The 72,089-nt window shown below is 41.9% G+C and overlaps 2 protein-coding genes across 3 annotated transcripts; one reads left to right on the top strand and one right to left on the bottom strand.

The window, feature by feature from the left end:
* The first annotated feature begins 34,046 nt into the window (after positions 1–34,046).
* Positions 34,047–38,633, top strand: LOC147339523 (uncharacterized). 2 transcript variants are annotated; one of them, XM_086295241.1, is made up of 15 exons: positions 34,047–34,192; positions 34,359–34,498; positions 34,706–34,931; positions 35,044–35,119; positions 35,242–35,522; positions 35,602–35,640; positions 35,747–35,820; positions 35,924–36,001; positions 36,270–36,475; positions 36,557–36,656; positions 36,754–36,916; positions 37,019–37,125; positions 37,239–37,383; positions 37,521–37,647; positions 37,797–38,633. In XM_086295241.1, the coding sequence occupies exons 1-15, from the start codon at positions 34,145–34,147 to the stop codon at positions 38,123–38,125; spliced, it is 2,139 nt and encodes a 712-aa protein (XP_086151367.1). In that variant the 5' UTR covers positions 34,047–34,144; the 3' UTR covers positions 38,126–38,633. The 2 variants fall into 2 exon arrangements, with proteins under 2 accessions (XP_086151367.1, XP_086151359.1); XM_086295233.1 differs by lacking the exon at positions 37,797–38,633 and having other exon boundaries at positions 37,521–37,658.
* On the bottom strand, positions 37,864–41,460 carry LOC147339522 (uncharacterized). Its single transcript, XM_086295254.1, has 7 exons — positions 41,338–41,460; positions 40,479–41,155; positions 39,943–39,988; positions 39,493–39,584; positions 39,293–39,403; positions 38,902–39,175; positions 37,864–38,575 (listed from the first exon to the last, which is right to left on the bottom strand). The coding sequence occupies exons 1-7, from the start codon at positions 41,350–41,352 to the stop codon at positions 38,369–38,371; spliced, it is 1,422 nt and encodes a 473-aa protein (XP_086151380.1). The 5' UTR covers positions 41,353–41,460; the 3' UTR covers positions 37,864–38,368.
* Between the last annotated feature and the right edge of the window lie 30,629 nt (positions 41,461–72,089).

Raw genomic sequence — 72,089 nt, 5'->3', positions numbered from 1 at the left:
GCTGAGGCTGCTCTGTTTGACAAACTATTTAGAGATCACTGTATATAGAACGAAGAAAGCATGAGATTGGGTGTTGCATTTGTGGGAAAACATTTTTTAAAGATAGATTGCGCTAATACTTTGACCCTTTTTTCCCCTCGTTCACTAGACCGCGCAAAGGGCACGTGCATCCCTGCGCTTAGCTAGTGTGGGATTAAACAAGTGGCGCCTGTGTCCGGCAGCCTCGCCTCTGTCAGTGCGCCCCAGGGCAGCTGTGGCTACAATGTAGCTTGCTATCGCCAGTGTGTGAATGTGTGTGTGAATGGGTGGATGACTGAATGTAGTGTAAAGCGCTTTGGGGTCCTATGGACTAGAAAAGCGCTATACAAATGCAGGCCATTTACCATATAATATAATGAATTATATGTGAGGGCTCTGTGTGTGGGCAGGCGGAGAGGATCCAAGCGCAGGACTCGAACACAGAATTGTAAATCAAAACCTCAGCTTTATTGCTGACATGAGAACCAAACGTGAAGTGACGTGAATACAGAAACCAAAAAACACACAGGCATAATCTGAGGGTACGACGCGACACCGAGCATGGGAAAACACAGGGCTTAAATACACAGGGTAGTAATGAGGGAATGGGCCACAGAAGGGAGACACAGCTGGCGGAGATCAGGGCTAACGAGATGGGGGAGCTAAGCTGCACACACTAACATAAGACAAAGACTTTCACAATAAGACAGGAAACAAGACTTACTAAACCAGATGCAGACATGACACTGAGAGACAGACTAGACACTGAACAGAAACTGCAATACACATGAGAACCCAAAACCTAAGAACTGATCCCTCACCAAGAATAACAGAAACAGATCCATAATGATAATAATAAACAAAGCACCAGAACATCAGAAAACAATCCATAATGCAAAAATAAACCAAAACATAATAAACTCAAAATACTGGGTCCAACGGACCCAGAACCGTGACATTATATACGTTTTTGTTACTTGCATTTTACTTTCATTGCTGTCTATGTATCATATGGCAATAAAAATATTGTTTGAGAAAATCTGCTTTGAATCTAGTTTTTATGAGCTGAATTTTATACCAAGTAGAAATTTTAACCCAAACATTAATGGTAATATAACCCTTGTGATGGGTTCTAAGTTTCGACCCAATTTTTGGATACTATCCTAACCCAGTGTGCTGGGTCAAACCAGTAACCCAACTCTGTTAAGCTGAAACAACTCAGCACTGGCTCGAACCATATTTGACCCAGTGTTGGGTTACAAATTGGGTCATTTTTAATCCAGCATTTTTTAGGGTGCAGAGTGTCACCAGAGTGCAGCAACTTTGTTTGGTGTTTAGTAATAACAGGCTGAACACTTAAAGTCCTGGAAAAAGGTGTGTATTTGCTTTGTGAAGGCTCCTCAAGCCATCACTTAATGCTTTGTTCTCTCATTATATTACAGAGTTTCTGTGAGTGGCGTGAGCAGAGGAGTGAGAAGACAACTTTGATGTTCAATGAAGCGCTCCACTTCAAAGTTGTGTGCTGCAGGATTAGCCGAGGAAAAGATTACTGTAATTGGGGACTGTAGAGGTGGAACAAAAGGTACTTCTCTCTGTCAGTGAGGTGGATGTTGTACAGTGGAGAGACACACACATGCATGCAGAATTGAAGTAGAGGATGTTAAAGTGAAAATTCCCTTGAAATGTCTCAAGCCAGCATTTCCACAAAAAGCATGGACAGGTGTCCTTAAGGGGTCTCGGCCAGGTTATGATGACATTTTGTATAAACTTGCAGAGATTACTTTGTAGAAACGGTTTATCCAAGATAAATTGATACCTTCATTCTGTTACTATGTATCTACTCAAATCACTTTGTCCCTGCTGTTTTTCTATCCATCCAGGATTCCTATAATCACATTACTTTTTACTACAGCACTGTAATAAAAATACTGCTGTAAAGCTGTTAGCTCATACCTGTTCTTTATGATGCACTTTCCAGGATGAAGGAACAGGTCTAAAGCCCTAGCTGCAAAATATGGGGATAATAATATTTAAAGGAATCATACAAAAATTATTTATTCACAATTTATGGAATTTACTGCAAATTGCACTGAAATAGCGTATTGTCAGGAATAATGGTGAGGAGAGGAGCCCAATGCAGGACACACAAAGTAACTAAATGTGAGCATTTAGGCTTATGTTTAGACTGATGGCAGATGTTCCCTAGGATGAACACAGTGAAAAGGAAACCAAATGAATGCAAAGAATCTGACGGTAAATGATGCTTCATGCTCTTCTTCTCCACATTTAAATGTCACCTGTTACACATAGATTTGATTAGATGTGGTTATCACAATTAGGCTTCCATCAAATCAACAGAGATGCACAGAAAAGTAGGTCAGACATTAACTTGGGACAAACGGGACAACATTGTCATCCTTTTTGTAGCAGTTTCATCAGAGAAACTCAGGAGAGTCTTTTCCAAGCACGACATCCAGGTGTGCTTCAGACTCAGCCACACACTCAGAGGACGAAACTCCCAAACACAAACTTAACAACGTGGTGTATGATGTGCAGTGTAGCGAGGAATGCTCAGACCTCACTAGGAGAGGCCAAACAGCCACTTCATAAACACATGGCACAACATAGAAGAGCCACCTTGTAACAGTCACAATGGTGTGGTGTCTCTTTAAGACAGCCCAAGTCGAGGGTTAATGTTGTCATCGGTATGTGCCACTGCCCTCTCGGTGCTTGTGTGGACATGTGCTTGCACGCTAGTGCATGACAACGGACGGATTTTATGTTTTACCCCTCCAGACACCTTTTTTTGCAACATTATGGGTTGTACGAACACTGTGCACTATGTTTGTTAAGCTGCAGCCGTTCAACCGGGCTTATATGGTTGATGAAGAAAAGGTGTATTAAAGAACACGCTGTGGAATTCCCAAAGAATGTGTATTCTTTTGACTATCCTGCTAAGTGTTTTTACCGCCTCCTCTCAACCACTAAACACAACCCGACGTTACAACTTCCACAGGACAAGACTGTCCATCTGCATCTAAAGGTCAAAGCTCACTCTTTGAGGATAACAATGTTCACATTTTGGATGGAGAAGACAGATGGTTTGAAAGAGGAGTGAAAGAAGCATCTATGTCCACTGTGAACGACCATGTTTGAACAGAGGCGGTGGCAGTGGCAGCGCTTCTGTTATTACCATGGTACATTGACAAAAACATATACTTTTATTCACAGGATAAAACTGTTGTTTTGTATCACTAATTGCCCAGTACGATTACAGCATACAATATTATTGTCACTGCTATATTTCTGTAATGCGAACCAGAAATTATTTCCACTACTAATTAATTACCGTTGAGCTCAAAGGTCCTATTAATAAACGGTTAACGAATGTGTATTTATGAAGACGATTTGTGAGACTGGTAAACTTATGATACGTACGATGGTCTTTCGTTCTACACGGTGCATTTCAAGGTCCTGCACCCATCCGTCGGTACCTGGGCTTGTTGCAGTGACCTGAAGTTACTAAACTTCATGAGTGTATGCACTCACTCCAAGAACCGTATAATTATAAATATGAGCGCGGTGAAAGTTTGGCAGCACGCTAACGTCTTTTGTCCACTCTGTGTGCTCGTAAGGGTCTAACCCTTTCACTCCTTTGATTTTTTTCCTCGTGTCTTTTCTTTGCCTTTTCGTCGAGTCTGTCTTTGTACAGACCGGCATTGTTCTCCTTCGTTTTGTACATACCTTTTTTGGGGGGCAAAGAAAAAGCAAGAAGGTTTTGGAACCGGAGAATGAACGTTTTGCGATGCTGCAAATGCTTGCATTTGATGCGGTACTTGGATTGTTTTGCCACGAGTTCCCGGCATGCAATGTGCAAAAGTCACGTGGTCTGTCAATCTCTATTAAGGATTTTAGGTTAACATATTTTATTGTAAAAACTTTTGTTGGAACCATGCTGAATTTAACCAATATTTATCTCACACATTAACAAACATAACAACTTACATATATTGGGAAAAAAGCACTTTAAATATAAAAAAGAAGTCAAAATAAGACATGCATATCACAGTTATTATATTAAGTGTAAAAGGCAGATACAAATAAGGCATTCCTAATTGCACATTTATCATGTTTGCACTTCACACAACACACACTGATATGAGATAATTGTCATCTAAATCCTAATCTTTCTTGCCTTCCTTGATGCAAAGTCCTCAATAATATCATCATATGAAATCTGGTCAGTAATTGCATGATTGATGCTGATGATGGCAAGGCCAGTGAGGTGTTCCTGAGCCATAGTGGACCTGAGATATGTTTTTATAAGTTTCAGCTTTGAAAAGCTCCTCTCTGCTGAAGCCACAGTTACAGGTAGAGTAACTGCAACTAGTAAGTAACTCTCAGAGCAGTCCACAAATTTAGGTAAATTTCTGAGAGATCATTGCCATGCACAAAGTTCAGGAGCTCAAAAGAGGTCATAGATTTTGACGGTAAGTCAGGAAAATTCTTAATCTTCTGTGCAAGCTCTCTGGCATTCACGTCTGCTTGGTCCTGAAAAAGCAAAGTAGCGCTGAGGGCTTTACACTGTTCACTGCTCATCATTTGAGAAATTTGGAAAATGTGTCAGTACTCCAAATTTCTCTCCCACATTTTCCAAAGTGGTGAATGTCTCTTGGATGGAAGACACTGCAGCATCAGCAACAACATTAAAAAAGGTCACCTCCAGCTTCTTTAGGGCATCACTCAATGGCTCAGCAAATGACTCATAAGAAATGTGCCGCTTTGTAGATCTCAGTCTTTTCTGTTGCAGAACAGCCTCTATGTTCATGTCCTCACACATATCCTTGGCTGACATTTGTGCACCTGAAAAGCCTGTTGCTCTGTAGTTGTGGAGAACTCTTTCTGTGTTTTTGAAGAGATTGACTGCTACATCCACATGCATGTTGGGAGACTGCATGAGCTTGCTCACATGGTGGATTTGGTTCAGGATGTCATACCACACCACTGTACAAATGCTGAATATGTATGATCCCACCTCCTCAGACAAAGACTGGGCCTCAATCGTTATGACTGAGTCTTTGGTGTGGTCTCTCACCTCAATCAAAGCCTCCCTCACTGCAGATGCTTGGTACCTTAGGGGCTCAACGTCGTTGATCTTACTTTCCCACCTTGTTTCAGACCACATCTTCAGTGTAATGTTAGCATGTTTTTTCAGGATGGCCCACCTCTGAGTGGAGGCTGAAAACAAATTGTAAAGTTTTTGCAAAATCCCAAAGTAACTTGTGGCACGAATAGATCCCTTTGCAGCATCAGCCAGAACAAATTCAGTGTATGAGCTCCACGGGGAACAAAAAGAGCTCTAGGATTCAGTTCCAGGAGCCTGGCTTGAATGCCCTTGTTTTTTCCCCTCATGTTGGCCCCATTGTCATATGACTGACCTCTGCAGTCCTCAAAGGGAATTTTCAGCTCTTCTAGCCTGTTTAAAATCATGGATGTGAAATGCTTCCCTGTGGATTCATCAGCTTCCAAAAGACCCATGAAATACTCCTCAACATGGGGCTTCTCTTGTAATGACACAATCCAATTCAAACCTGACAGCTGTTCAGTGTGGCTAATATCTGGAGTGCAATCTAGAATTATGGCTATGTGGCTGAAGAGGTGGATGGCTGCTCATCTTGGGCAGTGGCAGTTGCAAAGGGCGCTCCAAAATATTTCAGAAGTGCCCCTGAAGAGAAAACCAATATAAAACTCTGATACATGCCTGCATCATTTTCATAATTAAAACAAGAATATAATTTGGCTAATTTATCAAATATTCAGAATTATATGTATAACAAGCATTTTATTGAATATGCTACCACACTATCAGTGTTTGAAAGTCATTCATTACTCTGTAATTACAGTAAGATACATTACAGTAAGTAACTTTCCTAAAAAATGTAGCCTAATAGTGTAAGGATTTTTCTGTTTTCCTACGTCAGCTAGTTCTTGTCCATAGCCATGTTTATTTTGCCCTCCAGTATCAAGACCCATCCCCCAACCTGAGAATCACAACATAAACTAACAGCCCTACACATTAGTGCGCAGACTCAGTTTGTATGTTTTTTTTTCTGCGATTTCGCACAACCCAGGAAAATGAATTGTGACATAATGGGTTTGGACTTCAGCACAGCAGCGGCAGGCGCACCGAGGGCCTTCAGCTCACTGCCCGCATATATGGGTGTGTGTGTGACAGAATACACATCGATGCAAATTTCAAAGTTTATATCATGATGTCTCTTGCTTTTACGTTTGTTTCTTTGATTTCGCAAGCTGGTTATTAGAAGGCACTCCAGTCAGCCAGAGAGTCCCCGGCCGCCCCACCCCTCTCCTCCCTGTGTGGCAAGCGGCAGGCGCACCTTGCAAATGGAGCTCATCCCCACAAATCGGCGATAGAAAACAGATAGGTGCCTATGCAAATGCAATGCAACATGGGTGCGAGCAAAAAAAAATGCCCATGATGCCGCCCCCTCCACGATGCCGCCCCGGGCAACTGCCCGTCTCGCCCGTATCAAAAACCGCTACTGGGCGGTGGCTTACGACACCAACTGTCTGCCATCTATAATCCAGTTCTGAGATCCTTCCCAGATGCCTTACCTCCCACTCACATTCTGGGTCTTTTGATCTCAGTAAGTCACATGCTTGGTTGGGGCTAGGTCTCACAATGAGCTCACCCGAAACCTTGGCTGATTGTTACCTGCAGCCCTTTTCACACCTTGGCTCATGTGAATAGGCAGTTGATCAATAGTGGGTCCACGACCCTCTTAGGGACACTCCCATGTTGGTTAAAATCTGTGACTCTTCACCACTTGCTCCTAGGACTAAAAAAGCTTCTCTGCTGAGAGGTGAAACATCTTTAAGGAAACTTAAAGAAGTTCAGACGCTTTTCTTTCCAACCTCCTTAGACTACGATGACCTGGATGACTGAGAACCTTCACAGACTCAAAAAAAGTAATGTATTACACATTATTTTTCTTAAAAGTAATGCAATACTTTACTTAATTACTCAAGGGAGAAAGTACTTTTTTTTTTTACCACCCTTGCTACCAGTGTTGGGACTAACGCATTATTAAGTAACGCGTTACAGTAACTATGTTATTATTGTGGTAACGAGCACGGTAACTAGTTATTATGCCAAAATCAGGAACACGTTACTCGTTACTGGGATTTAAATAGGCTCGTTATTCGTTACTTCGTGTGGTGGCTATCGCGGAGCTTCCACAGATTCAGTAACATTAGCAAGTGGTGGAAGCCAGCAGGTGGATGAAGGAAAAGGGAGGCAAGAGGAGAGACCCGAAGCGGCCACCCGTCCGAGTGTCAGGTGAACTGAACTTCAGGTAAGACGTTATGACCTGCAGTCTATCTGGGTCAGATATAAACCAAGTTTAGTTGGAGTTTATTTTTGTTGTGTTGCCTTTTTCGTACTGCGTGCTAGCTAGCATGACGGAGTTTCTATACAGCTGGGTGGGTGCTATGTTACTAATGTTGAACTTTATTTTGTTCATAAGGTTAATTATTAGAGTTGCCAACCGTCCGGAAAAAAACGGAATCGCCTCGTATTCAGAGAAATTATTACGCGTTTCGTATTGAGGTGAAAAGGAACAGTTTGTCCCGGACTTTAGCTACAATGAAAAAGACACAAAGCTGCAGTTATTCTGTGTCTTTGCTGCACAGCTGCCTCTTCTTCTCTCATCCTCTCACCCTCCCTCTCCTGTTGCTAGTTTAATCATGAAACTGATCAATGATCAGCTGATCGGCTTTTCTCTCTTGTTTATTTATCGTCTACTTTGCGCCAGAAAGAGGAAACCAGCGGATAATAATAATAATAATAATAATAATAATAATAATAATAATAATAATAATACATTTTATTTAAATAGCGCCTTTCAAAGCACCCAAGGACACTGTACAACAGATAAAAACTGGAAATATACACAATGGTAAAAATAGAAGATAAAAGTTAAAACATACAGAAATTTAAGAATAGGCAATTTTAAACAGATGAGTTTTGAGGGTGGACTTAAAAAGAGAGAATGAACTAATATTTCTGAGGTCCGGGGGTAGGGAATTCCAAAGTCGAGGGGCAGAGCAGCTAAAGGCCCTCCCTCCCATTGTGATCAGACGAGCAGAGGGAACAGAGAGAGAAAGAGAAGATGAAGATCTGAGGCAGCGGGATGGGAGCTTCATCTGTAATAAGTCAGAGAGGTACGGTGGAGAGAGAGAATGAATAGCCTTGAATGTATACAGAATTATTTTAAAATGGATGCGAAATTTGACCGGGAGCCAGTGAAGTTGCTTCAGGATTGGGGAGATGTGGTGGGTAGAAGAAGTAATAATACGGGCAGCAGAGTTCTGGACACGTTGGAGCTTGTTGATAGATTTTTGTGTGAGGCCAAATAATAATGAGTTGCAGTAGTCAATTCTAGAGATAACAAGATTATGGATGAGAATGGCAGTGGCGTGAGGTGTGAGGAAGGGGCGGAGGCGATTAATGTTACGGAGTTGGAAATATGCTGCACGTGTAATATTATTGATACGTGAGTTAAAGGATAATGTGCTATCGAGAATGACACCCAAGCTTTTCACAGAGGGAGAGATAGGGACCAGCGAGTTATTGATGGTGAGAGAGAAATTGTTAATTCTGGATAGCAGTCGTTTAGTGCCAACCAGAAGAAGTTCCGATTTATTGCTGTTGAGTTTAAGAAAGTTGGAGGAGAACCAAGAATTAAGTTCAGCTAGACAGAGGATGAGGGAGGGTGGAGGAAGAGTAGAGTCAGGTTTGGTAGAGAGATAGAGCTGGGTGTCATCGGCGTAGCAGTGGAACTGAATATTATATTTACGAAAAATATGTCCGAGTGGAAGAAGGTAGATGATGAAAAGAAGGGGCCCGAGGACAGATCCCTGGGGCACCCCAGTGGATAAAGGAGAAACCTGAGAAGTGAAGGATTTTAATTGAATGAACTGAGTGCGGTCAGATAGGTATGATTTAAACCAGGCTAGTGGAGTGTGAGAGAGACCAATAGAAGCTAATCTGCTAAGGAGAATGGGATGAGAGATGGTGTCAAAAGCTGCACTCAGATCAAGAAGGATAAGGATGGAGAGGAGACCAGAATCAGCTGCTATAAGAAGGTCGTTTGTTATTTTTATAAGAGCAGTTTCAGTGCTATGTAGAGGACGAAAGCCAGACTGGAACTGTTCATAAAGGTTATTATCAGTTAGGTGAAGATGGACTTGTGAAGCAACTATTTTTTCAAGGATTTTTGAGAGAAATGGTAGATTGGAGATAGGACGAAAATTATTAAAGTTGTTGGGATCTAGACCAGTTTTTTTCAGAATTGGGGTAATAGCAGCAACTTTGAAGGAAGCAGGAACAGTTCCAGTGGTGAGTGAAGAGTGAATAATAGCAGATATGAGGGGAAGGAGAGGGAGTAAGCAGGCTTTGACGAGGACAGTGGGGATAGGATCGAGCTGGCAGGTAGAAGGTAGATGTCGCGTTAAACAACAGCAGCACGTTTAAGCTTGATCAGCTGTTGTTAGAATTTATTTAATATTACTTTCTAGTATCAGCTGATGTTTGCTGGAGCCACAGCTGTAAAAGCTGCTGGTCATGATATCGGTTTGTATATCTGGTGAGTGGGAAATATGAAGATGAAACCAGGCGATGTCCTTACTGAATCATCAGAGCTGAACAGGTGATGGAGAAACAGGTTTACCTTTTAGGTGACATGAATGAGTTGAAGGGAAGTTATCAACTGTTTCTGAGAGACAAATAACACCAGGATCCTTTTCTAAGTAGCTGACAGCTGGTAACTGTGCAGGGGCGGATCTAGCAAAGTGTTGCCAGGGGGGCATGTAGGGCATTAACAGGGAGAGGGGGGCACAAAGAAATACTTTCTTATTCTCATTTAAAATGTCTAGCTTTTAATAAATAATTATCTGAGTCTTACAACAAACGATTGATAGATTGATGCATATATACCATCAGAACAGTGTACAACACTGTCACAACAGTGTTTATTTTCATTCAAAGGCTTTATGATTTTTGCTATAATGGTGGGCCGGTCTCTAGTCAAAATGCCCGGGACAATTTTTTTGTCCCAGTCCAGCCCTGTATGCAGCTCATCTGCAGTCTGGTGTTACCTACATCTTCCTATTCAGAAGGCAGAATTTCAGAGTTCTGAGTACAATCGAAAGCACCACGACTGCAGTTTTTGTGTTGGATGTAAAAAGCGCACATGACGCTGTAACGTAGGCTAGAATCGTGGCGGCGGTCAACGACGGTCCACGTGTGGGATTTCTCTCGTGGAAATATGCACATTATTTTTTCCTTTGGTAGGCGGGGCACAGTGCACTTGTGGCAAGTAAGCAAGCTAAAAGACTGGCAGTCTTGCTGGGTATCCAGTTAGCAACACATTAACAAGAGAAGTCTAAGTAAAACCAAAGTTACTTTCCCTAGTAACTAGTTACTTTGAAAGTAACGAGTAACTTGAAGTAACTGTAATTAAGTTACTAATTTAAAGTAACTTACCCAACACTGCTTGCTACATTACTGCATTACATCTCGTTACAAAAGCAAAATGACCTGAAACACACCTTCACAAAATTCCCTGTTAACAATATCAACCTTATAAATCCTTATTATGATGAAGACACACAGGATCTTATTTTATGTTTAAGTATGACCACAAAGCAAAGATAAAAGCCAGCCAAGAGAGACTTCAAAGCCGTCACCTGACTGCTCATCACTGCCTTTGTTACCTGCTGAAGTTCAGGCTCTGCTGGGCTCAACATTCACTCAGCTTTAACGTCACTGAAGGTGTTTGGCTAGCTTTGCATTAGCATGCTGTCTGTGCGAACGTTTGCAAAGAGCCAAAGTTGTGTTAGCAGCATGATGTGGTTGTTTATTAGTGATGGGATTTCCGACTCTTTTTAGAGAACCGGCTCTTTCAATTACACAATTGAAAACATATGTGTATTGGTTGTGTATTTATACACAAGCACTCATATATAGTCAAATGATTTTTTTTTAAAAATGTTCATTTACCTGTTACTACCACACACCAAATCCGGTCGTTGGTACTTGCTGGTAGTGGTGGGCGGATCGATCCAAATATCGATAGTATCGAGCCCAAGTCGGGATCGATATCGGATCGATACTAGCCTGGTTAGATCGATTCTTTACTTTGAGTTCTGCTTGTTTGCTATGCTGTGCTTTCGACAAAAATAAAACAGCCAGGTCGCTGGACTCGCCGCTCCTGTGTCAGCGGAGAGCAGGCACACTCCCCCCCCCCCCTTATGTTTTGGTGTTGCGCTGACACATTGTTTTTATTGTTGAGAATTTTAATTGTAATTTTTGTATTATAGTTTATCAACAGTATTTGTTTTTATTTGTTTACTGGTTTGTGTGCACTTAAGATTTAAAAAAAAAATTCTTACAATAATCACACGGTTGCTGCTGTAACAGTACATTCAACGGCTGCAGCTCTCCCGCTGGCAGCGGCATCGCAGAACACGCCCTGCCACATACCCCCATCGCCCGCTTCACCCCACCCCGCGAGCAGGGGCGGGAATCGGCCCGGACCAGCGATGGGGAAGTGTCCACTCTGGCGGTCGCCCATGCCTCCAGCGGAAGCCCGGGAGCTGGCCTGATGGCCACCCATATGGCAAGCAGAGGCGGCGGAGCCGGAGTGGAAGTGAGCCGGGGCTCAGAGGCAGCTGGGCAGACGGCCGGTGTTGTGCAAGAAAGTGATTGCCTGCCAAAAACTGATTTCCAATGTTTCCATGTATTTTTTATGTGTAATATCTTTACGTATGTTGGTAAATACACTTCGGTGAAAAGGGTTTACAAAGGGGTTATATATAGAATTAAAAAAAATATCTGTTTTTCAAGTATCTTTACAACTCTGTGTTATTGCACTTACAATATAACCAACCAGTCCTTTATCGCCACTTAAAATATTTTTGCAGAACTGTCGTAATATTTGCTGCCATTTCTGCTGTCCTCTTGGCCAACTTACTCTTACAAAAGAGATTTTTAATGTTAATGAGATTTGTTTTTTTAACTGCATAAATAAAGGTTATATAAAAGTCACTGCCAAAAACTGATTACGGCTTCTACCTTGTTACACAAATGTTGTTTGTGGCTCAAGATGACTTTATGACATCCATGAGGGATGCATTTGACATATGTTTCACATATTATAGCCCAACAAGTTACTAGCAGTTTAAATACAAGCAATCAGTTTTTGGCAGACAATGACTTTTTGGCATAACACCAGCGCCTGCGTGCCGAAGCGGACAGCATGCCGCCGTCTGGCAGGATCCACGCGCACCTCGACCTCCATCTCCAGCTTGGCAGGTCCCGCTGGCGCGCCAGCCTCCAGCTCACCCCGAGCGACCGCCACAATAATAAAGCATTTTTTATTTAATTATAAATAAATTATTTCTCCTAATTATGTCCTGGGTTTTAAGTAATTAATAATACAAAAGGAAAAATCACAAAAAACACTTAAGGTCATGAAAATTAATTGCGATTTAGCAATTCAATGAGGCATCCATCTTATTTATTGAAAAGTATCGGTATCGGTATCGGTATTGGTATCGGCGATACTGGCCCGTATTTACTTGGTATCGAATCGATACCAAAATATGCAGTATCGCACACCACTACTTGCTGGCTTGTGTAGCCTCTAGATAACAAAAGCTCAACACTGCGCCCTAGCATCCTGGAGCACTTCTGTTGTGTTTTGTACGTGTTTTGGAGTTTGTATGTGCTTTGTCTGTAGGGGCCACCGTAAATATACTTTTATTCATTCACTCCACAGAAAATGTAATAAATAAATCATATAATACAAAAAACAACTATTCACATTTCAACTTTTAACTATTTAAATTTTCAGCTTTTTCCTTTTAAACAAATTTAAAATGAAACAACACAAAACACTGCAAACCACAACACAATTAAATATAAATTAAAATATGAAAACAAAAAGAAGATGCACATTCTCTGTCATATGGGCCTGCATGAATAAACTTTCTGAATCCTTTATCATCCACAACTGAAAATAGTTGTGGATGATTACTATACCTTTCTAATGTGACGTTGTTGTCCCTGGCTCTCTTTCTCTCTCTCTCCCTCCCGCTCTGTTCCTGTGCTACTGCCAGTGTAACTATCGCCCCTCGCCCCTCTGCTCAGAGCAAAGCACGAGGCTCACGTGCGGAGTGAAGCGGGAAAAGTGCAAGAGAGAAAAAAAAAAAAACGGCTCTTGATAAGGAGCCGGCTCACGTCAAACATCCGGCTCTAAGAGCCGTTTCGTTCGCGACCGACACATCACTATTGTTTATGTCCTGGAGGTATTTTCCCCTCTATCATTGTGCTCTTGCCACTTTGTGTGATAAAACTAAAGGTAATGTCCACTGTAGGCCACTCCACCATCGACCTCCTCCCACACGCAAACTGAAATCAGCTTATTGTAGCTCATGTGTGTTTGATTTTTTTTTCTTTCTATCCATCCAGCATCTCAGTCACTGAAGAACTTTTGTAACGTGACAACAAAATTGTAAATATAATGTAATTACTGAAAAATGTCATGTGCTTTGAGTGAAACATTACTTTGTAATGCATCACACTCTGCAACACTGGTTATAACACAGCTTTCCTGTGTGTGAGATTTGTCCCAAGAAGAGGCGCAGTCTTCAACAATTTCTAACAGAAGAGTTGGAAATTATACATTCAACATATTGATTTCCACCATGATTTCCAAGCAGTTCAAATCAATCAGGACCACTGAGAGGTCCTGATTGATTTGAACTGCTTCACTGTTTCCAGAAACAAACAGAAAAAACTCTTCTAACCTTCTATTATTCGGGTTTATAGATTAATCACTCTCTGATCCCGTCTGCTCGGTTGTAACCGACAACTCTTGGTAGAATACTTATTCTGACTTCAGGTAAACACATCGTTGTGTTGACATTGTAATACAACTGTAGTACAACTTATCCATTTAAGTAGGAACATGTTTGCAAATGCAGCATGTTTAATTACTAAATCTGCCCTCAGATTACTCCAAGGGCCTGCAATGACATGCCAACACAAAGCTTGGAGTGGAAGCACCAAACCCAAAGTGATGCTCAAGCTGAGTGTATGTTGACCTGATCCAAGCACAGCTGTTTCACAGTTTCCACAGATACTGCTCCACAGTACAGATTGGGTCACAGGGCAGGAGTCTACCCCAGCTGTCATTGGGCGAGAGGCAGGGTGGTACAGGTTGCCAATCTGTCACATGGAGACCAACCAGCATTCACACTTACATTCCCACTGACGGGCAATTTAGTATCACCAGTTAACCCAGTGGTTCCCAAACTTTTTTTGCTAGGCCCCCCTTTGTTTTACAAGAAAAATGTTCACGCACACGCACAAACACATCCTCCAACCACACACGCCCATATTTTGCTCCATTGCGGTTTATTTCACACCTCAAACATTTAGTAAACAATTAAGCAAATACAAGTAATCTGCAATAAATTACAGGTAGTAATAAAATAAACTACTGACTCTTTTACGCTGCGTCCACACCTACACGGGTATATTTGAAAACGCAGCTGTTTCGTCCACACGTAAACGGCGTTTCGAATCACCGAAAACGGCGATTTTTTAGAAACTTATTTTTTGCGTTTACGTGTGGACGAGGAATACAGAGTTCGTCACGCAACATCAAAGGTATGTGCCTTTATTCACGTCACGCTGTGCGCCACATTATTGTTTACACGAGATGAATTGCAGAATGGCAGATAGAGACGAAATACTGTTAATCTGACTATCTGCAGGTTTTACACATTTACATACACACACACAGTTACTGTCCCTCCATTTACAAAGGCAGAGGCGTCACGGTGTGATTATTTTACGTGTAGCTGTTTTTTTTCCTGTGTAATAATATTCAACATTGCAATCAAATCCCAAAATGCCTCTCTGTGCAAAATGGGTTTAAAAACATAAACAGCTGTGGGATGCTGTTTGTCCATGATTTGAACCACGGGACAAATCGTGGCAGGATCAGCCTGATATTATTTGTATCCCGCTGTAACTTTACTGTATAAAGAGCTAATATCTCCAACATGTCAGGAGTAGTTAGTCATTACAACAAGTGTTTGTGAACTAAGAATCAAGAATGTGGGATACTGTTTGTCCGTGATTTAAACAGCCCAGCGCTGCTCCCCATGAAGGGAAAACCAATCCTGCAGGGAGACCTACCTCGGCACTTGTGCAGGTGAAGCCAAAGGGAAGATATGCTTCACCATATTTTCTAGTCTTTGGCTTAGAATAAAGTTGGTTTGGAAACATATTCAGCGATGCTTCATCTCCTGCTTTGCGTTTCTGTAAGGCGCCTGTGCTAGCAGTGTCCAAGCGTGTTGTTTTTTTTTCCTCCCTTTTCATACCGCGCCCCCCCGCCATGGCTCTGCGCCCCCCCTAGGGGGCGGGCCCCACACTTTGGGAAGGTCTGAGTTAACCCAACATGCATGTCTTTAGACGGTCTATCCGAAGAGAACTAACACAGATAGGAGGAGAACATGCAAAATCCACATAGAGAGACTGCCTTACAAACTAGGACCCTCTGGATGTGAAGTGGCTAAGCCTGTGCCAGCCCTAGCTTTTCAAGTAAACTTTATTTTTCCTGTGATAAAATGAGGTTAACACTCACTGTGGTATTTATTAACCTTATTTAATCTCCGCTGCTAGGAAATACAAGGAGGAATTTGGAGCGGGGTGTGAATTCTCACAGTTACATCATGACTCAATACACCGGAGAATAGTTAGGAATAATAAAATTACCTTCTCATTACCACTTTAGTTTTTGTGGTGACTCTTGCTTGTGTTGTCGTGAAGCTAACTGTTGAGGTGGCAAATGGGTAATGATTTCTAATTGTTCGACTCACTGTGCCGATACAGACCGACGTCCTAGATGACTTCCTAAGGGGTTTTGTGCTGCTTGGCTTCCACTCAATGATCTGTTCATCTGTAAATTTTCGCATGATGACACAGAGCGCCAGGTACACTGAAGAGGTTTGGATTAATCCCTTATTGGCCTCATCTATAACAGGTCACTGATGCAAAGAGGAAAAGCTGATTCGATAAACTCAGCGCTTGAGATGACACACATTACCGGAACACTCCAGAGTATTGATCCTGTGCTGAATTTAAAGGGCAGGAAGCTGTCTGGGAAAATAATGTGGATGAAGTTCTTCGGGCCTGAGGGCAGAATCCTCTTAGCTGTTTTTGTCAAAGTACTTCCTGTACAGAGTATATTGTCATAAAGTACAGTTCACTCGGGTTCAGCTTACAGCAAATGTGAAAACTGTAAGACAATCTGTGTTTAGGAAATGTTAAATTAGTTGGCAAAAGAGCTGAAATATGAACTGTACAAACTTTGTTTAGTGCTCAGATTTTCTTCAAGGTATCCAGAAAATTCTGTCACGATCATCTATCAGTGTCCCTTCCTGCTCAGTGTTCTAAATAAATGACATAATCAGCCAAAGTTGACAGTGTGTAACTGGCTGTCTGCTTCCTAAGATGCTTCACTTACTATTAATGAATATTTTTCTTCCTTTGGCCCTTTTTATGCATTAACTGAAACTCTCTCACATTTCCCTAGTGTATATGTTTACTTGTCTTTTAAAGTTTCACACACATGAGTGATTAGTGTTTTAAATGCTCTGCATACGGGTGAAGGACACTGTTGCTCTCAGCTCTCATTCCTTGGCAGCATCTTACTGACAGAAGTAGCAGTGAGCAGAAACATGCAGTTTGACACCAAATGGTGAGATAAAACTGGGGTTCTTAAACTCATCCTTCTGCATCACAGCATCTGCTTTTAGGCTGAACTTGATGAAGTGGCTAGGCTTGAACAAACTGGGAGTAAATATGTACACCAGTTGTGGATTTTCCCAACACTGATTCATTTCAAAACACTTGGATACTTTAGGTAATTTTTCCAAAATGTCTTATCATTATCATTAGGGGTGGGTTATTAAAATCGATTCTAGCTAATTCTAGATATCGATTCATTAAAATCCTGAATCGATTTTTAAATATAAATTTATTTACAAAACGTCAGCATCTCAGGTTAAACCTCACAAATTTTCGACAACCACCAAACAGCTAACACAGTAAATGAGAGCAGGTACACGGATTCTGCACAAAGATCTAAACACGAAGCGCCAACCCACCAACGCATCAAAATCAGTGAGATGTGGCTTTCTCACCCGACGACACGGACAAAGCCGACAGCTCGCAGATTCTGATGCGTCGGCGGGTCCGCGCTTTGTGTTTACGTCTTTCTTTGTGCTACATTCTGAAGCTGCAGGTTTTTATCTCTCTCCAACCAAACCTGACTGAACCAGCAGCAAAAGAAGATCTAAACTACACTTCACATAAACATCGTCACGAATTCACTCTGACTTTTGCTGTTTTGTCTTGACCACGATAAAAATCACACTTCATGCACAGCTCTCTCTCTCAGGAACAGTTTCCCATCTAAAAATCTGTTTTCTGCATTATTCGCTTGTACAGTGTACAGCGCTGTCGGCTGCTTGTGTGGGATTTTTAATTTAACTGACTTCCGACATGAAAGCCTCATCTCTGCTGTTTAATACTGAAGTAATTTAAACTTTTTAAAATTATGCGGAATTGCAAAACTCTTAGTTGTGTCTGTAATCAAACCTCTGTAACTTTGCTCTGCTTCACTTCAGCAGCTTCAGGTAATGTTCAGATGTTGATTCATGGTTTTCTTCCGTTTTTGTTCTACTGCGGAATATTTTTAAGGTTATCTGTTATAAAAAGCCAGAACAGGAAAATCTCCTTCATGGTTTTCTGTTTTATCCTGAGTTACTTTGATACAAAGGCCTCTGCTGTGATGCTCACACCTCACGTGTGTCAGCTTTCTTTTTATAGATATAAAAATATGGACATGCACTGATAAGTGATCAAAATAATATTAGTGATAATGATAATAATAGTAGTGATAATATTTCTAACTGTATGAGGGAAGATTTCCCCAATTCAAATCGAATTGAATCGAAATCGTGAATCGGGTTCGAATCGATTCTAGAAATCAGTGACGATACCCAGTCCTAATTAACACACACCACACCAGACAGCAGCACACCTGATCAGCCAGATTCCAAGACATGGATCAGATTTAGTCCTAGACTGGAAGAAAGAACAAGTCATTGATCCAAGGTTACGCTTAATCTATATTAATCCAGTCTAATCACTGGCATCCAACCTCTGAATGTGAAGGTGTGATAAATACTGATCTTTCTTTTTTCTGTCTGATGTAAGATTTCAGATTTCTTAATAGCCACTTATGTATTAAACAAAACATATTCATATTACTATATCCTATTTCTAATGACAATTAGAAGCAAGTCATAGAACAGAAACCCCACTAAAAATAAAAACAATACAACACCTAATATACTGGTTTTATACTGGGTGTATTGGACATTAGATTTTTTTTGTCAGTCTCACAACAACAAGGAGAATTACTTCTGGACCATTAAGCTTTGAAATTCATCCTCCCCTCTGTCACAAATGAACGGTGCAAACGTATTCCAGTGTAATGACAGCGTTAGGAGAGATGCATCCTGCAGGCTGGCTGGTTATTGAGGTGTGAGAATAACACAGTCTGAACACCCCACAGGCTTCAGTGGAATCACTTAGCAAAGGTGTTTTCACCCTGGCCTGTGATCTTGACACATGTGTATATGTGCGTGTGAGTGTCTGCTTAATGCATCTGAGTAGTGCAGAGTGAGATTTTCCTCCAAGGCTGTTTGAGATTCATAGCTTTCCAATTGGAATCTAAAGTGCAGCGCTGCCACTTTTTAAAAGCAAGCACAAATTCTGGCGCCTGTCTGACCCTTATCCTCTGGAGACCTACTTAAAAAAGTTTTTGGCTTGTTCAGAGTTCGGCATCTAAAATCACAAGTGTCAACAACAACAGCTGTGAAAGTGTGGCAAAGACAGTTTCTTTATTAGAAACGCGAGGCGCTGCTTGCCAAAGCTAACCCAAGTAAAATACAGTTTTTAAATCATGATTGCATTCATTAAGATTTAATGTATTAGTTATCCAAACTGCCCCTAAACCTTGGTTGGTTGTGCCAACCTTGGCAGCAAGAACTCCAATCAAGCATTTGTGATAACTGAGTTTTTACATCACGGTGGAGGAATTTAGTCCCGCTGTTCTTTGCAGAAGTGGGATGATTTTTAAGGGTTAAAAAATAAACAGCGTAGCTTTGGGTTGGCTGTAGCTCAGGAGGGAGCGCAGGTCATCTACTAATGGGAAGGCTGGCGGTTCGATCCATGGCTGCTCCACTATATGCCCAAGTATCCTTGGCCAGGATACTTAACCCCAAGTTTCTCTCCAATACGTCCACTGGTGTGGATGCATGTAAAACAAATGAACAATGACAGCGTCTGTATCGACTCCTAAATGCAGACAAATTGGACGTGTTTTGCTGTTGAAACGTTCACTGAGAAAAGTAATTCTCAAATCTTGGTGTGCACAGTATTCAAATCAGAGTGTGCTTCATAAGCTGACAGAACAAATATACTGTATTTTCTATATTTAGGACCGTACAGAGATTTTTTAACAAGTTAAGCACCCACACTCCCAGTCCAAGGGGCATGGGTGGAGGGAGGAGGGAAGGGAGGAGATTGCATTTAATCGGTTATAACACGGAGTCAGAAATATAAATCCCGACATGTGTAGAAAATTCTGAATCTCAGCTAAAATCTCATATAATGTCACGGGGTGCCGAGGCAGGCCGTGTGAGAATATAAACGGACCCAAGATGCAGACTGCTTAAGTTGTGAGCGAGCTTTATTAACAAAAGGGTGAAACAAACAGGGACGAGGAGGAAGAAAACCAAAACCTAAGAATAAACTAAACTGGGAAAAGCTACGCAAAAACAAACCTGAAAACTTGAGTCGAGAAACAGAGATGCAGGGAGAATACAAGAGAACATGGAGGGGAACAACACAGACGAATAAGCAACGACTAAGACAGAAGACACGACTTAAAAACACTCAGAGAACACAGGGAGATTACACACAGGTGGGAGTGATTAATGTGACGAGACTAGGGAGGCAAACTGAAAACACTCACATAAGACGCAGACCTTCACAATAAAACAGGAACTTACACATGCAAGGACACAGACTAAGAAACGCAGACTTGATACAGGAACACACGGGCAGAACAGAGTAAACACTAAACAGAAGAAGAACAGAACCAACAATCACACTAATAGAAAACACAAAACGCTGGGTCAAAAGGACCCAGGACCATGACATATAAACCATTTCTACAACCACCAAACAGTGAAATGAGCAGTTAGGTGAGTTTCTGGAGTTAAATGTGAACCAAAGCATATTTTCAAAGGTGTTAGAAAATACTTTTTAAAATTTGGTGAGGGAAATAAAAAAAGTCTAATGTTTCTATGTTTGAGTCACAGTAACTTTGACATAGTAACATCTGCAGTACTATTTACACCTCTGATGAAATCTCACAAGTGTTAGCTTTATTACCAAGATTGTAAACACAGAGTTTGTAATTGCAGAGAATTACAACATTTATTTTAATTCATTTTGGAGCAGGAAGCTCAGAAAACCCCGAGGGGCTTTTTTTTCTATCCCAGCTTTTTTGGGATGTGTTAAAAATAAGCCAACATTTCTCAGTTTAAACATTTGATATATTGTCTGTTTTCTATTGTAAATAAAATACAAGTTTACAAGATTCTCAAATTCTGTTTTTATTTATATTTTATACAACATCCCAACATCTGGAAATGGCATTTAAGTCCATTTTTACTAGATCTTCACAGACACGCTGTCACTTTGCAAATGGGCATCCAAATGGACAGTGGTCGCTCATAAACCCAGAGGCTCGACCCCTGTGTTGCATGATTATTGTTTTTCTGCTGGGTTTTGTATCAACATGAACTGAATGCTTGACTTTATTTAATGCTTTCTCAGTCTGACCAACAGAAGTGCTCCTGCTCATGTCACAGGCTTCTTCACTTTTACATCAGTTACATAACAGCTGAATTGATCTTATAACGTGCAGCCTGAGAAACCAGGAGAATCAATGACTAACACGTGTTCATGACTAAATAATTATTCGTGACATGTGAAAAATAAAAAAATAATCCAGAAGACGCCGACGTGTCTTTGTCATCTACATTTGCTCTGAGACATAAAGAACAGCACGGCAGTGTGAGGAGACACTGCTTGTTTTTCAGCTGACAATGACTGTATGTGAGCAAAAAAAAAACAAACCTAAGGAGAGATTTGAATCTCTGATTCTTATATAAAGACGCACGTAATAGATGCATGGCGTGCAGCTTGTACAGAGCCTGTGGGCTGAAGGCCGAGCTGCACAAACAGCGTCAGCGTTACTGAGAAGGCACAAAATCTGTCAGCAGCTTCCCACACAGAGAGAGCAGGACAGGAATAACATTAATCTGACTGAAGCCCAAAATAAAGTGCCTCAAAAGCTGAGCACTAAGTCAGCTACCAATAATATTTCACTGACGAGCGCAGATAGACTACGGCATTTCAGTCCTCAAATTAAATCCAGCTCAGTGCATTTTGTCATGAGAAGTGGTCGCTGTGCAGAGAAGCTGAACTGTCTGAATTACTGTTGTCTTGCTTTTATGCTTTCTCTAAGTCTATACAACAGTCAAGATGTACATACATCACATAAACGGAGTTTCCCAACATCCTCATCACTGTTTCTCAATGCAGGCAGAGTCCATGCAGCTGTATCTACATCATAAGGGACACGGGTACTTTTAAATTTCCCTTTGAAAAGCAGACGAGAGCTAACTCCTTAGCTCCTGCTAACTGTCCTGTTCATCATGGGGGGGGGGGGGGGGGGGGGAGATACTGAGGGGCTCGTGCAGAATATTCAGCACAGCAAAGATTAAGTTTATATGTTTGTTTTTTGGAAGCTAAAGACTCTCAGCATGCCTCTACAGAACTGTGCAGCTATAACACTATATATATGTGAGCACTTCTACACATCATTGCAGAAGAGTTGCTAGAACAAGTGAAGCTGTGGGTGATAGTTCAGAAATGTGGAAAGAGCCTAGTGGAATACCACCCACAGCCAGCTCAACCTGCTGCAGGGGTTTCTATTCACTCACTCAGCAATGAACCGAATCGTTGTGCTGTTTTCCTCTATTTGTCTATTCGATGGCTTATTGTCAAGTCAATGTTTTTATTATTACTAATATCATTATTAGTAGTAGTATACTAGTATTAGTATTATCCAGTCGTTAAGTGATGACGTATGAACCCCGCTTCCGGGCCTAAACGCTCCTGTGTTCAATATGCCGCAACGCTGTGTTCCTTGTTGTTTTAACCAATCTGGTTCAAAACAACAGTCTAATCTGTCATTTTACCAGTTTCCTTGTGAAAAGAGAGAGAAGAGGAAGTAGCTGAAGTTGATAAGGTATGTTACAACTCGTAAGTGGATGAATTAGTGATGGTAAATTTGATTCTTTTTACTGAATCGAGTTTTAATGAGTCACTCACCAAAGTGAATCAGGTTTTTTGAGTCATTTGATTCACTGAGTGATGCAGTCAAAAACAGTCACTGATCATTGTCGGCCTCTCTCAGTTTTTATTACCACTGTTCATTTTAAAGCTCAGTTTTTAAACCTTTACGATGTAACTACAGCCCAGCCCATGCAGCAGTGTATGAATGACTAACCTCGTATTGTGGATGGATTATCTCAGTTGTTCTCCTGACTGAAGTTTGGTCCGTTTACAGCATCCTGCCATGCGATTACATTTGTCCCTAACCATCGGGAACCCTCACGTTAACTTTTATCAAGTGGAAAAAAAGTTAGCGTTCATCCTCCAGCTTCACTGTGTTTATGTTATGCTAACATAGCTGTGTTGCTAGCCACCACGTAGCACATCATTATATAAAGGCTAGCCCAACTTCAGTAACCCTACAAACATTACTGCTGTTTAGTTTTCTGTCTTCATTTATGTTGGAAGTGGTAGAAGAGCTGTACATTTGAATTTGTTTCAGAAATCTCTCAGTCAGAACATGCTATATCATTTTTAGGTGGAAACTAGCGAGCTAACTTCCTGCTAACGTCTAACATTATTAAATGTAATAAATTCTGTTTTCATGGATGGCTGGATGTTAAACTTAAATAGTTAAACCTGGTAAAGCAGCAACGCTGATCATTTTATTGAAGATGAAAGAATTTAGACAGTTTGTAACTCTCAGTGATGCTGCAGTGTTCGTTTGACTTTGGGCCCTGAAGCAGAGTTTGGACCCAGACACGGCTAATGACGTCAGACTTAAAGACTGTATAGCGATATTTTCCCCCAAGCTCTATGCACAAACCACAAAATACTACAACATTTTGTAAATGGAATTTTTTCTTTTGTGTTATACGCATAATGTAAACAGTGTGAACTAATCCCCAGTACAATCTCTGGCCATACAAGGCTCTCCAGAGAATATACTGTAGATACTGTACGTACTGTACTTGGGCTTATACACAATTTTCAAGCTCGAGCAAACAAAGAACACATTAACCAAACTTTCAGGTGTTTTAGATTACTCTGTGTCATTGTTAAGCAGCAGATCTATGAGGTGCAGCTGTCGGTGAATGCTGCAGACGAATAAATTGTTTAGCTCACTTCATTCTATAGTCTAAATCAGGGGTGCTTACACTTTTTCCGCATGTGAGCTACTTATAAAATGACCAAGTCAAAATGATCTACCCACTACAAAAATCCAAAACATAAACTTATTTATAAATATATTGAGGATTCTTTATATCTACAATGTATATACATGCATAACCGCAATATCCAATATTTCACAACACAATTAACTATGTAAATTTTTTGTCATTACCTGAGTTTACTCTGATGACTTGCACTGAATTGAATCAGCCAGGGATGCATAGTCCGGACAGTAGCTGCTGACGGCCAGGTTTAAGAGAAAAAACCGAGAGCTAAAAATTGGAGTTAACTCGCTGACTAGCTTGTCAGTTTTACTACACTTCGCGCCGCTGTTTGCGCATGCGCAGCGACCTAAGCGTCAGAAAAAATCTGCTGTCATCTGACTGGCTTCCCTGTATCAATCAAGTGACGGGATGGATGATAGGCTGGCATCTATTTTTTTAATGCCATGCGATCTACCAATACTACCTTTGCGATCGACTGGTCGATCGCGATCGACGTATTGAGCACCCCTGGTCTAAATACTGCGTGTATACAGCTGCGCCTGCTTGTAAATAAAGTATCTTATAGCTTCAGTTATTGCCCTCAACCATGTAGCATTAACAGCTAATCTGCTCTGAAAGTAGTCTCTGACAGCAGCACTGTTGTTAGCGGTCTCAGACCGACTGTTCCTGCACCCACTGGCATCTTCATACAGTGTCACTTTCACAACATACTAGTGAGGCTGTTTCAGCAAATGCTGCAATTTGTTTTTTGCACACAATACTTCTGTTTGTTTCATCAACTAGCTAATTATGCCTTTTTCTAACACCAATTTTTTGAAAATTATTCTTTACTTATTTTGTTGTTTTAAACAACTGTGCTTAGCCTGAGACTACTGCATTGGATTTCATTTCTTACACCACGAACAGAGCTGTAGAGTCTTTACAGTTTTGGTGAAAAAAACAATACAGGACAACTATGAGGAGTGCATGTTGGGATATTGACATTTCATCACTGTTAACTTAACTTAACTGAGAACGTTTTTATCGCTGTAACGTTTGAAAAGACTCGAGAACATGAAGGCCTGTCCTGATAACAATAATGTCTGCTCAGGAGTTGTCTGACTCTTCTCTTCATCTAACTTCTTTCATACTGACGAGCTACTTTTAGAGAAAGTAGCTTCGAAATGACTCCTAACTGTAGGACTGACTCACTCCTGATTTTTTGTTTCTTTCATTCTTTCTATTCAGCAGTGAGGAGCTACTTTTAGGTTAGAGTGTTTTGCAAATGAGGCTCCCGATAGGTATTATTGATGAGGCAAGTATGAGGGATGATTAAGAAGATGTTAGCTAACCACAGTGTAAATGTATGCAGTTACTTTAGAGCACAGGTGTCCAACTCCAGGCCTCGAGGGCCGGTGTCCTGCAGGTTTTAGATGTGTCCTTGATCCAACACAGCTGATTTAAAGGCTAAATTACCTCCTCAACATGTGTTGAAGTTCTCCAGAGGCCTGGGAATGAACTAATCATTTGATTCAGGTGTATTGACCCAGGGTGAGATCTAAAACCTGCAGGACACCGGCCCTCGAGGCCTACAGCTGGAGTTCGACACCCCTGCTTTAGAGAATACGAAGAAAGCAACATATTGCTTTATTGTGTGGTTGTGAAATCAAAGACCAGTCATGCCTGGACTGCAAGTGGAAACCACCAACAGAAGCTTCATGTTTACTAACACTATGGAGCCTGTTAACCTCACAGTACAAACTCAGCTTCATTTTCAAGATTAAGCCAAACTCCAAGAGCTCCAGCGATCTGGCAGTTTTACATCCCCTCTCTGCAAAACGTTGCACAACAAAGAGAAAAGCATCTGTTATTTAAATGCTTGTTTAAATGTGTTTAAATATTCCACCCTGCATCTGATCTCATTCATCGCTTCAAAGTCAGTGTCAAATTCAGTGTCAATGACATCAACCTGCCACTAGGGACTTCTGTCTGTTTAAAAATGAGAAGCAACTCTGGCGACCCTGTCAGTCTTGTCCGTGTGGAACGCAGCATTTTTGGTTTTGTTGTTTTTCTTGTACTTTTTAAACATATTTTCCAAAGATGTTTCTGAAATATTACCTTTTCTGTTTTCCACAATCTTTTAAAAATTTTTGATTCATTTTTATTTTTTTATTTACTTGAATTCATGTTTTTACAAAAAGTTGCACTTTCTGAAATCTTGCAGCGTTTGTGCTTTTGCTGCTTTGTTTTCTATATTGACTGTACGAACTTCATGTCCTTCAAGGCGCTTAAACTGAATCCAGTTTAATCTTCAAAATGTCTCCAGCATATCTTCCATCGCTGCAGTTTCCTCCACTTGGAGCGTATGTCAGTGTGCTGTTCTGTACACCTGTTGTGAGGCTTTGTGTTTCCGGTGTGCCTGTCAGGATGGATACGACTGGTGGAGAGCAGGCCATGCGTTAAAAGCCTGCCTGATTACAGCCTCTCTCTGATGACAGCAGGATCTTCAGGCTCCATTAGACTCACAGATGTGCTCAACAGTCTTCACCTCAGAGCCCTTTTAAACAACGCTTCCTGCCAAACTGTTCAACTTGATGGCTTCACAAGTGAACTGAGATAGACAGATGCATTTACCACGGGAACTTTCAGAGGGAAGAGTTGGCATCAGAATATTTTTTTCTTATCGCTGTGCTATCCAGAGTAGTCTCTGTACTGATTTAAAGGAACACTCACATATTGTCATCTCAGATTCGAGTCAGATACATGCTCTGCTGTTTGCACTGCAAAAGTCTGGAAGTAACACATTTAACAACTTATTGGAAACATGAACAGCTTCTGCAAACCCTCTCACCATCGTGTTGCCTTAATGAGGCAGGAAGAAAGAAAATTACAGTGTAAATCACAAATGTATTTTACGTTAAAAAAGTACATATGAAAATCATTTTAAATTCACCATAATTATTATAATTCTGCAAATCTTCCAGGTGTGTTCAATACAAATTTAACATCAGCAAATTTACTGTATCGTTTCTCACTGGTTTGGGTTTGTTTTTGGATAAATGAAGAAACTGAAAATGTTTCTAGATCTTGGAAATTGCCAAAAAATCTGACATTAACAAACCTGCGTAATGGACAACTGCTGCCCAAGTGATAACCTGTAGTGATCCCGTATGTGTCAGGAGAATCACACCAGCGGAGACACATTTTTTCTAAACACCGGGTCTCTGTGGCTTTGAAACCCCAAAACACGCTGCGCCAAACATCGGTTCACCCCAAGGATCAGGTCCCCCGACACAAACAGGGTAACATAGTGTACGCTGTTAAGTGCAGGAGGATTGCCAGGATTTATACATCGGGGAAACCAAACAACCTCTGGCTACAACACAGAAGAGCTACCTTGTCAGGTCAGGACTCTGCAGTCTATTTACACCTACAGGCCAGTGGACACTCTTTCAATGATGAGGATGTCCACATCCTGGACAGGGAGGAACGCTGGTTTGAGGGCGGAGTCAAGGAGGCCATTTACGTAAAAAGGAAAGGACCACCTCTGAATCGAGGAGGGGGCCTAAGGGTACATCTGTCACCATCTTACAATGCTGTGATTGCAGCCATTCCCCAACTCTCTGTGGGTGGTACTGGTGGCCATTGATCAGTGGGCTTTGGTCAGTGGTTGTTGATCAGTGGTCATGATAAAGACCTCCCAGCCCATTGTTCCTTCAGTGGGCTGGTTTCAGTCATTGTGCAAACCTGCAGTCAGCTGAGACTGGATGAGTGATGAAACGTTTCTCCTGCTAAAAACATCCAGATAAACAGATTCAACCTTTTGGGGATTTCCTTACCTGGATGATTGAGCATGCATCAAGACATGATAAAAGTCCATAGTTGTTAGGGGTTAAAGTGGGATTTTAAAGGTGGGTGAACCCTAACATCTTGTCTTTCATCATCCTGAAATCACCTGCCACTCAAAAAATTATTTCTATTATAACCCTTTTTTTCACTGCTCTTCTGGAGCACCAAAAAGCACTGTTCCACCCACTTTATCCCCCGAATATCATGCTATAAGTAATGCGTTAAATAATTCATATATAAATAATGTATATGTCTGTTTTGAAAATGTAAGGACTGGAAAGTACAGATAATATAAGAAAGTGTTGTAACAAAGTAATTGTACTTGTTAGCAGTAGTTGATAACAGCTCACTTTACTCAGCTGTAAAATATGTAAATTAGCTGAGACTACAGCATTGTAGGTAACTGAAGCCTGTAACTGCTGTAATGATAAACTGCAACGTGATTCTGCATTGTGTTTATCATTTCAAATCATACTTTTCATATCACAGTTATTTTCAGTACCAGTGTGTTTTACCACAAACTTGCACGTGATTTCATCCTGAGAAAGACGCCCTTGTTTGAAATAACAATTTCACTTTTAATTCTAATGCATCGCCATCACAGCACCACTTAGTCATCAATATTTAATATTTAAATAACGGCAGAGACAATATTTCTGACAGCGATGGCTGCTGGTGGACCTACGTCAAACTATCAAATGTACCTGAATGAAATCTAAATCAGAATCAGAATCAGAATACTTTATTGATCCCTGGGGGAAATTATTTTTTGTTACAGTGCTCCATTTTAAACCAATTTAAATGCTGCCTCGGTGGAACGATGAAACTCATGTTTGTACAAAGGAGTAACCACGGTCGGAAACACAGTTCTTATACAGGATTTCTCTCTGTTTCTGTGTGCTTACAGTCTAACATTCACACTTTGATGAGTACGTCGGAAACAAGGATATTTGGACATGTGGGCTGGCTCCGCCACCTGATCCTCAACCTGAAATAATCTACATTAAGAGTGTTTTGTGTTCCCTGTTTCTCATTCTTCTATTTGCATGTTTTCATAAATTTCTATTTGTTCTCAAACATTTGATTCAAATGTTACTTTAGCAATGAGTCTGTCAGACTAATGTGTTTTGTGTGAGGTAATGACGGAGCATCGAGTCATAAGATGTACCCAAACACAGGCAAACATTCACCACCTGAGAGCTGGTTTACTATTTATTTCATTGTGATCCAAGGTGGTGTTCAAACTTAAAAAATGAATGAAATAAAATAAATCAGCACAGCAGTAACCATGGCAACTGCAGATAGTACTCATCAGTCGTATGTATATATACGATCTTTTCTGCTCATCCTTTGATCCGTAATCAAGTTTCCCTCTATCAGCAGAACAAGGAGAAGGCAAAACAGAAGCAGCTGTAGAGTAAACACAGTGGGAGCACTGACACTTTATTATCTTATAGCAGCACTTCACCTCCTCCTCCACCTGCCCCTCTTTGTGCTCTAAATGCAGCCTTTCAGTTTGCTGCTTTTCCTCCATCCTGCTGCGTGATAATACCATTGATTTATGGAGCTGCTGACTCTGGCTTCTAATGGCCCGCTCGCTACAATAAACATCTCAAGGCTAAAAACGGAGTGTTGCCTATTGATCAGCCATGTTTACCAGCTCTGGCACATCGTCTTCCACAAAGGAAAACTTACAAAACAGGTCAACAAATAAGGCGGTGTCACAAATACTAAATACACAGTCACGTTTAGCAAATGACTGAGTTTCTCATTTTGCTATCGAAGTTCGAGTTTTTGTTCTCAGTAAAAAAGTTGCAACAACGTGCGAAATAAAGATTTTTTAAAAAGGATTCAGATTATTGAATGCAAACATCTTTGTACTGACCCTGGTATGACACACACACACACACACACACACACACACACACACACACACACACACAAACAGGCCTGAGTGGCTGTTTAGGTTTTTGTTCATTTACAGTGTTCAGAGCTGATCACTCTGTTCGTGTATTGCTCCTGCTCCCAGGTCGACCCACGCTGCCACCCAACAGGCCCGACCAGCTCCTGCAAAGCCTAATTACTATGATGAAGCGAGCTGGGCCACCTGAACCTACTGCTCCCCTCCCCGCCCTGCGGCTCAGAACCACACCCCGCCACATGTAAAATCTAACTTTACTCGAAAGTGATGAAAAAATATCAATAAAGAATTTTTCGGACGGCAACATTTTGAAGCATCATCTTCACATACAAAAGTTAGTCCACGAGGGCCTGTGCTGCGACCAGTACTTTTCACATGATACAGTATTTTTCTTTTAGGTGATAGTATTTGAAAGACAAAGCCATATATAAATTTATTGTCCAGCTTTATTTAGTCAGGAACTAGTTAATCTACAAACATCTCTTAAAGCCATACATGACCTCTAATTTACTGCTTCTAAATTCAGACAAAACTGGCCTTATTAAACTTGCTCCTAAAAATATTAAAATATGATTATCTCGGGCTCCGGTAACACTGTGACGAATCTTTGACACAATTTGTCCATCAAGAAAACGTGTAGGACCACCTTTATTCCTCGTTCATTCATTAATCGCCAAAGTTAAAAGAAACATCCTGTCTCAGAGTGACGCTGAAAAGCTTTTGCATGCATTTGTTACTTGTAGGGTTATTATGAAGTGGCTCTAAAAGCTCCCTGAAAGGATTTCAGTTGATGCAGAGCGCTGCAGTCAAAGTACTAACTGGGACCAGAGAGTGAGATCATATTTCTTCCCTGTTAGCTTCTCTTCATTGGTTCCCTGTTAAACTCAGAATTTCATTTAACATTCATCTCCTCACATAAAGAAACTTGAATAATTAGGTGTTGTGGCATAATGTCCAGGTGTGGCTGATTTCCTGTTAAACTACCGTTTGAGCAGCTGTTAAAGAACTAACAGCTGTTAAAATCTTAACATTCCTGTTTGATCACCGTGGTAATGGTTCCCAGCCGGCTTTGCTGTCACTGTCAGGTGTTTCCGGATTCTCCATCTCTGACGGCCTAATAGTAGATGTACTCGCACGTTCAGTCCACCTGCTCCGGTTCACTTCTGTGAAGAGTCCAGGCTCGGCTCCCCAAGCACGACACTCATGAACACACGTTCCATCACAATAAGACATTCGAAAAGCTGAATTTAAAGGCTGAAACCCTTTACATCGCTCAGGATGTGATGGAGAGCTTGCAGCCGGTTTAAGGATCTGCTTCCTGTGCTGACATGTGAGCATAGAGCTGTTTCCTTTGTTTAAGCTCCAGATCACAAAAGTTAGAAGAACTAATCTGTTTTACTGCATTATAATAGAGCGTCTGACATTCCTTGTTTCTGAAAGAGTTTACTGACTTTTCTGTCGTTAACTCTGAAATTGTCACTTATTGTGATTCTTCTTCTGATTTGCTACATAGTTACATAGATGAGTCCACAGAATTCATCGCTCCCTAAATCAGGCCCCACTTGGAACAAGGGACATGTTTTAGATTTCGTTTTTACTCTAATCGACTTTCCCTGCTCTGAGAACATTTTATTTATAACCACATTTATATTCTTTTTAATTTATTGTCTGATTCTAATCATCCTTCTGGCTGTCAACCTCGCGCACTTTTAATCAGATAAACAGATACATTTTCGCCTGTTTTTAACCTTGATGATGCTTTTTTCCTGAATAATGATATCAATTTCACGCTGCATTCTTTTAATGATCACTTTTTATGTGTTTTTGATAAAATGGCTCCTTTTAAAAAAGCAGAAATACCTCTTTGGCTAATTTCTGGATGAATGACACCGTTCAGCGTTTCAGCTGAGTGTTTGTGGAAATCCACAAAGCTCCAGGTACGTCTTAGTCATCTTTTGCAAGGGATATAGATTTTTCAAACTTAATCCATAAGAGAAGAAGATATCCAAAAGTTCTGACACTATTAGAAACATTCTTACACCTGTATCTCCTGCTGTTCACTCTTCTTAGAGTTTCAAATATTAATATTATCATATTTTTATGCATAGAGATGCATTGTTCTGTTGGATATTTCTGCAGTCTTTTACACAGTTGACCACAGAGTGTAACTTTTGATCTGCCTTTCGGTTTTTATAAGCATGCCCGCTGTGCTGCACAGACTTGTTTGAAATAAATCAAAGCATGTATAAACTGATCATACATGATTCATAATGCATTATTCCTTTGCCTGAGTGTCTATGCCTGGATCACTTGCAAACACTCCAGAGTGACATGTGAAGCTGCTCGTCAAGTCCTCTGAAAGGTCCCGTGTAACACCAATATGGCTACCCTTAAAGGTTTAGTTTAATACTTAGGTGATCACTTTCAGAGCTCTGCATGGTGAAATGCCTCCCTATGTTAGTGAAGTACCTCAGGAGGTTAGCCAATCAAGCCAAGCTTGCTGGCTGTACCTAGGTCGAGGTTACGGTAGGTTTGGTTAAAATTGAGACTGTGCTTTCAAGGTTGTGGCTCCCAAGTTGTGGAAGTCACTTACATTGGACTTAATGGAGTTACTGTTGATACCTCAAAAAGATATCTGAGACCCGCGTGTCTGTTTATACTGTTTGTTTTAGTTACTGATTGATTTAGTTTTCTGCGTTCACTTTCACCCACTGGCTGTTAAATGTTAGGATAAGATCATGGTTTTGGTTTCACAACAGTAACCCTGCAGCCCTGATGAGCTGGGTGTGACAGTGCATCATGGCCCACAACCGATGGACACTATGTTAGCAGCTTTTCTTGCCAAAAATGAGAACAGGTTAGGTTAGCTGGAGCTGTGGATACCCTATCTCCTTTCTCCCCTCTACATCTGTGTAAATCCATCCATCCATTCTCTTACACTTATCTTTATCAGGGTTGAAGGGGGGCTGGAGCCTATTCCAGTGACCATAGGACAAGAGGTGAGGTACACCGATCGTTTGCACTCACATTCACACTTATGGGCAATTTAACCCTCCTGCCATCCTTTAAAAAACTCACACCCATCACCCTAGGGACCATTCTCAGCCACGCCATAAAAAGACCATATATCCATATTTTATTCCACTTTAAATTAGCCAACCTTGTAAAACTACTTCTCCCTGAAATATTCATGTAGTGTTTTAATTATATTTTCGTTGTTTTAACCCTTCAAATCCCAGTGTTATTACATGAGCGCCCTGTGTTATAAGCCCCAAAAACCAAAAAACGAAACTAAATATTTCCACAAAAAACCAGTTGAAGTAATATGTGATTGTCATTATAAGTAGGCCTTTAGATGGACCAAAGATTGGCACCAACATACATTTTGACCTGCCATTATTTTTTTGCATTTTTTTTGCAATTTAAAAATTAAAACTTCAAGGCCCTGAGTCTTCATTGACATCCAAGAAAAGAAGAAAAAATAAAATCATATGATGATAATTTGGGGTTGAAAAATAGCATTTATAATGGAAGTCAATGGGCAGAAAATGGTCCCCAGGGTGATGGGTGTGGGGATTTCTGCTGCTCAGCCATTTTAGGCTGATTTAAGGAATTCACACTGGAATATTAACATTGACAGGTAAAAACTATCCTGTGGCAAGTTTGGTTATATTCCACTGAACACAGTGGAAATGGCAGCCATTTAACACATAGCAGTGGCACAAAAAGGTCCCAAGAAGGCAGGAAGGTTAAATCACCAGTTAATCTAACTCCACTAACTGAAAGCCAGGAGAGAACCCATGCAAACACCGGGAGAACATGCAAGCTCCACACTGAAAGGCCCCGGCCAGGCGGTTGAGTCTCAGGACCTTCTTGCTGCTGCCCCATCAGTTTAAATTAAACAGTAAACTAACATAAATATGTTTTAAATAAGCACTTGTGAAAATAAATGCAGGAATTGTAAAGTTGTTTAGCTACATTTCAAGGGTAAACAATGCTTTGTGACTCCTAGTTTTGTGTCAGTGTAAGCTAAATATCTTTGCACATTTGGTATAGGGCGTGTAAATATAGTAAATAACTGCATTGGTTCAGGCCAACTATGGCGTTATTTTTGTGCCACTATTCTGAGCGCACGTAAAAAAAAAATTGCAGGTGCAAGTGTTGCATTTTGAGGAGAAATTTATTTTGAGCTTACAAAAGCTGAATTTGAGTGAACAAAATTCATTGCTGCGTGCAAAAAACGTATTTCAGTGTTTGCGCTTATCCATATACACACACAATAGCACCCCCTCTCGCTCAGTTTTTTCATTTGCGCTTGCTCGCAATGTGTTGCTTGCGCTCACAACATTCTCTGCTTCGTACGCTCAACTCTCTGTACACCGTTATAAGTGTGCCACAAAACCAACCAATCACAGACTTGGTTTCAAAAATTCTGATTGGCTCTTACGGTCTCCAATCAGCTCGCTAGCTACTGCTTTCCGGACACCGGAAACACTGTCCACTCAGCCTCGCTTCTTGCAGATAGAGGGATTTTTGATTTACTCTGCAGCTAAAGAAGAGATGGCAGAATCAAACAATGGCTCCAATAATACTACACCACAGTATCAGGTGAGTTTAATTTTTTTTGTGTGAATTTAGTAATTTGCTGTCCTTTCTGTTTAATATGCTGTGAAATTGTAGTTACAGATGCAGCTGTAGAGTTTAAGCTAGCCTTATGGGTAATTACCAGCGTAGTTGTCTTACTGAGGCAGTGTATCCTAATCATGTTTTTTAGGGTAATGGTGCAGTTGAGTCAGCAGTAAGAAATCTGGTGTCTTTGCTGCTTAACAACATATCCACAAATCCTTCAGGGAGGCCAACAGAGAATGGGCAGCCGGAGCCTAGAAATCTGACTATCCAGCAAGAGATGACAAGGTTTTTGCTTTTTTTGTGTGTTTTTTTTATTTTAACTTTTTGCAATCTTTTCTGTTAAAGTTATTTGGTTTGTGGATTTATCAACATTGATTTTTAAATTAAAATGTGCTATTAAGGACTGATGTCATATTTAATAACTTTATTAAACAATAACCCTTATGTTATGCAACACTGCATTTTTTAAACTCATGCATTTTCATCCCACAGATCATTTCCAGGATATTTCAAATCACACTTGAGCCGTGGTAAAAAGAGATGTTTAACATCTACTAAGCAGCTTGTTAAGGCAGGCAGTAAGACCACAGGCCTCAGTTTTTATTTGCTGTCAAAAAACACATCCTACACACCTTTGCCAGCTGAGGAGCTTGAACTCCTACAAGCTGGCATGGGGAGACAAACAGTGTCTCTTCCAGAAGATGGTGACCATGCAGAGGTAAGTTTGTGTAGTCAGTATTAAAATCAGTCATTGGCAGACGCATTTAGCCTGAATCATATGCCACAGTCCATTTAGTGTTCCATTCTGCTTAACGGTGTTTTTAACTAAGATTTCTAGACTTCTGGAAGAAACCTTTCCAAAAATGGAATATCTTTGTGGAGGATGGCTCTTACATAAGGCAACAGGTTTGTTGTTAATTCAGTTTTTATGTATTTTTTTGGCATTCTTGCGTGCTCATACTGCATTATGATTATGTAGTTGATACTTTTGCTGCTTGATTGTTTATGCTATTTTTCTGTCAATAAAGGTGGCAGTGGTCGACGAAAGCTCACTGTAATTCCACCTGAAACAGAAGGATATTCTGTCAAAACACTGAAAGCTGTGTCAGGAGGTGGCAAATCCACTTTTTACATAGTACCTCTTCAGGAAACATTAGACACATCTCCTCTACCTCCCGACTCACAGCACTTTTCAAAGATGCCAAAGAAGATATGTTACCAGTGTAATGAAGTTATGCCTCTGCAGATGCTTGCAGTACACATCAATACGTGCAAAGGAAAATTCTCTCCTGATGAGACTGATGATGAGGTGAGACAATTTTGATGAAATCAAAATGAGCAATTTTGATTAAATAATATAGTATCACAATTACTGTTTTTTGATTCAGCAGGAATCGGAGTTATGCATTGTGAAAAGCAAATGCAAGGTAAACCTAGCACATTACTAAAAACCATAGTAACTACAATGAATTTTGTATCGGTAATGATCTTTTTCCCACTATGCCTAACATGTACCCATTTTTGGAATTGTAGGTTATTTGTCCAATATGCACTAAGGATTTTCCTGAAGATGAGATCACAGTCCATGCGAGTCTGTGTGGGGATAGGTAATCTTTTTTCAGCCGTTTATGAAAAAATGTTAATCAGTAACAGTCCACGCAAACATATGTATTTTTATTTTTATTTTTTTAAACTTTGTTTTGTCATCAGCTTTCAATGCATGGTGCCTGAAGAAAATGACCAAACTACAGGGACACCAGCTCAAACTTCAGTATGCACAACAGACAGGTACTTTTTGCTCTATTATAATTCATATACACACTATTCTGCAGAACCATTTGTTAAAATTATGTGTAAGATCTTTTACACAATACCTGGGGTTTAATTTCATATAAAACATTTTATGATCACACTACTTTAAATTATTGTTAAAGGTTGTTGCACAGAACATGCTGCAATAATTTCTAATCACGTTTAATGTGGTAGCCTCTTTTAATCTAAAGATGATTATTTTTCTTTGAGAGCTTAGGATGTTTTCTACCCTGTTTTTGTTAAGCGTGGAAGATGTATTGCGTTGCCTTGAACAACAAGTCGACACCACAACAGAATTTAAGTTGTGTGTGGACAGAGAAGACCTTCCAGACAGAGGCATTCTCCAGTGGCAGAGAAAAAAAGCTGCATCTCCCACCAGTGTTCTTAGGGTGGTTTTCATTGGAGAGGCAGGCGTGGATACAGGAGCACTTAGGAAAGAGTTTTTGAGTGGTGAGTTGCCTATTACCTGTTTTGTCCTAGTGTCAATAAATAATGGATAACTTAAAAATGCGGATATTTTTTGTATGAAAGACATGATTTCAGGTATTGAAAGCAGATTCTTTGAAGGACTTGAGAACAAGGGCAAAAACCCCAAGTATTCTCTGACCGATCTTGATAATGAAAACTTCAGGTTGGTTACATACGAGCTTTGTGTATTACATTTAATACGCATCCGATATTTTTGTAAATGTTACCTGAAAATGAATTATAATCATTTGTCTACACAGAACTGTTGGTGAAATAATTGCAGTCAGCCTCGCCCAAGGAGGCCCATCTCCTGCCTTTTTCAAAGAATGGTGCTACAATTTCCTCTGCTCAGGAGAGGTTGATTTCAGCTGTCTGTCTAAGGAGGATGTTGCAGATGTGGAATCTTCCCTGCTCATCCGCAAAGTGAGCACCTGGTTTAGCTCTGGCACATGATATATTATGAGTATGGTGTTTTTAAACACTTTTAACCTTCTGTATTTCCTCTTTCACATTATACATTTCCAGGTTGAAGATGCAGCAGACATACAGTCTCTGATGATGTGGGCTGATGAAATTGTCAGCTGTGGATACACAAACCAGATAAAGATGGATAGTAAGGAAAGCATGATCCGGTAAGGGAGAAAAAATCAGAGAGATCATTAACCCCCCCCCCCCCCCCCCCCCCCCCCCCCCCATCCCCAACTAGTTTTTCATTTTGTTTTTTTTTTGTTTGTTTTTTTTTAAGTGCTATTGTCTTACACTCTACAACAAGACTGATTCCAATGCTACAGCAGCTCCGAAAGGGCATGGAACTGTATGGTCTTGTGAACCTGATGGCTGTAAATCCTGAAGCTTTCCACAGTTTGTTTGTTCCTGGGAAAATCCTCAAAGTAAGTATTAACATAGCAGCTTCAGTCTGATCCAAAGACAGTCCACTTATCTGTACTGTAGTTATCCTGTATTTATTTATTAGTTTTGAATGAACAATATAGCTATAATATAATCTACTTTATTTCCTTATTAACAGCCAGACGCTGATTTCATTATGATGAGCTGCCAACCACATTTCAGTGAAAAAGGGACATCTAGGGAGAGAACTGAGAGGAAGATCATAATTTTTTTGCAAGATTTCTTGCAGGAGATTGAAGTATCAGGTACTATATAGTATTAGCTGTATATACCTATAGTATTGTATATATACCGTATGCATCCGTTAAATATTTTTGCTTTAACATGCAGGGCACTAGAAAGTATTCTTAGTTGTTAATTTAAAACATTGTAATCCAGATTGCTTTTTATTTAGAAAAGACTTCAGAAACATTTTCAAACATCACAGATGGAAACACAGGTGGCGAAAAATCAGAGTCTCTTGCTGTCCACCATGTGCTCCAGTGGATGACCGGCCAGTCCCATGTTCCCATCCTTCCTGATGAAAAGAGACATTTCAAAATAACATGCAAGTTTGACCATGAATGTAAGGAGCGGCTGGGAGATCACTCCATTTGTTACCCAGTTGTGAGTGCATGCACTTGTACTGTGACTTTTCCAGTGCAGCATCTGGACACTTACACAGTGTTTAAAACCATAATGAGTGCAGCAGTTAAATATGGTGGTGGATTCCACAGAGTTTAACACATTGTTGTCTTGTAATTTGGAAACTAAATGAGTAAAAATGTTTGTAAACATTAGCTGTTAAGATGTTCGTAGCCGTTTCATGAAAATGACAAGACTTCAAAACTTTGTGTAGGGTCCTACGTTGATAGATAATAAGCAAGTGCTTTGTTTGCTTGTCTACTTGTAATCTGAATGTTTTAGCAAAGAAATCCAGTATTTGAGAACTTAAAAGAACGTTGACTTTCACGTCCATGTTAAGTGTCACTGTTGGTTTGACACCTGTAGCAAGAATTGTATGTACAGGTCACGACCGTGTGACTCAGAATGTTCCAAGGGATTAATAGTTCTCTGAAGCCCCTCCAGGGTTTCCTCATCCAGTGGGCATTCAACTTCAGGAACCACAACTGTGCTGTTAGATTCTTCTTGCAGTACAGCACTCTCCCAGTCAATGCCTGGATCCCGAAGCTCCTTCAAATCCACAAACATATATAATGGTCATTATTCCAGAATAGGTACTTTTGGGAGGAATGTTATTTTGTGTAAGCATTTTTTCCATTAAAATACAACAATTTAAAAAGAATGCCTTTGTTTTCATGTTCTTCTTACTGTAATTTAGATTAGTGGTAATTGATAAGCAAGAATGTATAAAATCACCAGAAGCATCTCCCAGATGTGCTACAAGTGTTTTAATTTGTTAATTTCAGAAGAGCAGAGTTAACTGCTAACTAAAATTTTGAAATTCAACATTTAAATAAATTAAAAAAAAAAAAAAAAATCAGATTATGAGCTGGTACCTCAAGTCTCTCGCCCTCGTCCAGCTCTTGTAGATGTCCCATACACCAGAGCTGTTCAGGAGTGAGACCACCTTCTGTCCTGAGGGGATGATTATTCCATCCTCCAACAAAGGTGACAAGATCTGCTCGGAGTCGAGGGACAAAGATGTAGTGGACACCAAAAAGATGAATGACATCTGAAATGTCAAGCAGGCCATCCTCCTCGAGTGAGTGAAGAATATCATGGTACTTGCTAGTGACTGCAATCCAGACATCACACCAAAGTCGTTCTACTCTGTAAATACATTTGAATTTGGATTTCAGGTATTTCATGCTTCAAATCAATATCAGAACTGCTACAACAATCTACCCATGCAGTCAATAATAATATAAAAAACATCAAAAGACTAACCTCTGATTGTGGACACTCTTTCCAGATATGAAACTCGCTCTCCCTGTTCCTCTTGTGGCAAACATGAAATGTGCAATGTCCAGGTTTTCTACTCCTTGATCTGCCCTAACCCTATGATAAAAATACATTTTTAAGGAATTTTTAAAGTTTTCTTTAATGATACTTGTTGCTAGCATATAAATTAAATCAGGGCATAAAACCTTGATGGCAAGCCGTGAAGCTGGGCTGATCTCAGGAAAAATGAGAATGCAGTTTTTGCCCTGTTGTTAGTTGCTGCATCCAAGTACAGGACCTGCAGTAAAAACAAATGGAAAATTAAAGATCTGGTTTCAGATCATGTATAGTTTTTCAGTTAATAATGCAGTTTCATAATAAGTGTTCAAGGAATATTGTACGGTTCTATGTTCATAACCATAATTCAAAGCTTGAGTAGTCTATACATCAATATTGGTAGTACTTATCAAAAAAATGAAAATGGCCTTTTAGTTTAACCTTTTTTGGTAAAGAACTGATTAGAAATTTAAAAAAATAATAATTGCAAATCGTCCACTATGTTGGCTTGCTGAATAATTGATGTTCATAAAAAAACAACCTAATAAAGCTCTCATTTCAAAACTACCAAATATTCTACATAACAGTTACACTTTTACCTTCCTTGAGTAGCCATCCACTCCACCAAAGATCACAACATTGTACCTGTTTCAGAGGGAAAACAATCTCACTAAGGCTTGATTTGCAGAACATGTAAGACATTGAAAATACATTTTTCAGTATGCACACTTGCCACTGACTTAAACTGGACACTTGTCAGGTGTGCTGAAAATAATACCAACATTTTTATATGTTTATAAGTTCAATGAGACTAAATATTTTAGTTCTCTTGTCATGATTTTTTTTAAGTTTTCTGGAGCACTTAACATATTATGTGTTGATAGGCTTGTTATCATGGAAAATATCGATATACAAAGTGTAAATAATTGCTCAAGAAAATTTACAATTAACAATATTGCTGGTTTTGTTACACATCCTGTATTCCTTTTACTTAATATTACTCTATCAAGTGCTTTTTAAAATATTATAAATACACTGAAAGACCTATCAGATAAGGTTGATTAAAGCAGATTTAAAGTATAACGTGCATCTTTCTGCCCAACTTGTGTTAGAGCTATATAAGTGGGTATTTTACCTTATTAGCTTGTGATTTGTGTCTATGTGGACCAGGGAGAGAGGGCCTCGCACCGAGTAGCTTCTTCGCACAACACAGCCTAGTTCTGTGATCCGTTTGAAGATCCCTACAGCATCAACTCGATGCATGGAGGCCATCATTCTCCACCACTGAACACGGAGACCCATAGAAACCAAATGTCCTTGAACCATTCGATAGCCAGCATTTGGCATCTGATTTTTGATAGCCGATATGATGTTGTCCAGCTCTTGGTCATTCATTGTGCTGTATGTTCCTCTCACAGACAAGTCAAATTCTTGCATCCTCCTGTAGATTGTTCTTCTTGAAACACCAAGACATTTAGCAATGCAGCTGACTGGCAGCTGAATGTCCAACAAATTCTTGAGTCTTTCTCTCTCTAGTACGATTTTGGGGTGGCCAGGTCCCAGACCAACTTCTGTTTCCAGTTCAATAATGGCCACAGAGCTGATGTTAATTTCACACTGAACCAGATGATGAACGTTTTGTAGAGCCTCTGTAATCTCTGACAGACCGCCTATTTGCTGAGAGAAAGATTCAAACAGAACAAGCTCATGACGAGTCAAGAACTCCAAATAATCCAGATTTAGTGGTTGTTGGTTTAAAGCAGCTTCCAGTTTAGAGAGGAGTCTATGCATCATTTGCTGTCTCAGTATGTCCTGTTAAAAGCAGCAAGGAACATGGACAAGTACAATGAAATGATGTATCTCAGACAAAAATAAACAACCCATAAAACAAACTACATGAGGTACATCATTTTTCAAGTTTGCATAGTTTGCAAATTAGCTAACGTCAGTTATCAAGCGAATAATAATTAACAAAATGATTTTATATTACTTACATGTGGCCGGGACATGCTCTTTTCGTGCTGCTATTCAGTATTCGACGACATAAAAGAGAGCTACTCAAGTATAATTTGGAAAAATTAGTCAGTTGGCATGGTTGTATGATGCAACTACATTCTACTACACCAACAATAGTCTCAAAAAATAATATATTTTAAAATAAAATGATTAAAGATATTATCCGCAAATTGGGGTTTAAGAGATTTTAGCTGGATTTAGCTACATTTCGGACAGTGTTTCCGGAAAGCAGTAGCTGTCACGGACCCGGTTCCGGGGACTCGGGGTTCGTGAACAGTGTGGACCTTTATTGTTATTAGTGTATTGGATGTATGTTTGCTGCACTGTGCTCTTGTGTTCCATGCTGGTGTGTGTGTGTGTGTGTGTGTGTGTGTGTGTGTGTGTGAGGCTGGAGGATGAAGGACAGCCACCTGCAGGCCTGATGGGTGTGGCCCTGCCAGCTGCTGGTCACGCCTAGCTTACCACACACCTGCTTCTGATCAGGATCGTCGGGGGAGCTACTTAACAGAGCGATGGAGCTTCCTCCGGCGCAGGATCGTTGAGTTAGACTCCATGTCAGTGTTTGTAGTGCTGGTCAGTGTATGCCTGCTGGAGTTGGTGCCATAACGGCTGTGTCTGTGTTTTTTCCTCAGGAGAGTGGAACACAGGACTGCAAGACACACGGGGTGTGTGAAGGCACAGGGGCAGAGAGCACGGGATACCAGCACTTGGGAGAAGACACGTCACGGGAGTCGAGGGAGCACTTTTGGAGATTCAATGTGTGGTGTACATTTACCTCACTGTAAATAAACCCACTGTTCATTTCATTAAGTCCAGCGTTTGGGTCCTTTCTCCAACATCCCCCACGGTCTGCCCCCCAGACCGTGACAGTAGCTAGCGAGCTGATTGGAGACCGTAAGAGCCAATCAGAATTTTTGAAACCAAGTCTGTGATTGGTTGGTTTTGTGGCACACTTATAACGGTGTACAGAGAGTTGAGCGTACGAAGCAGAGAATGTTGTGAGCGCAAGCAACACATTGCGAGCAAGCGCAAATGAAAAAACTGAGCGAGAGGGGGTGCTATTGTGTGTGTATATGGATAAGCGCAAACACTGAAATACGTTTTTTGCACGCAGCAATGAATTTTGTTCACTCAAATTCAGCTTTTGTAAGCTCAAAATAAATTTCTCCTCAAAATGCAACACTTGCACCTGCAATTTTTTTTTACGTGCGCTCAGAATAGTGGCACAAAAATAACGCCATAGCCAACTGGTTTGAGAGGCATGTCCACTAACCACTTTGGAAGACAACGTGTTAAAAGCTTCTGAAATGGTCACACTGTAAGGTGAAGTGAAAAGCCTCCCTCCAAATAGCAGGGTGAGACACATAATCACTTAAATGTGTGGATGATGGCACCCATTTTGAGAAACGTCTCTCTAAAAGCCATCTTACGTATGAAAGAGAGCGAGAGGAAGAAGTTCAAATGACACATCTGAGCGGATGATCTGATATCGTCGTGTTGGTGTTGTTCCCAGACCATCATGAGAATGTTGTTCCAGGTTCAACATTGCAAGTGACCAATCACATTGTTGTGACGTTATTCTTTTGCGCGCCAGGCCCATTCGTGCATTTATGAAATTCCAATGTTGCAAGGACAATATCAATTCTGCTTACTGTTTATTAAAGGGTTACGGTTAGGGTTAGGGTCAGGGTCAGGGTCCGTTGATCGGCGGACAGAGGCGGTTTCACGCAGCTTTAGTACAGTTTTTTGTTTTACGCCGGTTTTTCCCGAAGTCGAAAAGGTATGACGTCACAACATTCTGATTGGTCACTTGCAATGTTGATCCTGGAACAACATTTAGTATGATGATCTGGGAACAACACCAACACGACGATATCAGATCAACCCATCTGAGCAGTCGCTGCCTGGACTGAGTGTTAAAAAATGGCCTGCATTTGTATAGCGCTTTTCTCAGTCCCTAAGAACCCCAAAGCGCTTTACACTATATTCAGTCATCCACCCATTCACACAAACATTCACACACTGGCAATGGCAAGCTACATTGTAGCCACAGCTGCCCTGGGGCGCACTGACAGAGGCGAGGCTGCCGGACACTGGCGCCACCGGGCCTTCTGACCACCACCAAGAGGGAAACATGGGGTTAGTAGTCGTCCCAGCTCCATCGGAAAAATGTGTGGACCACTACTGCTCCACCCAGCGGGGTGTTCTGATGAGTCTCCCAATCCTGTCACTGGTTTTTGTGCAGACACCATAAATTTCCACACACACTGGTATCATTGATGCATGCTTTTGCTTTCCAATAAGCCCACATTCATTAGCAAGGACACAAAACCTCCAGATTGGAATGCTATATTCAGTCTGTACATAGACTACTGTGTCTATAATGCGTTGGGTGTTTGCAACAGGTGTTATTTTACCATAACTGCTAATTGAAGTTTAGCTGTTGTGTGGTGCACGGCAATTAAAAACCAACAATGTTTCTGGCTGCGTGCACACACACACTGTGTCTGCCGCTCAGCGACAGCTCCTATGTGTGAGCAGACTGAAAATATGCGACTTGTTAGTCTTCACTGCTGGGGAAGCCTGTATCTGAGAATTAAAGGTGCCAAAAACAAAAAATGCACAATTTATTTTATTTTACTGGTTTAAAACAAAGCAATTAAAACATTTAAATGAACAGAATTAATAACTCGTTAGTTAGCACAGTTGCCTCACTGCAAGAAGGTCCTAGGTTCAAATCCACCACCTGCCCAGGGCCTATCTGTGTGGAGCTGTTCTCCTCGCGTGTGTGTGGGTGCTCCAGCTTCCTCCCACAGTCCACAGACATGCAGTTAGTGGGGTTAGGTTAACTGGTGAAAAATCCCCATAGGCATGAATAGTCGTCTGTATCTGTGTTAGTCCTGTCGCAGATTGGTGATTCTTGCTCTATGGCAGATGGAATAGTTTCCAGCTCCCCCACAAACCTGAATTGGATAAGTGGAAGAGAACAGAGGGATGGATAATAGCTGTGGTTTATGTCAAACTTCTTTTTTTATGTAGCCTGCTGTTGAAGTTTGAAACACAGCTCACATGGAAACCAGTACTGGTGACTAATATGAACCAAGAAGCAACCTGTGGTGCTGAAAAATGTGCCACAAACTGAGCCACGTGAGGCTGGATCAAATTAAACCTCACGCGTTAAAATGGGACTGTGATCTTTGTGCAGCCAAACAGCTGTCTAAGTTGTCATATAACCTGTTGGTCATGTGACCGTAGTACATAGCAATTTTCACATACGTACATAGGAACCAGGAGTGTGCTGTGTCAAAGTGCATGATTCTGACACATTTAGGGATTCGGTTTGAGACACAGGGTTATCTGTGTTGTTGTGGAGAGAGCAGGCTCTTCGTTAGCTTTTGTTCTCAGTCCATTTACATCTTTGGGTTTCTCACCTACCAGGCTGTTAATTAAACTGGCATCTCAGCCATACATCAGCTCCTGATTAGACGGGTAAAGAAAAATGCCAACAGACACATACAGCTTGGAAATCAGGACTGAGAATCAGTGGCCTTTTCTATTTCTTTGTGCACATACTTAAACTCCTTTGGGCAGCATGCATCCTACAAGAAACCCACTCTGCAGAATATATTTGAATATTTAATTTATCCTCAGGTGTTGAAAATGTCTCATTAGCTGGTGTTAACAGCACTGTATCATCTATTTATGTGGAGCTAAGTTTGCTACAATTTTATTAATGTGTAAAAAAACAAAAAAAGCAGAGTTTGTTCTGGCAGAGGAACCTTATTACTGTGTCCCGGCCGTGCGGTCAGGGGTGACTGACAGCAGTTTTGGTAAATGGGGCCAGGTTTCAATTAGCTTTGTCCTCAGGGGGGAACAGAAGCTGCTCAGCCACAGCAATGAGCACAGAAACCTGCCAAGACCACTTTTCATCTCTGTAGGTCCAAAGGGAAAAACAAACAACAGTAGAAGTCCTGTGTTTCACTCTCCATTTACTCACTGAGAGACACGCTGCCTGATTCTAGTGTTAGCCACTGAAAAAGCTTGCCTGCACCTCTTAATGGTTTTTACGGAAGTTTTGGTTCAGTTGCTAAAACCTACTTCGCTTCTTAACATCCATCAGCTCATCAGACACCGGTTAGGGTTAGGTTAACATCAGGGTTCTTATAGCAGAAGGTCAGATGCTGTAAGAGATTTGGGACAAGGTCAAAATGGAACTTAACCATAACTGTTGAATGTTAAGGCCTCACCGATCCTAAATAGGATCCTTGTTATTGTTGATCACTGGCACTCGTGATAGTTTCTGTTTATTTCCAAATAGATTTGGGAATTCAGTGTTCACTGGTCTGAAAAGAATCGCATCGTTCTGATGTAAAGTTTGATCATAAACGTCATACAGTACAAATAAAATAAGAATACTACAATAGGCTACTGAAAGTCACTGCAGATGTATGTTTCAACGTAAGGAACCATCATTTGAAATATTTGATATATAGTATCCAAAAACGTAATTTATGCAAAAAGTAATTGATGCCCGATGACCCCGGATTGTACGAATAACATTTTATGTCTTCAGCTGGACCGAGGATAACAACGACCCTTAGCCTTAGTATGTCATCTGTCCGGTGAAGTTGTCTAACACTATCAAACCTGTAAACGTTCCAGGGTGGAATGGAGGGAGTCATTTTGCCGATGACAAACAGTTATATCTCTTCTGCAGGCCTGATTCCTCCCTCCCACCTTCTTTTCTTACAGAATGCATATCAGAATTAATTAATCCTGGTTCAGCTCTCATTTTCTTAATTCAGATTCAGATTCAGAAGACTTTATTTATCCCCAAGGGGCAATTAAGAGACTGACCTTACTGACCGTACTGAGTGACATATGTGACCGTAATGCATACGGTCACATATGTCACTCAAAGATCACATTGGGGAGACAGGTCAGATTAGGTAGCTGGCCGGTCAGCCGCACGAGCAGCGACCCGGAACCGAACCACAATGGAAAATGCACAACATGAGGAAAGACGAGGAGAAAAAAGAACTCCCCCCAGACTGAGCTCCAACAGGGAGATCAGTTTGAGAACAGAAAAAAACACCTCAGCACATGAATCATCACATCTCACAACATGGAAGACATAAGCTTCGAAGCGTTTGGGGGGGTGAGTGTAGGTCTGTGTCAGTGTGTGTGTGTGTGTGTGTGTGTGTGTGTGTGTGTGTGTATGTGTGTGTGTGTGTGTGTGTGTGTGTGTGTTCCGTGTCGAGAGAAAGTGTCCCTTCACCCGGTTAAGCAAAAGTCAACAATCTTCGGTCGACGCGGGTGGCCTTGAATGAGGAGGGAGAGAGTCACAACAAACAGTCTCCCACTGTTTGTTGGGAGAGTTTTGTTATTCCCGTCAGCTTTTGCTTTGAGCATCCAGCTGGCGCCAGGTGAGCCGCATGAGATGAAGATGGTAGTTGTTTTGGTTAGTGTGAACAAACTGCATCCAATTTTACAGTTGGTCTAACGTCCGTCACTGGTCACCAGGTCTCTCAATTCCCGTTGTTCTTCTCCAAGAGCTTATCCATATTGCGTTAAAAAAAACACAGTCTGAGTACTCACAGTCCTGCCCATCGTCTATCATGACGGCCAGCCTTGTGGGATTTTAAACAGCTGTAGCCGCTTCTTGTTCTTCGATAAGCCAGGTCCGAGCCAGCTCCAATCAGCCAGAACTCTGTTATCATAGTTGGTAGATGTTGTTCAATGTCCTCCATCAAGAGTGTTGCCAGACACACAACGCAACCAACCATCGAGTATCCGGCAGAGAACATCTCTGCAGGACAGTGATGACCTGTTCTACATCCATCAGCCACAGTGCTTGAGTTGTGCCCTACTTTCACTCATCCAAAACTACACACCAGCGTCACTGGGCCACAGATGCACTGCTAATTGCTTGCCAGAAAACCTCTTTCTGAATGCAGCATATCATTTTCGTATTTTAAACAACTGTGTTTTACAGCTCTGTGTAACTTATCAGGCCAGCTGCAGCAGCTGTGTGCATAAATTTGGATTCTCTTCCCACATTCTCTGCACCTCCGCAACACCTTTCAAACCTACGTACAGTAACCCAAACATTACTTATGCAAACCCTCTTTTTTATTCAGTTCTGTATATTATACTGTGTATGTCTGTTTTGCATTTAAATAAGGGTTATTAAAGATTTCCTGAAACACTTAAACATGCTAACCACAAATGTTTTGTTGCAGAGTGGTGGCGTGCTTTGTGCTCAGAGCTAAGCGAACATGTTTAAGGATAATGAACTGAATGGATAACACTGAAGTTCAGTAATGAAATGCACACTGCAGCAGATGAAACTGTTTTTGTTTGTTTATTTTTCAACTCTTTACTTCTACCATTCTCAGCTATCTGTTGATGTGATTCAGTGATATTACTATAGTAACTAATATCATCCAATTAGCCTGCATCTATTTACTTATGTGTTTATTCTGTAGCACAGGAAGATGAAATGCAAAGGAAACATTTATGATGTTATTCATAGCATATCATCTTACATCATTTACAGAATCAGACAAAACTAGTGGATTGCTCCCTGTGCTGCTTCCTCTCTCTCCCTCCCTCTTGTCTTTTTCCTTCCTCCCAGTATGTGTGTATAGCAACCCGTTCTCACTCCCAAAGCGTAACATTTTACGCTAGGTGACAAATCGTCACCATATTACGTTTTCGGCTACCCACCACGTTCCTAAATGACGACCTCGGAAAAAGAGGAAAATATGAGAACCGTCTGGACTGAACCTACACATGTTCGCTCTTTTTCTTCAAATCGCTTAGAAACACGCTATTTAACATCATTAAAGTCCTGGTTAAGGTCAGGAATAAGGTTATGGTCAGGGCTAGGGATAAGGTTAGGTTTAGGGCTGGAATACAGGGCTGGAACGTCTACTACCGCGGGAGCGTCATTGCACTGGATTCCAGCCATAACCCGCCGCGTACCATAAGAACGCCGAAGGTCTCCTTTCGCGTTCCTCAGGAACGCCGCGGGACGTGACAAAACGTCGACATGTTACGCCTCGGGAGTGAGAACGCTCTGTGTATAGCGTTTCTCTAATTCCTGCCTCCTTTGACCTTTGTGTTGGTACCTGTGACCATTAACATCTCCGTGTTAATGCATCTGGAGGCCATGAGAGGAGCGAGAGGCGGATTGCTGGAGAAGCTCTAATCGAGGATGCTCAGGTGAATCCTGTTCTCACCTTCAGTGTTTAAACAGTGATAGACAGAACATACAAACCATGGCGGGACTCTTAAAACAGCTTATCCTGTTTGCTTCAGACAACACATTGTTACACCTCAGCCCAGGGAAAACCGGCGTGCAACGTAAGGAAATTTTTTTTTAAAAAAAGGAAAATGCCCCCACACTCCCTGCTCTCAAGGAAGACGAACCAAAAAGACATCAGCCCCGGATTTTGCAACAGCCAGTCAGTTTATTAAGTCCCAAAAGGTAGCGGGCATCAGGGTGAGCATGGCCAAAACAACAAACAAAAACTTTAGAAATGAAATGCAGCTGGCTTACCTACAGAGAAAACCCCAAAAGAAAATTACAGGTGTCTTACCTGCCTCCCTAACCAAAAATAGGAGAAAAGGTTTCTAAGGAAAAATGGTTCTCACCCCTACAGCTACCGAGTAAAAAAAATATTGACAACTATTTACAACAAACTATTTACAACACGGCAAAAGCTTCCAGAATATAAACTCACACGCAGCCAGATGCACAGTTTGTTGGGAACAGGAATTAGGCTGGGGCGTGCCGGTTGAGAAGGGTCCTCATTTATAGCCGGCCTCTCCCAGTCCTCCACCAATGGTCAGCCTCCACCTGGAACTCACATAGCAGCAATAACACAGGACACAAACTATGCCACCCTCTGGTGTGGCAGACAAAAAACACAGTACAAAAAATATCCATAACATTGAATCATAACAATATGAATAAACTTTCTGCCTTTCACTGCTTCTGTGTATGTGATTAAAAAAAAAATAAAAAAATTTTTCAAAGAAATACAAATAGAGGGCTTGAGAAGAGGATTTTGTATTTTGTGGACCAGGTGAGAGACCCTTAGAGATCCAGAGACACGAGCATCTGCTGGCAAGTGCTGATGAGCCTTTCAGTGAAAGTCACAGTTTGTGATTTGGTTGGTCTTATCGATTGAAGGCTCTCTTTTAGTTGAGCTGAGTTTGGGCCTTTAGTAAGTGATGAAACTGCACCATTGTAAAGCAAAAACAACAGCAATGTGTTTCTTATTTGTGTATTTTGTGGATCTGTTACCAGAAATGATATTTTTGCCACAGTTTGCTTGCACTAACCAGTCCAGCAGCCGTTCCCACGTGTGCACCTCTCTCCATGTAGATGCCGTTTCGTGCCATTACCTGCCCATTCAGCCTCCAACACAGACTTTTCATTTTCTAATTATCTGAAGTCCAAAGACTGTTCCACACCAAGTGTGTTGGAGAAAAAGAGCACAAAATTCAGAATTTTTCTGATGGAAGCTTGTCGTGTAAACTTTGTCCTCAAAAAACTTGAAGTTGACATGTTAAGGAAGAAAAAAGGCGATTATGGGCTCATCCCATTCTCACCAGAAGGCAGCAGCACGGAGAATTTCAGGATCAGTGGGACAGTTTGAGCTCTAAATGGAAGAGCTGGGACCACATCTGAGGAGGCAGAGAGCCGACTGACCTGGAACAGCATCTAGCTGTGTGTCTGAGTTAAAATAGTGTTACCTACTATTTCATTATTTTACTTTTTTCATCTCATCCTGTACTATTTCCTGTTTTATTTCCCATTGTGCTACGAGCACACATGTTCCCAAACGTAGTGCTCTGATTGGTTAGATCGGACTAAGAAAAGAATCACTGTGACACACATCAGACAGTATTTACAGTTTGTCCAAGATATAGGGTTAGAATCATCACCAACGCTGGCTTAGACCTCAGAGGGTTGGACCTGTGTACATGCACACAAATCAGTAGATCCAAAACCAGTGTGATGAAAAATTATGAACATTAAAAAAAAATGTTCTGGTTAATTTATAACCTGCTGTGAGCGAGCCTGTATGGACAGGAGATTTTACGTCCCAGCTAGGACGCTATGTGATGTTAAAATGAATTTAAATAGGATGATATAATAAAGGAATAAAATAGGAACTGTTTTTTATTATTATTCTAGCCTCAAAGTTGTGAAAAGACTATGCGCATATGTGCTTATATTGCAACAACAGCTGCCTGCAGTGAAGCCAAAGAGCTGTACATGAGATTGGAGGGACAGCCGGAGACAGGTAATGAACATTGCTCCCTCGCTGCATTGCTCTGTTAACATGAGGCCTGGTTAGAGGAACCACCTGCAGGCCGGATTAGAAAGTCCTCTCGCTACCTGCTGGACGTGGCGCTGTGTGTTTTGATTTACTGCTTTACTCATCTATCATGTGTGTGTGTGTGTGTGTGTGTGTGTGTGTGTGTGTGTGTGTGTGTGTGTGTGTGTGTGTGTGTGTGTGTGTGTGTGTGCGTAGGTGTTATGGAAGTAGAGAGCAGATGGAGGCAGATGGCGACTCCTACTGCTGCAGTAAAATGGCATCTCATCACAGCTCTGCCAGTTTAATCTGCTACCAATAAAAATATATTGCAAAGTAAAATAAGAGAAATAAAACTGAGCAACAGAGGAGAGAGATGGGAGAGGTGGGGGCGACGGAGGAACAGGTGGTAGCGGGGGACAATGGTATGATAACAAGAAGCAGACAGAACAAGCAGTGGGACCTGTGCAAAATGTCGAGACCTGAACAGAGTGACGTTTATTTTTACACGAATAACATCACAAGTACAACAGCAACCTCAACATCTCTCCAAATTCTGCTCCACTTAAAGGAGAATTACACTTACTCTGCTATATCTGCCATTAATGTGCCTACAGTGGTTAATTCTACCTCCGCTGTAGAGATAATTACAATGTTAGACCATTGGTGCGGTCCAACAGGCACCAACAGCAAAAACACAGAGGTGAGGCCGAGCAGGCAGCTATTGTGCTGACAGCTCCCTGGCTCACCACCTGTAACTTATACTGCTTTCTTTAAGGCTTCACATCCATAGTTCAGTTGTTAAGAAGAGGGAAGCTACCCATGAAAAATAAAAAAATATTTTGTGCAAGGCTGAAAGCATGTTTCATTTTAACAGCCAGCCTATGAGACTGACTGACTTTTGGAGCCATTTGTGGAACAGCCCTTTCTGAAACACTTTAAAACCAGCCTGAACGATTACCACCCTGTGGCCCTCATACCGGTAATCATGAAATGCTTCAAGAGACTAGTCCTTCAGCACATCAAGGACTACCTCTCCCCAGAATTCAACCCCTACCAGTTTGCATACTGCACAAACAGATCTACAGAAGGAGCCATCGTCATAGCCCTCCACTCTGTGCTGAGTTACCTGGAACAGCGGCAAAGCTACGTCCGAATGGTCTTTGTGGACTACAGCTCAGCTTTCAATACAATCATCCCGGACATCCTCATCACCAAGCTGGTCACTCTTGGCACAGCACAGACTTAGCCCCCCTATACATCAACGGGAAGTGTGTGGAGAGGGTCCACACCTTCCGGTTCCTTGGCGTCCTCATCTCCGCTGACATCTCCTGGACAGACAACATCACAGCGGTCGTCAAGAAGGTCCAACAGCGGCTGCACTTCCTAAAGGGTCCTCAGGTAGTACAAGCTGCACTCCAACCTGCTGCTGACCTTCTACCGCTCGTCCATTGAGAGCCTGCTAACTTACTGCATCACAGAGTACAGCAGCTGCACTAAGGCAGACAGAGCAAGACTTCAGAGTGTAGTCAGGGCAGCAAAGAAGATCATCAGCTGCCCTCTCCTCTCCCTGATGGACATTTATTCCTCCCACTGCCTCAGCAGAGCAGCAAACATCATCAAAGACAGCTCCCACCCTGGTTTTAACCTGTTCAGCCTACTTCCCTCAGAGAAGCACTGCAGGTGCATCAGCACAAAACCCCACAGACTCAAGAACAGTTTCTTCCCAAAGGCCATAACCACCCTGAACTCACACTGATGTGGACCAGAGTAAGCTAACTATACGCACGAAAATGGCTCTGAATGGTGAGGTTATTAAGTGGACTCTAAAGCAGAACCCAAGAGACAGCAGGTCACAGATCGTACTGATACAGCAGAGAGGACTGGACAGGGTCCCAGTGGCGACTTGGGTTCCTGGTCCTGACAGAGGTGAACAATGCTAGACAATGACATATTTCTGGATTTTCAGTTGCACCCTGGTCTCCTGTGTCCTAAATTTAGGCTCCTCCATTCTCAGCAAACAATTATTTAAATCTATTGTTGACGTTGATTTTGTAGGTAAATGATTTAAATGGCGACGCCTACGATGAATGTGAAGAACGTTTGGCGTGGCAGCATTCTCTTATGTGGCTTTTCACCCCGTGTCCCATTTCATGTCTTTCTGGAGGGAAAAGAGGTTTGAAGTTTGTAAGAGCTTTGTCAGCTTCCTTGCAGGTTCACCTTCAGGTGTGACATCGGGGATAATGCTGTTGGAGCAGCTCCCCAGGCCCCCACAATTACACAGTAATGGAGGTCAGAGCGGACTCAAGCCGTCTTCACAGATCTTTATTATAGCAGCTACACTCTGGTAAGTCACACCCAAGTAAGCGTTCACCTCTACTGCTCCACCAGCTAAGGAAATGTCACTTTGCCACTGCTATAGCCCACAACACACACACACACACACACACACACACACACACACTCTCACTCTCATTGCTCTGACTTTTCTCTGGAATGGACCAAGGGGCACACAGCCAACACAGGGGTAGTCACAAAAGTGCTTCTGAAATGAAATAAAATGTTAATATCTGTTAACAGTCATCTAGGTGGAGATTTGTTCTTAATAAATCTGCACTCCTGAGTGAGACTAGCCTCATTCAAGAATGACCCGCATCTGTACAAGCTGGATCAAAGTCCTACCACTGTCTCCAGCTCCCTGCTAACCTTCACCTGAAAGTTATCACTGCTTTTCAACAAACTGCTTTGGAAACGGATGCATTACCATATTCATGTCATGGTGTTTGACGCAGTAGGAAAAAACTAAGACAGATGACATTGGACCTATTATTTAGATTTTATTATGTCTGCGTGCATTCCAAGAAGTGAGGATATTTTCTGCAATTAGCAAAAGAGGCGTGTGAAGGACCATGACTCCAGGCAAGACAAAGGAGGCAATGAAAAATGTTAATTTCTAATTTTGTCATTGTCACTGAGCATCTCCTGTTAAAGTGGGACATCGTGAAATTGTTTCTATCAGCTGGAAAGGAAATGTATTTTTCGCACCTTGCCCAAGGAGTTGACCACTGTGTAGGTAACGTTTTGTTTATGAACAGGGTTACTAACAGGCAGCATGCTGGCAAATGCTATTAAGCAGAAGTGTTCGCTGCTGAAGCTAATCCAACCTTGGCTAACTTGCCTTGTGATGAAGGTTAATACTGACTGACAACCACAAACCCCCACAGCTTCACCCCACAGCCGACATGTACACACACACAATAGCAACACATCTTATAGGATGGGGTGTGGAATAAAAATGAAATGTCTCTTGCACGTCCCTTTGTAAATGGTAAATGGACTGGTTCTTATATAGCACTTTTCTACTCTCCTGGAGTACTCAAAGCGCGCTATACAACACGCCACATTCACCCCATACACACAAGCACTACTATCTATACGGTGAGTGCTTTCTAACTATCATTCATACCCATTCATACTCCAATGGATGCATCGGAGAGCAAGTCGGGGTTAGTATCTTGCCCAAGGATATTTGGCATGCAAACTGGGGGAGCCAGGGATCAAACCACCAACCTTCCGATCAACAGCTGCTCTGTAGCTCAGGAGGTAGAGCATTTGTCTCCATCTACTATGCCACTCACTCATTTAATGTCAATGATAAACCTGTTAAATATATTCTCACGTCAGCCGAGTGTTTGTCAGTGTTTTTCTCTTTCAATGCAGCTGCCGTCTCTTCATCGGGGCCCTGAGGCCCTTCAGGCTCATTCAACCTCAGTCACAAGGAAGATTTCATAAGACAATGATTACAAAGCCAACACACAAAGTGTGATATTTGTGGGTTTGATTTTTGCACTTAAAAAATCTTTATGAACCCAAATTATAACAAATTGTTATTTTGTGTATTTGTTAACACATTATTCATTGTTTCTGACTTACATGATAATTCATTATAATTTTATAAGGCAAATCTTTTCAAGTACATAATTATGCTAAGCCTTATGTATTTATAGCAGAACATAGGTTTGGAGAGCTTTTTTCACCCTGATAAATAAAACCCTATTTTAAAAACTGCATTTGGTATTTACTTGGGTTATCTTTGTGTTATATTCAAATTTGCTCAATCATCTTAATCATGTAAGAGTGAGAAGTATGCAATAAAAAGGAAATAAATCAGAAAAGGATTAAATACGTTTTCACAACCACTCACTGGTTAGGGCAATCCCGTTGTGAAGCCTTAGCATAAGCATCTTGATTTGTCCATGTTGATTTCTTTGAAATTAGATGTCACAAAGATGAGTTTTCACCCAACTGAGAAGTACAACACACACTCATACGCTACCAATTTGTCAATCACTTATACCTACATACAGACTGGGGATTTGAGCAGCATGATAACAAGATGAAAATGGGCTGGGCTAACTAGGATTATCAGATGAGTTAAATCTATGGAAAATCCATAATTTTAAAACTGTTTAATGCGTTCTACCATTTTTAAAGTCAGGCCAACCCATAGACCTGTAGAGTCACACAGTTAAAACAGTTTAGCTCAAGTCTAATGGGTGGCTGTAGCTCAGGTGGCAGAGCAGGTCAGCCAATAATCAGAAGGTCGGTGATTCGATCCCAGGCTACCTCCTGGCTGTATGCTAAATATCCTTGTGCAAGATGCTAATCCAGGGCTTGACTGCGGCATTTTGACTAGAGACCGGCCCACCAAAAATGTGACGTCATTCAGGGGTAAAACCACAAAGGATTCTGGGAACTTGTGGCAAGAGGTACTAGCGCATGCAGGCTTTCAATTGAACTCAGTTACACAGCGATGAAAAGAAACACAAAAATTAGCAAGAAGCTGTTGTATTAATAACTGCAATAGCCGGTGTTGTGCCAAAAAGTGATTGCTCGTATTTAAATTGGTATAAGTAACTTGTTGGGCTATAATATGTGAAACATATGTCAAATGCATCCCTCATGGATGACATAAAGTCATCTCTCTCTCCTGCTCTTTTATTTCTCTCTCTTGCTCTTCTGTCTTCTCCACTTTTGATGATAAATCAGCCTGGTGCAACATGTAAGGATTGGCACAATTTGTTAAGATTTTGAGGAGTTTGAGAAACTAACCTTAAGCATAAAATAAAATTTACTATCAGTAACTTCATAGCACCCGCCCAGCAGTATATAAACTCTGTCATGCTAGCTAGTACGCAGTACCAGTTATTCTAAGCGACTGTAAAAAGTCAGCACAACGAAAACAAACTACAACTAAATCCGGAATCCAAGATGGTGCCGTTGAGTTCGGCTGCCGCCCTGGCAGCTCTGCGACGACTGTGCTTTTATTTCGTTTTATTTATGTTTTTTATTGGTTTTTTTGCTCGTGTTGCACTAGGCCGGACTCAATATGACTTTGGCACACTTTTGGATATAGGACAACACTTTTCACTCACCTCTGCTACGGGTTTACTGGACACAACGTTGTGGCCGGAAGAGATCCTCCGCGACGAGAACAATGACTCCAGAGGATGTTGGAGACAAAGGAGACGGCGATACAGAGGTAGAAGAGCAGGGGTCCGGAACAGGCTGCGTACCAGAGCATACCGCCCTCCACTGCCTAGCATATTGCTAGCTAATGTCCAGTCACTTGAGAACAAGCTGGACGACATCAGGGCGAGAACCAGGTACCAGCGAGACATCAGGGACTGCAACATCTTCTGCCTGACCGAAACCTGGCTGACCAGCTCTGTGCCGGACCATGCGATAACCCCGGCGGAATCATTTTCTATTTTCCGCTCGGACAGAACTGCGGAATCCGGTAAACTGCGGGGCGGTGGGGTTTGTTTTATGGTTAATAACAGATGGTGTAACCCTCAGAATATCACGGTCCTGTCCCGGTCATGCTCACCCCATCTGGAGCTTCTCACCATCCTCTGTCGGCCATTTTACCTCCCTCGGGAGTTCACGGCTGTGATTATCTCTGCGATTTACATCCCGCCACAAGCGGATAACAACAAGGCGCTATTGGACCTCCATGATGTGCTGAGCGGCCACCAGGCTAAACATCCAGATGCCGCCCTCATAGTGGCGGGGGATTTTAATAGGGCTAAATTAAAACAGGTCATGCCTAATTTTCACCAGCATGTTACCTGTCCCACCAGGGGAAACAACACACTGGACCACTGCTACAGTCCATTTAAAGGCGGCTACAAAGCCATCTCCCTACCGGCTTTTGGGAAATTGGACCACGCCGCCATTTTACTCGCCCCGGAATATAAACAAAGGCTTCATCAGGAAGCTCCGGTGACGCGAGAGGTCAAACGTTGGACTGTCCAATCAGAGGCGACGCTGCAGGACGTACTCGGTGATGTAGACTGGGACGTATTCCAGGATACTTCCGCAAACATTGACGAGTTTGCGGACACAGCGATTAGCTTCATTGGAATGCTAGTGGATACCATCATCCCCTCGACTACAATTCGGATCTTTCCCAATCAAAAACCTTGGGTTGACTCTACTGTCAGGAGAGCTCTCAAAGCACGGACCACGGCCTACAATATGGGGCTCACATCGGGCGATATGACCAACTATAAAGCAGCTTCTTATGGTTTAAGGAAGACTGTGAAAGCGGCTAAAAGGCGTTACAAGGACAAGGTGGAGTCGCATTTCCAATATGGCGACTCCCGACGTATATGGGACGGGCTACGAACAATCACAGATTATAAACCCAGCACTGTGAGATGTACGAAACCGGAGTTAGCTGATGAACTCAATGCTTTTTTTGCGCGTTTTGAGGCGCCTCAGTTTCAATCTCAGAGCCCTGCACCCGCCCCCGCTGCTGAACCAGCACCACTGATACTCTCTGAGCATGACGTGAGGAGAGCTCTGAGGGCAACCAACTGCAGGAAGGCAGCGGGACCAGATAGCATACCGGGACGTGTGCTAAGAGTATGTGCAGATCAGCTAACTACAGTTTTCACTAACATCTTCAATGCCTCCCTGGCCCAGCAGGTAGTCCCCACCTGCTTTAAAACATCAGTGATTGTTCCGATCCCTAAGAACACCCGCCCAGCCAGCCTAAATGATTATCGCCCAGTGGCCCTAACATCTGTAGTGATGAAATGTTTTGAGAGGCTCATGAAACCCTTTATTAGTTCTTTCCTCCCTCCCAACTTGGACTCATTGCAGTTTGCATACCGGACAAATAGATCCACTGGAGATGCTGTAGCACAGGTCCTGCACACCACACTGAGCCATCTAGATGAGGGACGTGGGAACTATGTGAGAATGCTGTTTATAGACTACAGCTCAGCGTTCAACACCATAGTGCCCCACATCCTTACGGATAAGCTCCGGGATCTGGGATTCAGCACATCCTTGTGCAGGTGGATTCACAGCTTTTTGACTGCGAGACCACAGTCGGTGAGAATAGGGGATGTGTACTCTCATACCCTTTCACTGAACATAGGGGCCCCCCAGGGATGTGTGCTTAGCCCTCTTCTTTATTCCCTCTACACCACGGACTGCACGGCCAGATACCCCACTAACTCCATTGTGAAGTTCGCTGACGACACAGTGGTGGTAGGACTCATCTCCGGGAATGACGAGAGGGCCTACCGAAGCGAGGTGGACGGATTAGCAAAGTGGTGTGTGGCAAACCACCTCTCCATGAATATCAGCAAAACAAAGGAGATGGTGATTGATTTTAGGAGACAGAGAGGCGAGAAAACTCACACCCCAATTCAGATCAATGGAAACCCTGTGGAGAAAGTCTCTAATTTTAAATACCTCGGTGTTTATATCAACGAGGACCTTAATTGGAACACACATACGGACTTCCTCATCAGCAAAGGCAGACAGCGCCTCTATCATCTGAGGCGTTTAAAGAGGTTTAAGATCTCCAAGAACATCCAGAGGAGATTCTACACCGGGGTCATTGAGAGCATCCTGTGTAATAACATCACGGTGTGGTACGGGAACTGCACAGTACAGCAACAGAAAGCCCTGCAGAGGGTCGTGCGCACAGCTGAACGCACTATGGGAACATCTTTACCAACACTGCAGGACATCTACGCTGAAAGGTGCAGATCCCGGGCCATCAGGATCACTAACGACTCCAGCCATCCCGCTTACAAACTGTTCAGGCCACTGAGGTCAGGGAAACGCCTCTGTAGCCTGAAAACAAGAACTGAAAGGTTCAGGAGGAGTTTTTACCCACAAACAGTGAGACTCCTCAATCAAAACACAAATCGGACAACATGATGGACAATTCCATACCTTTATCCTTATTTTTATTTGTATTTTATCATTTACATCTGTATTTACGTAAATACGTACACTATAGCTCTTAACTATTACAGCGTAATATTTTGCACGATATTATACATTTTTATACTTTTATATAGATATTTTTTTATTATAAGTTTAGTAAGATGCACAGTCGGGGGGGGGAGTACTTTTTAGCCGGAAAAAACATTTCACTGTGTGTTGTACTAGTTATAACTACATGTGACAAATAAATAAAGAATTGAAGAATTGAATTGAATTGAACTTGGTTTATATCTGACACAGACAGACAGCAGGTCATAACTTCTTACCTGAAATTCAGTTCCTCTGCCACTATGACCGGCGGCCGCCTCGGGTCTCTCCTCCTCTTGCCTCCCCTTTCCCTTATCCACCTGCTGGCCTCCACCACTTGCTGATGTTGCTAAATCTGTGGAAGCTATGCCATAGCTACCGCCAAACAATTCAGTTATTTTTACACATTTGGCAGCGTCTGCCTGAAGGGCTTGTTTCTTTTTGGCCCTAATTTTTTCTGCACCTCCTTTCCTTTTTTTGTTTTCCATTTTCTTTAGTTCGTCTACAAGATTGCTAAACAAGGGGGAGGGTGCATCCGACCTCCTCGGCTGTAATTGGTCCAGCCCAGAGTCGATCATGACCAATTGGCCAATCCAACACCTTTCATTATTTATACCCTTCCAAAAAAAATAAAAATAAATCGATCGGCCCATAAAAACAAAAAATCGCCAACGGCCCACCGGGCAAATGCCTGATGGCCGGTTCAGCTGTGTACTAACCCCATGTTTGCCTACTGGTGGTGGTCAGAGGGCCCGGTGGCGCCAGTGTCCGGCAGCCTCGCCTCTGACAGTGCGCCCCAGGGCAGCTGTGGCTACAATGTAGCTTGCCATCGCCAGTGCGTGAATGTGTGTGTGAATGCGTACCTACTCCTCGGGTGGGAGTGGCTAGTGTCCAGCAGGTGCCTGCACCCGTTCCTGTTTCTACTGAAGGCTCAGGAGAATTCAGCCCGTTCAGCCTCCTGTCTCCGCTGGAGGGTCCGAGGGGCCCGTTCAGCCTCCTGTCTCCGCTGGAGGGTCCGAGGGGCCTATCCAGCCTCACGCCTCGTCAGCTGGAGGGTCCGAGGGGCCCGTTCAGCCTCCTGTCTCCGCTGGAGGGTCCGAGGAGCCCGTCCAGCCTCACGCCTCATCAGCTGGGGGTTCAGGAGAACCGCACCAGCCTCATGCCTCGTCAGCTGGAGGGCCCGAGGAGCCCATCCAGCCTCATGCCACGTCAGCTGGAGGGCCCGAGGAGCCCATCCAGCCTCACGCCTCGTCAGCTGGGGGTTCAGGAGAACCGCACCAGCCTCATGCCACGTCTGCTGGAGGGCCCGAGGAGCTCGTCCAGCCACCTTCTGCTTCTGCTTCGCCTGGTCCAGCTTCAGCCTGTGCTTCGCCTGGTCCGGCTTCGTCAGAGTCTTCATCTTCGCCTGGTCCGGCTTCGTCAGAGTCTTCATCTACGCCTGGTCCGGCTTCGTCAGAGTCTTCATCTTCGCCTGGTCCGGCTTCGTCAGAGTCTTCATCTACGCCTGGTCCGGCTTCGGCCTCTGCTCCTGCTTCTGCCTCACCTGGTCCGGCCTCAGCTTCTGCCTCGCCTGGTTCGGCCTCATCCGAGTCTTCCTCGGCTTCTGCTTCTGCCTCGCCTGGTCCGGCCTCTGCTACGCCTGGTCCAGCCTCTGCTTCAGCGTCGCCTGGTCCTACGGCTGTTATGCCGCCGCCCAAGCCTCGCTCTGCACCTGGGAATCTTCGGCCACCTGCTGGACGTCACCGCCGTCGAGGTCGGCCACCTGAACTGTTTCTACGCCGTTGCCGTCCGCACGGTCGGCCCCCTGAACGGTTTCCATGTCGCCACCATTGCCGTCCGCACGGACGGCCCCCGGAACTGTTCGACCATGGACTTCTGTGCCGTCGGCCTCCGGGCCGGCCCCCTGATCACATGAACTATGATTTTCTGGACCGTCACCCTCCGGGTCGGCCCCCTGAGGAGTCATGAACTGTTCCCTGCGCTCCTGTGATTTTGATGGACATTTTGGTTTTTTTGGCCTTGTTTCTGTGAATGTGTGTGTGAATGGGTGAATGACTGAATGTAGTGTGAAGCGCTTTGGGGTTCTTAGAGACTAGAAAAGCACTATACAAATGCAGGCCTTTTTACCATTTAATGTGGTTTTCTAACATGTGAAATAATGCAGCTGTTTTTTACATAAGGTTGTTCAGCTATCCGGTCTTTAAGTCTGACGTCATTAGCCATTTCTGGGTCCAAACTCTGCTTCAGGTCCCAAAGTCAAACGAACACTGCAGCATCACTGAGAGTTACAAACTGTCTAAATTCTTTCATCTTTAATAAAATGATCAGCGTTGCTGCTTTACCAGGTGTAACGATTAAGTTTAACATCCAGACATCCATGAACACAGAATTTATTAAATTTAACAGAGTTAGAAGTTAGCAGGAAGTTAGCTCGCTAGTTTCCACCTAAACATGATATAGCATGTTCTGACTGAGAGATTTCTGAAAAAATGCAAACGTACAGCTCTGCTATCACTTCCAACATAAATGAAGACAGAAAACTAAACAGCAGTGACGTTTGTAGGGTTACTAAAGTTGGGCTAGCTGGTATATAATGATGTGCTACGTGGTGGTGCTACTGTGTACAGTTTGCTGCAGTGTGGCAATTAAAGACCGCTGAAGGTGAATGACATTCTGCAACTTCAAGTGACTGTGGGCAAAAAAACCACTAGTGACAGTAAGTGAGCCGAGCCCAAGATCATTTTTTCTCAACTTTCAGGCGTGACACTGAAGTAACAAACAGTGAGAGCAAAGATTTTCCCATGACCTGGCAGTAAATACATTAGAGCGTCACCTAGGCAACCAGAGCCTGGAGCTTTATGGTTAGATGCTAAGACCCTGGCTTAGCTAAGCTAGCTTAGTTTAGCTCGTAGCTCGCTAGCAGTATGGCTGCCTCAGCTGTCCCTTCTGCATTTTCCTTCTCATTGTGGCAGATGTTTAGTTACTCCTTGACCTCTGTTAGTATTAACGATACTTGTAATAAATGTACACTGTTTGCTGCTCTGGATACCAGGATCGCTGAATTGGAGACCTGCCTTCCCTTGAAAAATCCGTAGTTAGCCAGGTCCCTGTAGCCGCTGTATCTGAAGGTAGCATAGCCACCGTTAGCTTTCCCCCACTTTTTCGCACAGTGCTGTGTAGGTTTGGATTTTTCCCCTTAAGAAGAAAAGCCTTGATTGAGACAAGGGAAAGTGAAGTTGTAATTGTTACCTCCTGACATCGCTCTGGTGGAAAGGAGGATGACGCTTGAAAAGACTTTGGAGATAACAAAAAACGAAAGAAAACACTGAATGCAGACATTTACACTCAGTCTAAATCGCTCATTTTGACATTTTCTTTATTGTGTTAACAATATATAAAAAGATTCAGAGCACTAAAACATTTACATCAGTGTTGCCAACTTAGCGACTTTGTCGCTATATTTAGCGAGTTTTCAGACCCCTTAGCGACTTTTTTTCTAAAGAAAGTTGCTAAAAAAAGACGTGAAAGCGCGTATCGCTTTTACTCTCAACAAGCAGCGGGTGCTGTAACGCAGTCAGTTCTTCTTTTACTCTTATGCTGTTTTGTGGATCACAAGGTTTAAAACTACTTATAAGCACACACACACAAAGTAACTCCACCAGAGTGCCTATTTCGGGTCACTTGCCGGTCCAAGCCCGGGTAAAGGAGCAGGGTTGGAATTGTGACATTAAAAAAAACAATAATTGCTAAAAGAAATTTAATTTGTAGATCTAAATAAACTCTAAATGCATTTAGGACGTTTTTTACTCACTTTATGTCTCTTCCACGATGTTATTTCTCTCTCCAACAACATAGGTTACAATTAGATTAGCATGACCAATTATGCAAATTAGGCGATGACGTCATTTAGCGACTTCTAGCGACTTTTAGGACAACCAATAGCGATTTTCCTTACTGAGGAGTTGGCAACACTGATTTACATATTGCAGTGTCAGTTCCATTACCTAAAGCAGCGGTCCCCAACCCCCGGGCCTCGGACCGGTATCGGTCCGTGAGTCGTTTGGTACTGGGCCGCGAGAGTTGAGGCTCAGGTGTGAAATGTATGGTTTTCAGGGTTTTTATCGGTTTCCAGCGTTATTTTGTTATCCTTTTTATCATTAACTCAGTTTTCCTGAGTCTTTTCACGTGTGTTATAAATAAATCTTCTTTTTTTCGGTACCGGTACTAGCTTTATTTTGTTGTATTTATCCGCGACCAGTGTTGGTCAAGTTACTCGAAAAAAGTAATCAGTAACTAATTACTGATTACTTCCCCAAAAAAGTAATCCCGTTACTTTACTGATTACTTGTTTTCAAAAGTAATTAATTACTTAGTTACTTAGTTACTTTTTAAAAAGACGATTTACAACCTGAGTAGGTGATAAAGCGATAGATCTTTCAGCCCTGTCACAGGCTGGGTCTCTGACCCAGCGCTCTGAGTTCATGTTTGTATTTGTCTCATTTTGTTATGTGATTTAGTTTGTGTTATTTCCTATCTGCCTTTAGTTTAGGCAGTTATTGTTCCTGGGTTTTCTATGTTTTGGGGTTTTGTATTTATTCATCACATATTAGGTCTGTTAAGTTGTGTTGTCATGTTTTAGTTTTAGTATTTCCTGTTTTATTCTGACAATGTCATGTGTTCTTTGTTTATTGTATTTAGCTTTCCTCTCCTGGTCCTGTCATTAGGTTTATGTCTGTCAGCTGTTTCCCCCATGTGTCTCCACCTCCCCTGATCACCTCATGTATGTATTTAAGCCCTTTGTTTTCTGCATGCCATCGTCAGGTCGTCTGCTCATCCATGTCTCATCTCCAGGTACCCATGTCAGTTCACTATGGTTAAGGTTTTTCATGTTTTGTTATTAGTTCACCCAGTTTAGGTTATTGTTTAGTTTTCACCGATGCCCTATTATTTTGTACCCTCGTTGCTAACCTCAATAAACGGCTTGTTTTGTTAATCCACACCACGTTTTGGTCTGCGTTTGAGTCCTCCTCTGCAACACATACGGTCTGCCCCAGTCAGACCGTGACAAGCCCAATTCTACTTTTTCTGCATAATCCATCATACAAAATGTAATCAAATGGAAACGTCTCTTTTTAAAACTTGTTTTATTAGTTTTAACCTTTTAACTTTATGCATCAAGCAAAAATTTAATTATATGCAACATTCTCTGACTGGAAGAAATTTGTTTAACATTTAAACTTATTTTCTGCACATTCCAGCACATAAAATATATATATTTTTTTATGTTTACACTCACTCTTTCAAATAGATGCAAGTAAAACACAGCAGAAAATAAATAACATCAAAGACTAGCAGTCCTGTTGCTCTATTTTCACCTGTAAAGCAGGAGTGGCGTAGGCGGAGGTTCTCTGTGAGTTTCCCATCACGTCGTAGCTACTCAGCGCTTGCTTGGAAGTTTAGGGGGGTTTTTTTCGCTGTAAAAAGAAGTTTTCTTCCCACGCACAACGGACACTAATGTTTTTGTCACTTTTTATGGAATCAAACTCAAAGTAAGGTCAGTACTTCCACGCTTTAAATGCTGCACGCTCATACTCTCTCCCGCACTCATATGATCCATTGTTGATCTGCACACAGCTGTTGTCACGAACGTCGCACTTGCTTACGTCACTGTCATGAGACATTCTCGCAAAAAAAATCACGGTTTTAGTAACGCAGTAACGCAGCGTTCCTACAGGAAAGTAATTACGGTTTTTGCAATAGTAATCCCTTACTTTACTCGTTACCTGAAAAAAGTAATCAGATTACAGTAACGCGCTACAAGTAACGCGTTACTGCCCATCTCTGTCTGCGACACCTTAAAGGCCGGTCCGTGAAAATATTGTCAGGCATAAACCGGTCCGTGGTACAAAAAAGGTTGGAGACCGCTGACCTAAAGCACCCACTGAGTGCATTCATAATGTTGTTTTCTCATTCTCAGGGGGAAACTAGATGCACCGTACTGTATATACTGTTATAAATACAGCAGAAGGCATTCTTTGGACATTCAAGTTAACAAGTGTTTTTCATTAAAGAAAATCAGCCTTACACTTTATTTCAGATGTGAGTTTTTCTCTTGAAGTTTGAGCGCTGCTCACACACCTGCATTCTTACCGCATCATGATTCACAACAAATTAAATATTTAGGTATCGGTGTATTAGTACCACATATTGGATTCTGTTAATGAAACCCTGTTGAATATGAAAATGTCTTGGCTGGGACTAACACAGTAAAACCACCATCAATTTTAATATTAATTTAACAAATATGCTGTAGAACTAATGACATTACTGTGAACATGCGATAAGACTTATAGTAAATCTTCCATACCCTAAACACAGGTCTTATATTTAGAATTAACTATTAATTAAGAAAATTTGACAAATAAAAATCTATTTTTCTGGTCCTCTGACAGCCATACTTTTAAAACTGTAGACCCACCCATAGATAGGCTTTTTGTAAAATAACTGGTATACATGTCCTCACAAATGAATATAGCAGACTGATCATAACTGCTCTCCCATTTTAATTAAGGATTTTGTGGATTTATGAAAAGAGAAGCTTCAAATTCCCGGCCTGAATCATCATTTCAGTCCAGCTATGCATATCTTTCCATATTATTATACAACTGGTCTTGCAGCCATTGTCTCAGAAAGCATCTATGTCTGTGTCTGACAAAGATGATAAAAAAAGAAGTCATTTAGTTTTGCTGGTTGACTTTAAATCCACTGTTGCTGCTAAAATGATCTTGTGTTAGACAGACACCTGGATTTACTCTAATTATTTCTAATCTGTGATCCTGATTGCGCCAATTGTAATTAGGCTGTGATGATCTGTTTTGTACGCTGCATCTGTCAGTTTAGAAGAGCGACCTGCTTTTCTTTCATTTCTGACGAGTTTTTCCTCATGCACGAGTTTTAGAGCAGAAGGTGTCGTGTGCTATGCTAAGCCCTCTGAGGAAACTGTATCATTTCCTGGCCTTTAATAATAATCTCTACCTTGACTAGTTTCATGTTGTTAATTAATGATATAGCTCTAGTCCTGGCAAGGTTTGCAACTTCAGTAAAATCCATCCATCCATTCATTCACTTCCGCTTATCCTTTTCAGGGCCGCAGGCCGGCCTGATGGTGGAGTTGAACTCAGGCGGCAACAGTGCTAACCACCGTGCTACTGTACTGCCCTTCAGTAACTGCCCAAAGAGCAAAAAGACAGCAATCTCTCCAAATAAACTAATGACTTAATTCATAAATAACTAAAAAGATTATCTCAATCAGAATCTCATCTCTGATTTTTGCGGATGATGTGGTTCTGTTGGCTTCATCGGGTGAGGGCCTCCAGCTCGCACTGGAGCGGTTCGCAGCCGAGTGTAACGCAGCGGGAATGAGGATCAGCACCTCCAAATCTGAGGCCATGGTTCTCAGCCGGAAAAGGGTGGAGTGCCCACTCCGGGTCGGGGATGAGTTCCTGCCCCAAGTGGAGGAGTTCAAGTATCTCGGGGTCTTGTTCGCGAGTGATGGGAGAAGGGAGCTGGAGATCGACAGACGGATTGGGGCTGCGGCTGCAGTAATGCGGACGCTGCACCGGTCAGTCGTGGTGAAGAGGGAGCTGAGTGTAAAAGCGAAGCTCTCAATTTACCGGTCGATCTACGTCCCTACCCTCACCTATGGCCACGAGCTGTGGGTAGTGACCGAAAGAACGAGATCGCGGATACAAGCGGCGGAAATGAGCTTCCTCCGAAGGGTGGCTGGCCTCTCCCTTAGAGATAGGGTGAGAAGTTCGGCCATCCGGGAGGGGCTTAGAGTAGAGCAGCTGCTGCTCCACATCGAAAGGAGCCAGCTGAGGTGGTTCGGGCATCTGGCAAGGATGCCCCCTGGGCGCCTCCTGGGCGAGGTGTTCCAGGCATGTCCCACCGGGAGGAGGCCCCGGGGCAGACCCAGGACACGCTGGAGAGATTATATCTCTCGGCTGGCCTGGGAACGCCTTGGTATTCCCCCGGACAAGCTGGAGGAGGTGGCTGGGGAGAGGGAGGTCTGGACCTCTTTGCTTAGGCTGCTACCCCCGCGACCCGACCTCGGATAAGCGGATGAAGATGGATGGATGGATGGATTATCTCAACTTTTGTTCCAGTTCCAGCCTGGCAGTATGAATGAATATGAATCAGCTGCTTTAATGATATAGCATTTAATTACAGCTTCTGTTTCAGCATAAGCCCCCATTTTTGGCACCAACTCGATGTGTGTGTGTGTGTGTGTGTGTGTGTGTGTGTGTGTGTGTGTGTGTGTGTGTGTGTGTGTGTGTGTGTGTGTGTGTTTTGATGAATTATTGATGTGTGCGTCTGGCTCTCGACGTGTGTCTGCCATTGGAGTGGTCTTTGATCGCAGGAACCCCACAACCCACCAGTGACGAACACACACACACACACACAAGTACGCTTGACTACCTTTATTAAAGATGGTTATTAGGAGCTCTAGTGTGCCATCTGGCAGCTAATCAAATATTAAAAGTCTGTCTGTCTGCACCAGACACACCAACACACTGCACATACAGATGCACTGTGTGAACATGTGATGTGTAGTCATACCGCATGTAACAATTCATCCTTGTGAAAAACTTGATTTTGACCTTGGAAAGATTTCTGTTACGGGCAAAGGAAACAAAGGTGGGTAACAACAGTTATGACACACACTGTAGATGCTCTGGGGTGATTAGTTAGATTAGTTTCATGGAAATCTGCAACCACGGTGACGTCTTTGGATTTAATTCATTCAGGTACACGTGAACTATCTGGAATGAAGCATTCAATAATCATTAGAACACTTGGCAGCACTGTGAAGTTTTGTGTGTGTCATTTTCTGAAAAATGGAAACGTTTCCAACTTTATAGTCTCTTGCTTGTTTCAGTCTTTACTAATATAGACTGCTGCTGTGGATCTCAGCCAGGCACCCCCAAAACAGGAAGGTCTGGAACTGGCTCGCTGCTTAAAAAGTCAGAATCCCTGATCCTATGAGTGTTACCCAATAGGCAATGTAGAGCTTGGATAGAGCTAGAGAAGAGAGTCGCCCAGCTCTAACGGCTTCTTAGTCCTCCGGGCATCGATCCCTGGCCATGCTCGCCAGGGTTGCCCTCTGGTAAAGTCGTCCCCTCGGTCACTCCCATTATCAGCAGCTTTCTTCTAAATCTGTGTACTCTCTGACTAACTGGCTCAAATTTAGTGGCCTGGAAAACTAGGCCTCAGGGATCTTATTATTTTTTAAGGCAACAGTAACCTGTAAGAACCCTTTGAGTGGTGCTATAATAATACACAGCTTTTTTTCCTTTACTGTTTCACAAGGTGTTAAAAAGGGAATGTCCACAATTTAGCAGGAGCAATGCAAAAGCCAAATCAAATAATAATAGTCACATGATCAAATCACTGTAATTATACTTTTCTACTTAACCTACTCCGAGCTAATGCTGAGTTCAATCAAAATTCAAACATTAATATCACTTTATTGCATTTTCTTCTTTGGTATGTTATATTTTAACGTGATCTATCATTACCTTCATCACATATGGATATACTTTCCTTCATGTTTCATTCAGTTTGTACTTTTTACTTCAACAGGATTTATCATTAGCTCAGCCTCATGAATATCCAACATGATTTTAATCAATAAGCTTGTTTTTTACTCCCTTTTTCTTTTTATGACTCTGTGATTGTCAGTCACAATATATTCAGTATAACTTCTTTTTCAAATTATATTATAAAGTCAGAGATTCTTTGAGACTCGTGTCTCCTTGGTGTCTCACTCTGTCCTCCCCTCCCTCCGTCTCACTCACAGCCTCCAAGGTCATCTTTAGCATAAACAAGCTCCTCTGTGCCGAACCGCAGTGAGAGGCTTGTTATTGGGATCACTTCACAGATTACACTTTCTTCTTTGCTATATTGGTCAAACTTACACTTGATTATATTCTCATCAGTATTAAGCATATATAGAATTATGTATACAAATTATGATTATGTGTTTATCAGTTATCAGAGACAGATGTCCTATCTTTCACATTCCTGCAGCCAGTCTCAGCACACAGACACTAATCTGCCAAGGTCGAAGCTGATTGGAATAATTTTAATTACTCAACCTGCATTTCTCATTTTTCATATGAATAAGACTTTGGTTATATTTTTGATCAAGAATCAAACATGATTTACTATGAGCAAACTCACAGATGGCCTATGCTGTGGCACTCTGTATCACTTTAAAACATAAAAGTTCTTTCACCGTCTCTCAATATGTAATGAGAGGTAAAATTCAATCCCACCTCTCTTCACACTGTACAATATTTAATTCCCTTTTTCGTTATCTACTCTGGAATTTATTTGGATTTTGGCATTCTGAGCGCCTAATGAAATATTTCAGCCAACTTCATGTGTTTTAAAATGAGTGGTTTCAGAGGGTTTTCTCACCTGTAGATCCTTCACTTTTGGTCAAATCATTTGATGGCTTTGTAACCCTGTAGCTTTTTAATGTGATATGGTTCCTTTTTACACCAAGGACTCTCCTGATGAACTCCAAGCAAATGCCTCACTACAAATCCCGTGGGAATGTTCAACCCACTTACAGACTTGATATGTCTGGAGTAGGAGTATCAAAAATATAAATACAGGATGAAGGTGCTGGGTTTGTATATAATCAGGTCTATGGTACATTCATGAGTGCACAGTATACATTGACTGCAAGATGGTGTTTAGCTCAAACTTGCAATAAACACCTTGTAATTGGGCAAGATCAGAGTTGGACATAAACACGGTGGGGTTTTATTTTTGTCTTTCCTTCCACTGTTTGTTAATTGCCCTTGACTAGATACTAGGAACTAAAAAAATAAGAAACTAGACAGCTGAGAGCTAGAAGCTAGGAGGGACACGAGGACCGCAGGAGAACACACAGCAACATGAGACAACGCAACAACAAGTAGAGGAAGACAAAAGTCTTAAATACACAGAAGGGTAACAAGGAAAGTAGAAACACATGGGGAACACAGCTGGGAGACATCAAACATAACGAGACGGGAGGAAGGAAATCTAAGCACGCTAACACAGGACACAAGACTGTCAAAGTAAAACCAGAAACATGAGACACACTGAAGATGCTGGCTTGGCACTGGGACTGAGGAAGAGCAGACATGAGAACATAACTGACTATGGAGACAGAAGGAGAACACAATCTGGACATAGAGACAAGGGTGACTAGATGTGATATATGGAACACGGGAGAGGCACAGAAACAAAACCTAAATCCTAGAAATGACAGAAAATAACTAAGAAACTAGAAAACACCAAAAATAATACTAAATCAAAGAATCTTCGAAACCAGAAAACACATAAAGTGTGTGAATGTGTGCGTGAATGGGTGGATGACTGGATATGTAAAGCGCTTTGGGGTCCTTAGGGACTAGTAAAGCGCTATATAAATACAGGCCATTTACCATAAACCCTAGATTCCCAGGACCGTGACACCTTCACCTGAGAGTCCTCATCAGATTCATTTGGATCAGAGCCCCACGGTCCTGCACACCACATATCCTCTCTGGCCTCACCACCTCAGGAGGAAACCTCTCGTACCAGCCAGTCACCTGCCTGCCCGCTTTCCACCAGAAGATCCCAGGAACCCGATCGACCGACACACTGCTTCTTGTATAAAATGCCTGCAGTGAAGACCCAGAGACATAGACTGTCTTTTGTACCTGCTGCTGCTATTATCATGGTTAATAACACTATAAGGAGGGTTGTTGCCATGCACATTGCACTTTGTTGATGATAAAATTTGGGCTGTTCTCTCTGGGATTTTTTTAAAATTAATTAATGAATTTTTTGTGGGTGCTGTGTTTTTTGTGTCTCTGTGTATGGGCAGACTGCAAATCAATTTCCCACTGGGGACAATAAAGTTACCATTGACCATTGACCCCATTCCACCCCCAACCTTCCAAAAGGAAGACTTCACCACTCTCTTTCTACTCATGCTGAACTCATTTTCTGGAATGGACCATAACATATCCTGTCCTCTCTGGTCCCTGAGGACTCACAAGACCCAAAGGGTCTCGCTCAATCGCACCCTAAACCCCTCTATAAATGACTAAGGTTCAATAAACTTTTTGCTACTGAGTACCGCTGTCTGTACTCTTTGGGTCCTGCCAGATCTGCATCATGGCAGGATCATCTTCTCAACTTAAATGAACTGTTTTGGAGTTTGCTTGGAACTGGACCAAGAACACCTACTTCAAACGTTCTCGGTGCAGTTGTCTTGTTCCCCACCAGTGTGTGGTTACCATCTTCACATCTGCATGAATGAACCCCTCCGTGGGAGAAAATAAACCAGAGTTTGTTTTAAACTTACTAAATTATGCAAGTGTGAAAACAGCTTAAGGGAAGGTAACAGATTTATTGGCTTGCACTTTGTGAGGAACACCCTTCAGTTTATCAGAATCAGAGTACTTTATAATTCCCTAAGGAAATTTAGCAGGTCTATGAAATGGAATCAAGCAAACCTGCAGACTATAGGAACCACCTTCACTTTAACATGAGATGCAGAAGGTCGAGACTGATTCCCAAATGTTTGGGTCCTTGGTTCCTTGGAAAGCATAGAGCCAGTTCCTGATTGAAATGATAAGACCTTTCACTCTGACTGAGAACCTACACATACACCCAAATCAATATATATCTAGTCCAGCTGCAACAGTAAAATAAAAAAAACCTAAAACTAAAAGTTCCAACCAAGCAGCAAAATGCAAACCGATGTCCAAACACAAAAGAGGTGGAAATCATGCTTTGAACTGTAAATAAATAAACACACTCTCAAAATTCTAAACATAAAACAGGAAGAGAAGACAAATACTGCAAGCAACAGAAGGTGGGTTGTGGAAGGTTAATTATATTGTAAACCTATGTGTGTGTTCATCCATGTGTACAGCAAAAAGGAGTTCTCAAGACCAACATCCTCTTGTCCTTTAGGCATCCTAACTGACCTTTGACCCAAACACACACAC

Source organism: Aulonocara sp. 'chitande type north' Nkhata Bay, linkage group LG1 (genome assembly GCF_057382095.1).
Source record: "Aulonocara sp. 'chitande type north' Nkhata Bay isolate Kocher_YH1m ecotype deep benthic linkage group LG1, A_spYH_male_GT1.1, whole genome shotgun sequence".
Classification (NCBI taxonomy): domain Eukaryota; kingdom Metazoa; phylum Chordata; class Actinopteri; order Cichliformes; family Cichlidae; genus Aulonocara; species Aulonocara sp. 'chitande type north' Nkhata Bay.
Note: the sequence above shows the minus strand (reverse complement) of the source record. Positions and strands in the feature narration are given on the sequence as shown.

Coding starts and splice junctions, on each gene's coding strand:
- LOC147339523 (XM_086295241.1), top strand. CDS start 34,145: ATGGCAGAATCAAACAATGGCTCCAATAATACTACACCACAGTATCAG. Junction 34,499..34,705: donor ATCCAGCAAGAGATGACAAG/GTTTTTGCTTTT, acceptor TTCATCCCACAG/ATCATTTCCAGGATATTTCA. Junction 35,641..35,746: donor TTGTGAAAAGCAAATGCAAG/GTAAACCTAGCA, acceptor TTGGAATTGTAG/GTTATTTGTCCAATATGCAC.
- LOC147339522 (XM_086295254.1), bottom strand. Junction 39,176..39,292: donor AAGAGTGTCCACAATCAGAG/GTTAGTCTTTTG, acceptor ATGTATTTACAG/AGTAGAACGACTTTGGTGTG. Junction 38,576..38,901: donor ACGAGGGCGAGAGACTTGAG/GTACCAGCTCAT, acceptor GTGGATTTGAAG/GAGCTTCGGGATCCAGGCAT.